Source organism: Anguilla anguilla, chromosome 4 (genome assembly GCF_013347855.1).
Source record: "Anguilla anguilla isolate fAngAng1 chromosome 4, fAngAng1.pri, whole genome shotgun sequence".
Classification (NCBI taxonomy): domain Eukaryota; kingdom Metazoa; phylum Chordata; class Actinopteri; order Anguilliformes; family Anguillidae; genus Anguilla; species Anguilla anguilla.
This window is the reverse complement of record NC_049204.1, coordinates 28,395,261-28,467,349: the sequence shown is the minus strand read 5'-3', so window position 1 is coordinate 28,467,349 and position 72,089 is coordinate 28,395,261. Positions and strand designations below refer to the sequence as shown.

The 72,089-nt window shown below is 37.4% G+C and overlaps 3 protein-coding genes and 1 long non-coding RNA gene across 7 annotated transcripts; all 4 read left to right on the top strand.

Moving 5' to 3' along the window:
- The first annotated feature begins 13,692 nt into the window (after positions 1-13,692).
- On the top strand, positions 13,693-19,086 carry b3galt2 (UDP-Gal:betaGlcNAc beta 1,3-galactosyltransferase, polypeptide 2). Its single transcript, XM_035413104.1, has 2 exons — positions 13,693-14,338; positions 16,823-19,086. The coding sequence occupies exon 2, from the start codon at positions 17,006-17,008 to the stop codon at positions 18,347-18,349; it is 1,344 nt and encodes a 447-aa protein (XP_035268995.1). The 5' UTR covers positions 13,693-14,338; positions 16,823-17,005; the 3' UTR covers positions 18,350-19,086.
- A 14,693-nt stretch (positions 19,087-33,779) lies between these two features.
- Positions 33,780-37,608, top strand: glrx2 (glutaredoxin 2). Of its 3 annotated transcripts, none has more exons than XM_035415002.1 (4): positions 33,780-33,935; positions 35,180-35,246; positions 36,493-36,669; positions 36,901-37,608. In XM_035415002.1, the coding sequence occupies exons 2-4, from the start codon at positions 35,181-35,183 to the stop codon at positions 37,066-37,068; spliced, it is 411 nt and encodes a 136-aa protein (XP_035270893.1). In that variant the 5' UTR covers positions 33,780-33,935; position 35,180; the 3' UTR covers positions 37,069-37,608. The 3 variants fall into 3 exon arrangements, with proteins under 3 accessions (XP_035270893.1, XP_035270892.1, XP_035270891.1); XM_035415001.1 differs by lacking the exon at positions 33,780-33,935 and adding an exon at positions 34,130-34,214; XM_035415000.1 differs by lacking the exon at positions 33,780-33,935 and adding an exon at positions 34,154-34,390.
- A 717-nt stretch (positions 37,609-38,325) lies between these two features.
- Positions 38,326-44,907, top strand: uchl5 (ubiquitin carboxyl-terminal hydrolase L5). Its single transcript, XM_035414999.1, has 11 exons — positions 38,326-38,623; positions 39,430-39,493; positions 39,807-39,912; positions 40,017-40,142; positions 40,365-40,426; positions 40,819-40,949; positions 42,185-42,248; positions 42,398-42,500; positions 42,591-42,704; positions 42,796-42,894; positions 43,556-44,907. The coding sequence occupies exons 1-11, from the start codon at positions 38,548-38,550 to the stop codon at positions 43,598-43,600; spliced, it is 990 nt and encodes a 329-aa protein (XP_035270890.1). The 5' UTR covers positions 38,326-38,547; the 3' UTR covers positions 43,601-44,907.
- An 11,188-nt stretch (positions 44,908-56,095) lies between these two features.
- On the top strand, positions 56,096-66,603 carry LOC118225197. 2 transcript variants are annotated; one of them, XR_004764781.1, is made up of 3 exons: positions 56,096-56,241; positions 57,430-57,696; positions 66,059-66,603. It is a non-coding gene; the product is annotated as an uncharacterized LOC118225197 (long non-coding RNA). The 2 variants fall into 2 exon arrangements; XR_004764780.1 differs by lacking the exon at positions 66,059-66,603 and having other exon boundaries at positions 57,430-58,610.
- Positions 66,604-72,089: the final 5,486 nt, after the last annotated feature.

Sequence of the window (72,089 nt, the reverse complement as noted above, 5' to 3'; positions counted from 1 at the left end):
TTAACTATACAATGGTGAAGCCTAATTTGTTGCTTTATTTAGTTTTGTCTGGTAGTGTAATTTCCTTGCATGAAACTATCGACTTTAATCTTCTCTAATCTAGCAATAAAAAAATGGTTTACATATGACGTGTCTTATGGATATGCATGTTATTGAGCTCAGGATGCACAGCCACCCTGCCCTTGTCAGGTCACGATAATCTAATAGTGTTCATTACAATTTAATGGTTATAACTGACTTTAAAACGTGAAAGAAATAAGAAAAGAAAGTCAATTGTCATTTCTGGGGAATAGAACCACAATTTGAATCCAGTTCCCCAGACCTTTAAAATCTCTCTGTAGATTTAGACATGCCACTGTTCAAGCTGCCACACATTAAAATCTTTACTTTCTGCTGACAGAATGGACTCATCTAAGGATGGTGGATGATGGACAGACATGAGTCAGCCCAGCTCCCATCATTCTCCAAAAAAATACATGCACAACCACTGCTGCAGGCAGGACAGAAAGCTTAAAACCCAAATGATGGGTTTTAAGCTTTCACAATTTTTAAGTATTGTTCTTTTTATAGAGAGCAGCAAAACATCAGCATCACAGAACACAACAGGGCCAAGACCTCTACCCAACAGTGAAAAAGTGATTCGAAAATAACCCAGACTCTCTGAATATATATTTTTATTCTTATATCTGTGTATATGCAACATGCAATCCCTGCCAAAAAGACATATCCAAGTCAACCACACCAATAATAATTATTGCAAACCTAGGTAAAATTGTCTGTTTTTTTGGTTGTGTTCTTTGTTGCTTAACTATTTCATCAGGACCAGGTTGTTTAAATAACCAGTTTGTGACAGAATATTGATAGAATACTAATTCAACTACCCTTCTGTGCTGGATCCAAAATAAACTCCTCAATCCAAACTCCTCTTTGCACTCTCACAGTGTGGATAAATAGTAGGTTCCATATATTATGTTTATATGTCAAGCCAGCGACCTGATTACTTTTTGTACAACACCACTGCTCTATGTTTAAGTAGAATATTGTGCTTGGGGACTTAATACAAAGTTACTTGTGTGTGTGTGCGTGCGTGCGTGCGTGCGTGCGTGCGTGCGTGCGTGCGTGTGTGTATTTTTGCCCAATAGCTGTTTTTGAAATAGGAAATCCTTTCCCCACAGAATCCACATTTAACACAAGAAAGTTTCCTGAGACTAAATCACTAAATGCACCCAGCTGTTCGAGACTCATAAGAGCATAATGATAAATAAATAAATAAAAAAAAGTGACAACTTGTCACAGTAATTAAGAAAGTATCTGTTTTTTTTTTTAAAAGGATGCCAGAAATCAACATTGCTCATATAATCAAATTGCTCAGATATATGGTATTTTTTTCTTTGTCACAACTGATGTCTACAGTACAATTCATGCAAATGGCAATATGTTAACAAGGATTACCTAGTCAGATCCATTAAACTGATTGTGCCATACTGAGGGATGTGGTCATGACAACCTCATATTAAATTCTCACATGAGTTACTATCCACATGTATTTATTTTACATTACATTACATTACATTACAGGCATTTGGCTTTATTTAAATCACTTTGGATATTAGAAGATGCAAAAACAGTCCAGATACCCAGAATTTCAGGGATGAAATTATTTCTTCTCTAACATTGCGAGTTGGATTTAATCCTACAATTAAAAAAAGGAAAAAGGAATGGAACACTTATTGCGATGAAAAAGCCTTTCTAACAGCCTGGTTACTGGGCTGCTCTGCCTGTATTAATATCTTTGCAGATTACACACTGCAGGGGAAGGCAGGGGTCAATGGCAGCAGCAGGCAGAACAGTGATTTTCACTCGGACCTGATCTTGCTGAACAGCTGGGTTCTGTGCGCACAGCTGGCCCGGGTGCTTTAATAAACTATCCATGTCCAATCGCTGATTATTTCAGCTGTGGCTTGAGCGCAAATCCTGAGTGCTCCACAAACACACACGACCGAGGTAGAACTACCTGATGTAAAACACTACTCTTGTGATGCATGACAAAAGCATCTCTAATTGTATTGCTTCTGTTTGCCCAGTGCTGTTTTGTTTGAGGGAAGTGTCCCTTAAGAGCAAAACTGAAGTATCTTGTGGCACACTTATTTGCTGCCACATAGTTTATCAGAATGGCCTGACAAGATTTATGTCTCTACCCAGAATTATATCTGCTAGGTAAAAAAGCAAAAAAAAAAAAAAACTTGCATGAGATGGCTGGCAAAACTGTAAAGATGAAAGATAGCCACTTCATTAAAGCAATTGCTCTATGCATTAATCTCTACAGTTAAGTGAAGAATTAATAGCATTTTGATTACCGGACACATCATTGGGCTCTATTGCAATTCACCCTTGGATAAAGAAATACATTTCAAAATTTCAATGAATTCAAATTCATTATATTTAAAACATAATTCCATAAATTGTATGTATTGGTGAAAAATGAATGAGTGTGCTATGCCCATATTCATAGTTAATCTCAATTTAAGATGTGGTAATTATTTACATTTATGTCATTGTCATCATTACCAATAGCTACCTAACTGTACCTGCAATTATATCAGAAACCTTAAAACTCATTCTAACATGGTTTTGTTGAAAGCTAATTTCGGATTTGCCACTTCAGGCATTCTACGGTTCTGATATTTCTGAATAATGACTGCTGCTATGGATAACAAACCGCTAACTTAGAACACTTTTAAAAAACACAGTTAATTTTCAAACGTGTTACTTCGTGACACCTGGAGTCAAAAGATGTTGCTCCACCATTAACTTGCCTTGTATCTTATTCAAACAATCCCGTTAGCCAATTATCCCACATAGGGCTTTGTTACCTACACAAACACAATGGAAAAGTTGTTTCAATTTGTTTGGACTATAAAATCACTCTTAACCAATGTTTTGTGTCAAAGTATTGATTGATTTATTTTATATGGTAATTAGCTATGTAATAAGTGGGATAATCCTCTCCAATATGGTCTGCTATTAGAAATGACCTTCACAGAAACATTCCACTCCACTTCGTGTCAGGAGTTTCTTTGCCTTCAGACGGATAGCTGACCACCTCATCATGGATTATCCCTTACCTGACTACTATTATTGCAAATGTATGGCAAGACCAAATATTACATAATAATTGGCTACCTAGACAGTATCACAGATTACTTTGGGCTGAGGATTGCTAATGTTATTATGCAACTTATCAAGAAAAGCACATCATTTTATCACCTTCTGAATGCCATCTGGTGTGTGGGGTTCTGGTGCTCCATAGATAGCATAAATTATATCTTCATAAAGTCAATGGACATGCAATAGAGCTACCTCAACAGTAACATATTCCCACAGTGTAAGTATGGGTTATGTACTGTAGGTAATCAACTGCTCTCTCATTCAAAAACATTCACCACCTGCTGTATACCAGACATGTTAAATTGTACTGGTGATACTGTGGCAATGTTCTGGCTCCGTCCCTGTATATGCATCACTGTAATGACATGCAAATCAGGAATGAGTCAATACTTCTGCACTGCACAAACCCTGACAAAACAAAAACAGTTCTTAGATCAGAGTTACATTTTGCTAAAACATGCCAGCAAGTTTTGTGCACAAAAATTCAACGTACAATCAATTTCTCCCACTAAAATCCCTCGTTACTTATCGATTATCAGTCATTCTCAGCAGAGACAAGAGTGACTTTTTCTGTCTATTTATTCTTGATGTTTGCAACCAAGGCCTGTGTCTACTGTCTGCCAGCACATGATTTATGCAAGTGCTTATCAGATTAATAATCTCAATAATCAATCTCAAAATATGAGCTGATGATCCTCTCAACTGTGCACCTATGTCAAAACCTCAAATAAACTAAATGTAAAATAGGAACACAATTACCTCTAGGACGCTAGCCATAGATGAAACCCTGGCTGAAATATTAAATGTATGCCACCAACTGATAAGATAGGATGAATGAGCCGCTTGTTGTTCTGAGTGCGTTTTTCAGATTTCATAGCGCATAGGACCACAGACAGCAAAGGATATGAATACAACACAGTTGAAAGAATAGGATGGGCTTAAGCTGATAGCTGTCTTAAAAGTGGAAAACAGCTGGCTTGGCACCCCTATCAGATAGCTACCTAAAATGTTTTGGTAGGTACAGTTAATTTTAATACTCAGAATTTATCTTCGTTTGTATATATGTACATATTCCATACAGGAAAAAAGATTTGTGCCGAGTTGACTACATGGTACGGTATTACTGTTGACTGTTCAATGTCATTTCACCTGTCTGAATGTATCTACCTTCTTGAAGGGAACTAGGGTTTGCCATCACAAGATTTCAGTGAATTAAATGAATTAAATTAAAAATGTATAATAATGCAAACATAACATTTATTTACAATTATTATATAATAACTATTGATGATTATTGAATTTCTGAGAAATGCTGACTGCTTACAAAATTGGAAAGGCATACTATACAAATGTACACTTAAGAATGACGCCAAGAACATTTCAGAGCATTTCTGTTCTGTTCTGAATCTGTTAAGAAACTGAGGAGAGAATAGACTGCCGGAACTAAAGAAATGGGCCCCATGTGAGCTGGGGTAATTATCCACTTTACCAATCAGCACAGGCTGGCTCAGTGTGAACAGGAAGGTCATGCCAGATTCAAATTTATTAGTGAGGTCAGATGTACTATGTTACTGTTTTTATGCCTCCTCAACTATCAATAGGGTATAACTTTCTTTTCTACTCCGAGGAGGGTCTCTGGGGACTGGTTTATGATACATAGTATGGGCTGACGCCACCAATCTCCACACTTTAGTTTAACCAGCTGTGGGATGCAATGGAGATACAGAGGGAAAGTGAGATTAAAAATCAACAATGATGAATACACTTTGATTATACATGCATGTACTTTTTCACTTGGGGGCGGAGGACGCAGAGGGGGCGGAGGACGCAGAGGGGGCGGAGGACGCAGGGGGGGCGGAGGACGCAGGGGGGGCGGAGGACGCAGGGGGGGCGGAGGACGCAGAGGGGGCGGAGGGGGCAAAGGAGCTGCGGATGTCTGCAATCTTTTCGTCAAAGAATGCTGCAAAGTCATCTGCAGTGAAGGAAGACTGGGGTGGAGGAGGTGGCACGCTGAGGAGAGAAGAGAAAATAGAGAAAAGTTGACGAGGGTTAGAAATGGAGTTATGAATTTTAGTTTGGTAGAATTTTGCCTTAGTGGCAGTGACAGCAGAAGAGAACTCTGTCAGGAGAGACTGATAGGCTGAGAGGTCAGATGGGTCCCTGGATTTGGCCCACTTCCTCTCAGCAGCGCGGAGGGTGGCCCTGGAGGTGCGTAGGATGTCAGACATCCATGGACTGGGAGGGGATGAACGTGCTGGCCTAGGGACGAAGGGGCATAGGGAGTCGAGTGCTGAGGAGAGAGATGAAGTTAGGGTGGAGGATGCAGAGTTAGTGGGGAGCTTGGAAAATGATTGAAGAGGGGGGAGGGAAGCAGTCACTCTGGGAGCAAGAGAAGAGGGTGATAGGGAGCGGAGGTTACGGCAGACAGTGACAGTGGGGATGGGAGGAGGAGAGGGAGGATGTGGAGAGAGGGGGAGGGGTTATCACCTCAAGACTCCATAATGATTTCAAAGCCATGTGGTGCCATCTACAAGCCACTGTTGTCCAAAAAAACTCCTTTTACAATTATATGGTTCTCTTCCAGGTACATTTTTGGTAGTGTAGTGCCACTGGCCAGCTTTCAAATGTTGAATCAAGAGTGAGGTAAATTGAGGGAAATAATGAAATAGATTTTTTGAAGATTGAATTGTGATTACTGAATAAAATTTGTGGTATTTTCTTCAAAGATTTGAATCTGCTGTCATCAATGTAATTGACACTGACTTAAGTTTTCAATTAAGTATTCATGAAAAGGCTGCCATGTCTAATACACCACTCCCTCTGACCTCATCCCCTCCCCCCTATTGTCAATCAACACCTGGTTGTACATTACATAAATAAATGTCAACAGTGCAGTCAAATTTATTGGCTGAAGAGGTGTACAGAGAAGCTGTTTGGCATATAAAGAGAGACTGATGTCATATCACGGCCATTTGTTATAAAGCGCTCCGGAGAAAGTTAAAGTGTTGGCTGCAAGCAACCAGGTTTTCTGATGCAATCTAAATTTCCATTACACTGATGCCATTATATATGCTGCTACACTTGCTGACACAGTGTTCAAAGATCTTTACATGTGTGGTTCAGTTTCCTAAGTTCGGAGCTTTATTGTGCAGATGCCTGAAGTTCTGAATTCTGCTTGTTTGTATGAGGTCATAAGGTACAGAAGTTAATGTTCTTAAGGGCTGTGGTCATTTCTGTAGGAAGCCCTGAAATATCTTCCAAACCCTCGGTGCTGTATAGGTATGGGGCATAACTGCCATCCCAATTATACCGAAGACTAGCAAGGAAGGCCTGCAGATGTTCTGTATATTGGCCCAGGGGGACATGGAGGTGGAGGACCCCAGGATAGCGGATGACAGCAATTAGAGTAACATTGCCTCCATGGTGGTCAGGGACACCCACACTGGCCCAGCGACCAATAAAGTTCCTTCTCCTCCATTTGGTGAAGTTAAATCCTGCCTCATCAATGAAGTTGAACTGAATGTGGTGTTTCAGGCATTAACTTCAAAGGATGTATTTATATTATTGTAGGTATACAGTGAATCACTAAAACACATTAGGCCATCATATAGCCAGTTCTTATATACTCCTGTAAAAAGAGTTAACAACTGAGAAAACAAGACTTGAAAAAGACTAAGACGTTATTTTAAATACACCAACAGTACAAATGCTAGTAATGGCTCACCTTCCTTCTCCCTGTCCCTACTGACAGACACTTAAAATATGCTGAGCCAATCAGTTGCACCTGGGTTTCAATTGCACTAACAAGTGAAATCAATTAACAATCAAACACAATCAACTAAACAATCAAACACAATCAATTAAACAATCAAACATAATCAACCAAACAACCAACAAGCCAGTGGAGGGCCACTCCTTCACAACTCCTGAAATGCATAATCCAAATATATTGAATGAAAACTCATTTGCACACATTCCAAGCACTGGTCTTTGACTCCTTTCAAAAGAAACAAGAAGGTATGCTTGTTACGTTTGTATTCTGTAGCATTTAAGGAAGTGGTCAAAGGTTGAAATGCTGATTTGATGTATTCCTTGAAATATACTCTTATCTTCACATATCTTCAATTATTCTGGTCTGAATTTCTCACAAATAACATTCTTGTCTATGTTGACAATTGTAATTTGTCATTCCATGGACAAGGATATGGTCACCCACTGTAGCATGTATATGTATATCATCAGATACAAATGTTTTCCTCTTCCACCTCCTCTCAGTGGTACTCTGTTTCCAAAGCATCTGAACTCAACTACGGCCCTTTTTATTGATTCTGAGGTTCTGGCTGGTGTGCTAACAGTTTTGCTTTTTAGCGTTTGCACCTACAGAATTGTGTGCAAACTGAGGTCAGGTTGTAACGCAGTGGTCTCCAGCCCTGGTCCTGGAGAGCTACAGGGTCTGCTGGTTTTTGTTTTCACCTTAAAATCAGCACCCAATTGAGACCCAAGACACCAGGTGAGTTGAGTTAACTGTGTAATCAACTGCTCTAATTGATTCATGTGGTGCAGATTCACTATGAAAACCAGCAGACCCTGTAGCTCTCCAGGATCAGGGTTGGAGACCACTGTTGTAATGACTTCAGTTATTTTTCAACACACAAAAATTCCAAGTTACTCACACATACAATGCACTATAAGTCATTAACACTTGCACAATCTAGGCCTGCCGTTGAAAGTACTGATAACAAAATGACGCCAGGTTACAATAAACAACATTGCCTATCTTTAAATAACACAAATTCAACATGCTGTATTCCAAAGCAATGCTGCTACCCAATGCTTCCTAAATTATTTCAAGTAACCTGATGTTGAGGATGTTTAGTTGCTTTTACTACCTCACCTTCCATTTGAGCCAAAATGCTGGTGAGAGTGAAAGTTGATATACACAGAAACCCGAGATAATAAGCCTCTTCCCTCCTTATGATTGGATAATTCTTTCAAAAGATACAATGCGGTGAATTACCCATGATATAAAGCATAGAAATGAGAAATTATTCAAATTTGTAGGTATACATGGAAGATATGCAAATACAATAACTATTTTTAGTTTAGTTTATTTGATGATTCACTTTAAATGGACAATTATATGATTGCAAACACCAATGTACATGCACAATTAAAAGAGCATCAAGGATAACACAAAAAAAAGTCACAGGACTTATTTCCATTGTGGTCTTTGCTGTAGCTAGATGTCATGGAGGTGTATGCGTGCATGTGTGTGTGCACGTACGTGTGTATGGGGCATATTCTGTACCAGCGCAACTAACGCACGGTACCTTCACCGCGTACCTGCTACGGCTAAAGTGCGTGTAAGCGTGTATACGTGTACTTTGGCGAGCTGTAGCAAACGCCACATGAACACACCACACCTGCAGTTTGATAGATAAATAGGCGTGCGTCTAGGTACGCGTTGTCTCAGGAGTGCATATACATTTTGTGTGCAGCAACAATCGCCAACACACGTGCACGTGTAAACTCAGCAGGTTAAATCAAGAGATCACTGGTTCAAAACTAGCTGGACTCGCATCCAAGTTCAAGTGAAACAATTAGATAAAGAATGTGGAACGCCCTAATCATTGTACCTGCACACTGAAGAAGGCAACATGCTGAAACGTTTGTGCATGATTCTGAAAAAAACAATAAAAAAAAAGAAAATAATGACATTTTTTGAAGCTTTGTAGCCATTTTTTGAGTGCGAACCAATTTCTTTTCAATTGATGATATTTCACTGGTTTCAACGCACCAAACAAATGAAAATGGGTGAGCGCAGTGATTTCTCTTGCTGTAATTTGGTTTCATTATTATAGGCTTATAAACTGTGGGTCTGCGCGGTGTTCTTTAGATTGTGAAATTAGCCTACATTGTGAAATTCTCAGATGACACCGCCATTCTTGGTTTATTACATAGAGATCAACACATCACTTTACCACTCCGAAATCGAACAGTTTGTGGACCTAAAGTCCGTGGGACAAATCTTATATTATCTTAGTTGGCAGTAACACCAGACTAGGAAAGCGACTGAAGACCTGCCAACTTACTTTCTTTTATTCTTTCAGCTGGGTGAAACTGTTATACACTTGAAAGACATATGTATCAACAACCTGGGCTGCGTTTCCGAGTTTCGATGTACCTTACAGTTTTACGAAGGTTTCTGAGTATTTCCCAGACTATACCTTAGCAGTTGCCTTAATGGACAGTTTCAAAGGTACGTCGTAAATTGAAGCTGGCCTTCACTGTGGTGCTGCAAAGTTTATCAATCGATGCCACGCGAATCGATTGTCTCACTTGTAAAGGCTTATGAATGATGTTTTAATATAACAAGTGTTGTCATAATTTTTACATCAGTCTAATATTGCAGAAGAGGAAGCTATGCCTACTTAAAGATCATCTGCTAATCTCTTTAAGAGTCAAGAAGAGACCTTGTGATAGTTTCAATAAATACATATACAGTAGGCTACAAAAGATGAAATAAAGGGCATCAATCGGGATATATAAGCCATAGTCTGGGACTTCTTGGAAGCCCAGGAAAAGGATATAGGCTACATATGGGTGAATTATTTTGTTCTTATTGAAACAAAGGTCTAATGTTAATTTGTTTTTGTCACACAATATAGGCAACTGTAGCAGCATGTCCACTGATTCCCGTTGACTTTTCTCTGCAGTGCAAAAATGATCGTAGATAAAAGGCAAACGCGCATCTGTGGAAATTCATCATGATTAATTCTGTACCGGGTATGCCTTATGAATAGGCCTACCTGTTAAAGTGATATGTTCATCCACCTTGATTTGCTGTGGGATAGTCTTAAGTTTAACCAAGAATATCATTGTTGGGTTCTTTACTGAAAATCGTAAAACAACATGGTAAAAAGCTTTGGATGCATCCAGGAAACACATTAGATTAGGCGTGTTGGCGTGTAGACGTAGGCTGCGCGCACATGCATGCATGCGCTCCACTTACAGCACCTACCTGCACGCCGATTTATCTATCTATCAAACTGTTAAGTTAGGTGAGGCGTATGTGTGCCTATGAGATTACATGTACAGGCAGGTTTCGTGTATGTGTGGCGTATGTCAGGTGTGGCGTACGTTACGCGCACACGCCTTCGCAATACAGGTGAATGTGTCATGGTTCTGTGTTCCTGTCTGTGTTTTCCCTGTTGGGCCGCCAGATGGCGGCACTTCTGTTTTGTGTCCTGCTCCTCCTGTGTAATTGTATGATTGTTTTCAATTGTCCTATTATTGGTTCTTGGTTGTCTCGTTTTCCCTTCCCTCTCTGTGGCCTGATTGTTCATGGTGCCCTCCTGTGTCTCGTCAGTGTCTGTTCTATTTAAGTTTCCCTCTTCCTTGACTCAGGTGCTGGATCCTTGGTTATGTCTGGTTGTGTTTGTGCGTAAGCCTCTACTCATGTACCTGCTCCATGTGTTCCTGCCCATGTTCTGGTTTCCTTGTGTTTTTGGATTTTCTTGATTTTCTTTGTTCCGGTGTTGTTTTGAAGTTTTCCTTCGTTTGTTGAAAGTTTCCCTGCAAAGCTTTTTGTTCCCTTTTGTTTCCTTGTTTTAGTAAAGTCTTTTGTTCTTATCATTTGTAGTTTTGTATTTTTCCCCCTCTGCGTTTGGGTCCAAACCCCCCACGCATCCTGACAGAATGCCTCAGCAACACTGCCAGCGCGACACCTACGTGACATGCGTGTAATGGCTGTGTCTCCATTGTGAGTCTATGTAAATTGTAGGCGTGCGTTCAGAGGTTTGATCTGATCGCGAGGTCTTAAGTAGGCGCTAATGACGCGTTTGAGTATGGTTTGGTGGCACGTATAATGCCCCATACGTGTGCGTACGTGCAGAGAACTATAGCCATTTGTTTTGAGTTATTAAATTAATATTGTCACGAGAACTATGCAAAGTATCTATGCATTTTCTTTTTGGATTGTTAAATTTATGTTCTATATAGTATTGCATTACCTTTTGCACAGTATGTTTGCCATTAAGAGACACAGGAGCACTTTTAAATATCAATATAAAAATATTAAATTAAATAAATTATATGAAATAAAAATGTTTTGCTTGTTTGCAAGGACCCCCATGTAAAAAAAAAAAAAAAAAAAAAAAAATTGATGAGACATATGGTTTGAGTAGCATAATGACACGAAAACAAAGGTATCTTCCAATGAATAACAAACAGGTGCTCTTATACTTTTCATGACATGTTGACATGCATTTTTTTCATTAACAATGCTCCAAGCCAGACTTGGAACAAACTGACTGGCTGGTAGCTCCACTGGGTGACACGTAATTGGCAATTGCATCGCCTGGGGCACAGAAGGGTTCCGCTGGTTTTAACGGGCTTGTAGCTACAAATAGTAATGGGATATTCCAAAACTGGCTATTCTCGGGCCAATGTTGATGCAATGTACTTTCTGACATGGCAAGAATCATCCCTAGCTTGAACTCGTAGTTCACATTCCTCTAGAGCTTTTCTTGGCCAATAGCTTGCAGTTCTCTGTCATCAGTATGCATACAGTAGGATATATACTTTCTGACATTACCTTACAGCTGGTAATGTTTTCAGTTTTTGGAATGCAAGATAGGTAGCATTGTTTTGTAAGAAGTTGTCGCCTACAGACTGTGTATCATTACGTTGCATTTTTATTATGCTCTGCCTTTTGGAATTCAGACATTGGAAATAAGCTGTAATCTAGATCTCATTAGAATATTCATTATTTCATTAGTCCTATTGGTTATTCATTTATAAAATTATTTATAGAGAGCTACTGTATAGTAATGCAAGTAAGCATTCAAATAAAGTATTCAAATTAATATTGTTGTATATTGACTTTACGCTACAAACATTTCTGAACAACCCCATTCCCATAGGGTTCATGTCTCTGAGGCCTTACCGTGCATGTCATTCTATGTTCATTTACATACCAATGTAGAAGTACTGCATAACAACTGGAATGAATCAATCACATGCTTCATCAATATTTCCTTTCAGTAAAGCACACTACCTTCTGACAAAGGATCCAGGTCCAGTTGAGTCCAAAATAAGCCTTAGTTACAGTATTATAAACAAATAGCTAACAAATGAAGCTATAACATCAAACATTACCAGCTTTGGGGAAAACATGGCTGCTACAGATTTTATAATATACAGTACTGTGCAAAAGGCTGTACAGCTAAGATGCTTTCAAAAATAATAAAATGAAAGGTTATAAATATCGAAAAAATTATATAAAGAGCAGTAAATAGTTAAAAACTAAATAAAATCAATGTTTGGTGTGACCACCCTTCGCCTTTAAAACCACATCAATTCTCTTAGGTACACTGTCCGGCAGTTTTATAAGAAAATCGGCCGGTAGGTTGTTCCAAGCATTTTGGAGAACATGCCACAGTTCTTCTGCAGATGTTGGCTGTTTCGCTTGCTTCTGGCTCTCCAGGTAATCCTAGAGACCCTTGATCAAGTTTTTTATCTGAAAAGTAGTCTATTACTTAAAATATTACATTTTTGTATTTTGTTAAATAAAGTATCGGTAAATTTTTTTTGGAAAATTCATGTTTGGAAATCTTAAATTTGCTCTTTTCTACTGACACACTAATGCGGAAAACAAAAAAATAAACATCTAATACCAAATATATACTATATATTATATTTAAAAATCTAGAGTGCCTAAGACTTTTGCACAGTACTGTATATAAGACATGGTAAATTTATTTTCACTGCAGAATATGAAAGAGTGCAGTCCCAGCCACCACATACATTCATTCAGCATCACTCATCCACTCAGCTAGTGGGTCAGCATCATCCTATCTTTATTTTTATAGATGCACTTAGTCTAGCTGCATCCCATGTCTGAGGATAGCTTGTTCATTCAAAATGTAACTAGAACATTTTTTTTAAACCAAAACAGGGCACATTGGTCCTAGTTTCAGTTGCAAAAAAAAGATCTGTATATAAATGGGGCCAGTGGATATGAACACTGGGACTCATCCTCCGACTCATAAATCAGTGTGACAATGCTGCATATGGATTTCATTAATCTAACAACAAAGTACTTTTGAACGGCAATTTCTATCAGGTGAATCCTGTTCACTGAAACACAAACATAGAAAACATGATGCATTTCATACAAAATGCCCTTTTGCTGTCAACCGTGTTTTGAGATCTGTTCAGTGGTCACAGTAAGAAATACACCAGCCACTATATAAAAATAATGAGAGGCTGCAAGAGTAGAGAAAATTCCCAAATAAACCAGAGATAATTTGATATCCCTCCAGTAGCAAACAGACCAGAGCTGGAAACTGTTTTAAGGCAGAGGAACTATTGCCGCTAGAGGAACAAAAAAGATCCCCTCCTCTGCAATTGTGCCCACATATTTAAATCCTTTCTTCTGCTGAGGAGGGGTGGGAGGGGAATATGAATTGGTCACGTGAGAAGCCCTGCTTAGTAAGCAGTGACGTCTGGGTGCTCTGTCACTGTAACGGCGTCTGTCAGAGTCCACATTTAAGCAGCTGCCTCCCCAGAGCAGAGGTGGCAGGAATCATTCCACTCCTCAGACCACAGCGTGTTGTCATATAGCCAACCACTGCTCAGCGCAACACTGCCCCTAACAACACAGAGGAAAGGATGCTGCTTTTTTTCTGTAGCACAGCTGAACTCTCGCTGGATTTCCTCAGCAGCGCTGTCCGTGCACTGAAGTGACCACTGAATTGGGAGAACAGGTCTGTGAGAGGAAGAAGCAAGAGAAAGAAAGGTGGAGGAAGAGCAGTTGTCATTTCTTTCCAACTGCAGAAACCAGAGCACAGGAATCCAGGAGCACTGGGACAGCAGACCAGGAAAAACAGAGATCATTACCGTGAGGGGAACACAGAGCTGGGGGAGGCAGGGTGGTGGGGGTGTCGGAGTGCAGGCTTGTTAAGGCAATGGAAATTATAGCAGGACTCTGAATGTAACAGATGGATGGACTCATTTCCAGGAAATAAAGAGTGCAGAGGATGCACACATGATTAAGGAGAGAAAAGGGACATTTTTGCAGCTTTTTGTGGTGGAAATTATGGTGTGCCATGAGTGTCAAGAGAGAGCAACAGCCCCCATGCTCTCAAATGGGGCACTGCATAAAGAGGTATGTCTTATTAGCACTGTGATATCTTCACTTGTGTTCGCTTTCCTTGTTACCAGAGATCTTTAAAAAAAGCGCATGACAATTATAGGGGCCAAGCAGGACCTCAATTGATCCAGCCCAGATCCCAGAATCTCATACTTACTGCACATAACGTACATCAATGTAGACAGGTGAACAGCCTCACAGCTAGAGACAAAATAGCTGGAAGGTAAGCAAAGCATATTTCTACTATTTAGGATATTTCTACTGGCTCAATCAGTCTGTGTGATTATCGATTTATGGACAATCCATTTTTAACCACTTAATCCAAATGAAATTTTTAATGGAAGCTGATCCTGAAACTGTGATCGAACTCCAAAAATAAATGGGCTAATGTAGCCTATTTATGACATCTATTTACCAGTGCACTTATCTACAGTGCTAAAAGTGCATGTGGGGTGCGTGTGTGTGTGTGTGTGTGTGTGAATGAGTGTTTTAGTGTGTATGTGGTGGTGTTGGGGGGAAGAGAAGTGTTTAGTTATGTAAAATATTGTTCACATAACTGTCATTGGCAGATATACGATTAATATCTGTATGAATTGGTTTCCAGGCAGAGGTGATTTCAGCTTACATTAGACCCATCATGAACACTCAAGCATGTACACACAGACCTGTCCAGGGATAGTAGTCAACTTGCCTGCACTTGTGGCCCCCACCATCCAGATTTCCAGTTGGCAAGGACAAACAAGGCTTGTACTTGATGAGTGAAACATCAGAATCTCCAGCCATGCTTATTAATAACAAAGTGCTTGTTCATTCCAGTAATGAGGCCTGGTATAGTTTGTTGATTACGTTCAATTTTAAAGGTAAGATTCCCAGGGCATTTTACTATTTGTTTATTTGGGAAATTGTATGAACAACACAGTCTGACAACAAAGCTAAGTGGCACACATTCAAAATACTTTATGCTTGTGGAAGTAATATGTAAGATAAAGACCTTTATCTTCACTAATTGCATGCACATACGCACACACACATATATATTTAGTGTACTGACAATGTGCTCATTTTTTATGATGTTGTTGCAGAAAGCATTGCTTTTACTGTGTCACAGCCACATTGCATTCAGATCCCTACATATAATACCGTATGTTTTGATTTCTCTCTGCAATTCTGTTACACACTTGTTTCCCTTTCTGACTCCAGTGGCATTTTATGAAGTAAAAGAGAAACACTAATGATATAAAGAAAGTCAAATCAAAAGGATACTATAGTCATGTGCAAACCACTCACTATACCTGACAACGCACATTTGTGAGTACAGTGGTGAAAAGAGCACAGACAATGCACTACCGAACCGTAGGGGAATGCGACACAGTCAGATTAATTTTTCTTCATTACATTCTCAACAAATGGATGAGTGCATGTATGAGGCACACCTGTATATCTATGCCATCCTAAAACAATACAAATAACAATGATCTATTTTATCTTAGCACAGTTCATGCTTGATAATGAAGTGGACTACAAGTAGTGCATGTCAGCTTAGTAGTGCTGTGTATCGCTGGGTATTTAATATATTGGCAAAATAATACAAGTTAAGGCCAATGATCATTTTTCATCTGGTTAAGTTAAGTCATCAAACATGTTCATCTCAAAAACCTGACATGATAAACAATATAATTTATAGCACACAAAGTTTTTAGCCAAAGTCTATTAAAAAATACACAAAAAAACCATCAAAACATCACTCAGAACCCTGACCTGGAATTTGTTAACCTTTAAAACATGGTATAGAAAGACTCCTTCCTATCTTCTGTGATTGCTGAAGCTGTACAAGCCCTTTTTGTTGAAAAGGTTAGCATGCCATGATTCATCCTTTGTGAATAACAAGCAAATGCCTCAGGAAATAAGAAATCTGATGAAGACAGGGAGTACTTACAATCCCCTGCTTAATACAGTGTATCATCACATCATCTATCTTATGATGATGAGAGGGTTTCTACCAACTGATCAATAACAAATGATAAAGAATGTCAATGCAGGAAAGCTGTGATAAAAGGAGGCAATTGCCATGAAGAAAACTTTTAACAAAAACTTGATTAATAAGTGTAAGTTTGAAGGTGAGCAATGGGTGAAGACGGTTATCACTGGCTGTTGACTTGGATTGGTCAGTTTGCTGAACCCCGAAAATTCATTTTGACAGATGAATTTTCTCCTTTGGTGTGGGAGCAGAGTAGGTGATCATAGCAGGAGACCATGAGAGTAGCCCAGGGCTACTTGACTGCCTTGTCGTTGGAGCCAGAATTTACACCAGCACTGAGTTGCAATTAACAATTAAGAAAACTTTTACAAATCATCTGACTTTTTCTACCAGTTAGTGGAGAGAAACACAATACATATTAGGCCAGTAACATAAAATTGGATATACGGTGAATAAAGCATAAACTAACATACGATGTCTGTCCAGGAAAAATAAATAAATTTGTTCTCTCTATTTTTCAGATAACATCAATATACAACATTTGAGGAGCAACTCTCCTGTCAGCTGTACTGCCCCATGGCATGATCACTTGTCCTGCAGGACAGTCCGAAAATCCCATCCGAGAGGCTCACAGGAAAAACATGTCATCATCCTTGTAGCCACCAATCTGCCAGCTCTGATAACCCACTGGCTGTTCACAACACATGCTTGGCTTGATTGAATGTGACCACCGCGCTTCACAGCAGTTTATTATCTGCATCATGCAGTGGAGAAGGCGACACTGCTGCCTGATAAAGATGACCTGGAATGTCAAGCGCTCCCTGTTCCGCACTCACATGGCCGGGCTCCTCTCCCTCGCCTTCCTGTTTGCTGTTTTTCTATTCTGCAGCCACCAGGACTGGCTTCCCAGCAGGACAGGGCTGAGGGAAAACCCTGTGGCCTACACTGTGCGGGGTTTTCGCTCCGCAAAGGGTGAGACCAATCAGAGCACAATAAGGAACATTTGGAAGGAGGTTCTCCATTCGGCTTCCAAACCCCAAACCAACTCTAGCTCAAACCCCAAACCAACTCACAGCTCTAAGGAGGTGTCCTTACAGGGGGTGACGGGGCTGGAGAACTCCTTAAGCACTAACAACAGCCTGTACCTGGAAATGGGGGTGAATGGGCAACCAGTCCCACAGCCTTACCGCTACCTCATCAATGAACCTCACATATGTCAAAACAGCAGTCCCTTTCTTATACTGTTGATTGCAGCAGAGCCCCATCAGGTAGATGCTAGGAATGCTATTAGGCAAACCTGGGGGAATGACAGTGTGGCTGGCAAGCTGGGCTTTGTTCGACTGTTTCTGCTGGGCCTGGGGAAGGATAGCAATGGTTATCAGCAGCGTTCCATTAAAAAGGAGAGTCAGCTCCACCATGACATCATTCAGCAAGAGTACCAGGACACCTACTACAACCTAACTATTAAAACATTAATGGGAATGAATTGGGTAGCTAAACACTGTCCACATGCTCATTACATCATGAAGACAGACAGTGACATGTTTGTGAATACAGAATATCTCATTCAGAAATTGCTCAAGCCAGACCTGCCACCCAGACAGAACTATTTCACAGGCTATCTAATGAGAGGTTATGCTCCAAACCGAAACAAGGAGAGTAAATGGTACATGCCACCTGAAATGTACCCCAGTGAGCGATACCCCATATTTTGCTCTGGAACCGGATACGTGTTCTCGGGAGACCTAGCTGAGAAGATATATAAAGCCTCTTTGAGTATACGCCGTCTGCACTTGGAGGACGTGTATGTGGGCATCTGCCTGGCCAAGCTACGCATCGACCCTGTGCCACCACCAAATGAATTTGTGTTCAACCATTGGCGCGTGTCCTACTCCAGCTGTAAATACAGCCACCTGATTACCTCGCACCAGTTTCAGCCTAATGAACTAATTAAGTACTGGAACCATTTGCAAAGCAACAAGCACAACCCTTGCATCAATGCAGCCAAGGAAAAGGCTGCGAGATACCGTCACAGAAAGTTACACTGAAAAGTATTTGTGTGAGATTCATAGAGGGACATGTACAGATCTCAGCACCTGACACGAGGGAACAGCACAGCAAAGGTTTTGGTACTGCATTAAAAAATGTAAAACATATTTTTTTAATTTAAAAGAAATGTTACGTATTGTACTTCTGTAACTTAATGTTTGGAAAGTATTTTTAAAAGGAAGTGAAATAAATGTTAATGTGCAATATTGTGCATGCACAAAACACGGGTGGTTAGTTCTCCACCCTGGGTGCCAATAAAAGTGTTAGAAACAAAGATGCCATTGACTTCGTTTTGGACATTTTTTTATGGACTATGCAAAGGGCTGAATACATTGTGGGTCCAATTCCAGGAAAATATCCACGATAGATCAAAACGACAAAACTACTCCAGCATATCAGTATTTAAACATTTTTAACCTTTTTTAAACAAGGGAAATATCTTCTCTGACTAAACCACATTCCTGACTATTTGCAATCAACAACATTATCCATCTGTCCACCCATCCATCCACCCATCCATCCATCTATTGTCTAACCCGCTTATACCTGGTCAGGGTCGTAGGGGGGCTGGAGCCTATCCCAGCACACATTGGGCAAGAGGCTAGAATTCACCCTGGTCAGGTCACCGAAAAAACTATTTGCAACAAAAATGTTAACCAAGTATTGAAATGAATTTAATCTAAAACATCACCCCAAATAGCTCTGTCAGGTGGCAATCAAATCACATCCTTCCACTACACCCTCAGCATAATTTCATCAAATAAATATATATGAAAATAAATGATTATAATAAATAAATATATTACATTTTACAGCTTCCATTGGTACTGTGTTTTGTGATTCTGATGCATGTCATTTTGTCATTGCAAGTGTTTTCATTGATTTTTAAAAAATGTAATCAACAATTAAATGATTATTTAATTATGAAAATACAAAATAACATCAACTAAACAGCACACAATTTCTAAAATTTTGTTTTATGTCATCATGTTGTACAGTAACTAAATAGAAATCTATTCAGAATATTAACAAATGATAGGTTAGGGGAATGGTAAATCAGGAAAACTTCCATCAATGTGCCACCCTTACAGCCATAACTATTTACTTCATGTTGTGTCAGCTAGCTAGATATGTGGAAACAATATTAACTTTTCACTTCAGTGGTTGCATGTTAATTACGGCTGAGATTCAATACACATTAGCTAGCTTGCTGCCATCATCTAACTACTGCCAAGTAATCTCATTTTAATTTAACATCCACATGGCAGTAATATTGAATATTATGTTCATGCAGACCTGGGTGAAATACGCATTTGTTTTGGATTCAAATACTTTTCTGTGCTCTATTGATCTTGCTTGGTGTAATTGAGCCTGCCAATATGACCAGAAGGAGGGGTTTGCATTTTTTGAGAGTATTTCATTGGTTCCAATACACCAGACAAAATCAGTAAAGTATAGAAAAGTATTTGAATCCAAAACAAATACGTATTTCACCCAGGTCTGCTTGTAAGATAGCATGATGGGACAGTGCATCCTCATATGTTCTGTTGGTAACTAATATGTACTGACAAGTTCTGAAAATCTAGTAAAGCAACTTAAATTTGCTCATATTTTCCACCTGCATGTTTCAAGTCAAGGAATTTCAACTTTTCACACATTCAGGAAATGTTACTCATTTAGTTAAGATCTTTCTTCCATTTCAATTGTTAATAGATGTGTGACTTGTCCATTTATTCCTCCATTATCCCACTCTGCTGAATGATAAGGGATATTACCAGTGATTCCATTGCCATGCATAAGGTTTCTTCTAAAGCATGGCAACTCTAAGAGGTGGTGCTCGCAGAAGCGCTTTTTAAAACTGAAGCTGGCTTGCAGTGGCCTTGGCCCACACTGTTTACATCTTCAGATTCCCCAGAGTATCACATGCTGCCTTCAGTCAAGTGAATTAAGGGAGGGCAGGACAACCTAATCAGGATCATATCTTCTAGGTAATTCCCTCTGAGGAAAAAAACAAACTTGCATGAGATGTATGACTGGCAAAAGTCTTAAGAAAGATTTGGAAAAGGAAGATAAAGAGTGTGAAATAGCTATCAGTTAAATATGTGATAAATAAGTGATCTGTAATATTTGCTAAAATAAAGCCCCTACTTGTGATAATTGTTATATGCTGTGGGACTGATTAAAATTAATTTTGAAAATTTGTGTGTTGTACATATTCACTAAAGTGAAACCTGGAAACAGATGGAGATGTATGGTATGATAACGCAGAGATGCATCATCATAGCTTTGCTGCTATGAGAGTGGAAGAGTAAATTTGAGCAGAGAAACAGGAATCTAGACCCCTCCAAAATAGACCTCTTCCAGCAATATGGCACTGCTCTTAAGCAAGTCTGAGATTATTGATATTAATTTAAATATGCAATGTAAAATAAGACTGACAAAAGACTGTCTCTGAAAGGTGTTAGCATCTTGTGAACCTTTTTTTGCCACATGTAAAATATACGCAGTACTGCAAATGTTGTTCAATCATATATAATACAACCCTTCAATGCTATTTTCTCTTGGCAGCATTTGACAAGTCTTTTGACAACACAGCAAGCTTTAACATTGTTATATCACAGGCCTCTAACAGGGTCTCAGCTGCTAGACATTGTTTACAGTGTGAAAGCAAATGGAATAGTTTGAAGCCATCTGCAAGAAGTGTACTATGGGAGCCTGTTAAACACAGGCTTGTGACAGGTTTTGCTGGTGCCAGGTTACAAAATTAAAGTCTGCCCACAAAGGCAATCCTTCCCCAGAGACTGACTTTGTAAAAACAATTCAGGAAATCTTTGTAACTACAAGCCAATTTCACCTTTTCTTCTACCATACTTTAGAAGATCATTGATTCCAAGAAAGCTGATTGCATAAGACTGGCTCAACACAAAGACTTTCAAAATCTTAGATAATTATGGGAAATTAAATGCAATATAAATGTAATATTGTTTGAATTATTTTACCTCTGGATAGAGCGAAAATGTAAGGAGAATGATAGTAACTTTGTTCTTGTTGTGCTTCCATTAATCTTCTGCTCTTGTCTTCCATGTGTTTCTCCTCGTGGCTTCCATTTAATTGGAGTGATTGATGTTGCTGACTAACTTGTTATGTTTGAGTTTCATTAAAAGAAATTGCAGGAATCAAGATAAGGGCAATGAAAGCCTAAATAAAACTGACAGCTTTTTAAATTGGAACAGTATTTCAAGCTACTTCTAAAAACAGACCCTTGGAGATGCACCACATGTTCCTCAGAACTGACCAAATATCTATGCAAACTAGTCCACAATAAGGCACATGCTCCTCTCCTCATTCTGCAAACAGCAGAAAACATCATTGCTGAACAACAAATCCACAAGTCTAAAATGGGTGAAATTTCTATATGCTCTTACATGCGCAGTTGAATCCTCTTGAAATAGCCTTTGATGTTCAGCTCACTCATTCTTAAATGAAGAAGAAAATAATCAGTAATTCCAGAAATAATTGGCATGGGACATCGGCAATTATAAGTGAAAATGTGTTTAGAAGTTAATCTAGTTTAGCTAATCTAGCTCCAGATGCTTATACACATAAATACTTAAATAGAGGACACAAATATACATGTAAACACATCATTGACTGGATGCCAATGTCTGATAAAACTAACACAGTAAAGTGTGTGTGTGTGTGTGTGTGTGTGGTTGTGTGCATGCGTATATGTGTATATCTGTAGTCATTTAACAATGTCTCAGCTCCCCAATCAAAAGACACAATATTTTAAGCAAAACAAATTAGATGCTTTGTTTAGATGCCGGGCCATATTAAATGTAAGATCAGGACATAATACTTGCATGTCTGCATTCTCTTTGAATTGTTTTATGTGTATTTAGGGGGCATGTTCCTATTCTCTTCCTCTCACTAGCTGCAGTAGTATAGCCTTAAGCAAATTTTGATAATTGCACAACATGATTAATCACTTCAATATGTGTGAAGTATAGTGCTTTTAGAAAGCAATATAAAATAAGGTTTGTCATTTTTTTTCTTTTCTGGGTTCTGCTCTGCCTAAGCTCATTATCATGCATAGCAACCTTTGTTGCCCAAGGTCAGGCTTCAGAAATGATGTAGACTATACTGTTGTTATAGTTCATCCGCATTCCCCTACAGTCACTCTAGACAGGCTGGTAATCAAGTCAACTGCTTTGCAAAAAAAATCCTGACATTTTAATTCATTATAATTAGCCCATCTGTCATCTCAGAAATAAACAAATCTGCTTTCTTAAAGTGAAGCATGTACATTTAAACCACAAGGAAGAAAAAATCAAATAGCTCTCTTGCCATCTCAATATAAGAAGAGGGCCAGAGACCACATTGAAAATGCATAATCAATAGTAATAATCATGCAAAACTTGTATTAAGTCAATTGTTCATTTTTAAATTAATAAAGAATTTAGATTTTAAAAAATGTATTTATTCAGAACATAAATATCTAGATATTATATTCAGAACATCATTAATGTTATGATTATAATAAATGTCAGATTAATATTCAGAACATAAATATATATATTTTCAGTAGCCTTCATGTAACAAGCATAGATGAAATGTCTAGCAGAGAGATTCATGTGTCGTCTGGTAAACCACCAAGCTGTCATTCACTGAAAGGAGATGGGTGACATATAAGGCTTTGTCTAAATGCCATCAGTTTAAACAAGAATGTACAGCATTTCAGATATAAATCAAACAGAAGAATGATTGGGCTGTTTCATTTCCATGGCAACCATTCACTGATCTCTGTAGCTCTGTTTCAAAGGAAAGTGTCAGTGACAGTGGGTTGTAGAGAGAGGTAATCAGAGGCTAGGCCACCAGAGAGGGGAATGTACAGGGGACAAAAGAAGTATTTTCCAGCAGAGGATTCTGCACCACAGACCTCCAGAGGGATGATGTTTAATAAATGCTTGCACGTGTGTATTGTGAAATGGCACCAAGTCAAATGGAAAATGTCACTGGATAACAAACAACTTCATTTGAATATTTGAAGATTTTCTACTTTTGAGGTGTTCAGAAAGCTTATAGCTTAGAAGTATGGGAAACAAGACTTGCTGTGTACTGTTTACCTTGTGTTTTTGATTCTATTGCGTGGGTCCTCCACTTTTAAATTGTCACATCAATAAGTTTTTAAGCTTGTGGCAGTAGTAAATTCTCCAAGTTCTCAAACCATAACGAACTGAGAAACATTTTGTGTGTTGCACATATTTTGATGACAAAAGATACATGTTCTCATTCACTTTTGTGTTGACATTAGCACTTTATCCACGCCTCCTGAGAATAACAAGTTGACTGTGGCCTTCATCAAACAGTATGCCTGAAGTAGCCTACATAGAAAACTAATTCTGATGCATCTAAACATTTTATTGTGAAAAATGTTAGAGGCTACTTAACCCAGTTTATTTAGCTTAGACCTAAAGTTGGTGTTCTTTAATAGTAAAATCAAATATCAAGAATAAATAAGTAAGCCGACTGTTGTTCATAACATCCAATTTCTTACATTTGTTACTGAAGTGTATTAAACTATGAATGTTTATGATTAATTAAATAATTTGGATTAAAATACTGCAGAAAATACAAACATTTTGCCTAGCCCTATTATTGAATCAATGTTGTAATCATTGTTTGCACCTATGTCTTGTTGTATTGTGTATTTAGGTTTTCGTAATTGCCTTGTGCGTCCTGAGGTTCCTTGCCTTCTGTTTGCTTGCTGTGAGTTATAGAGTCACTTGATCTTTGTAGTCTGGAGGTCCAGTCATTTTGTTATTTTCACTATACCAGTGGTTACTTTGTTCCTGTGTTCATTCAGTACCCGTGCTTTATTTAGTCAATTATATCGTTTCACCATTTCCCCTGCCTCCTGCTTTTTGCTTCACTGCATTTGGATCCACACCTCAGTCCAACATAACATTAATAACTATGAGGTTAAACAAACAAATAAATAAATAAATAAATAAATAAATAAATAAATAAGTAAATAAATAAATAAACAAATTAGTACAACTGAAATGAATGCTTACAAACATTACAAATACTCAACAGTAATATATGTGAAAAGGAGTAAATAACTTTTGAAAAGAATTTAAATATGAGCATGAATGAATGGCAATTTAACAAATTGAACCAGAGGGACAAAAACAATGCATCCCTATCCCACAGTGAATTCAATGCCATTTAATTTTTTTAATTTTCAAGTCTGGAACTTTTTCTACTCACTTTCAGTAAATAGTTCATCCTCATTTGGAGGTTTAATTTGTGACTGTATGTAGTCAACCTTTTGGAGCAGATGCTCTTCAAGGCCTCCCTGCTCTGGGCTCTTCCTCTTTCCTGGGAAGAAGGTTTAGGCAGAAGGTTTAGGGCATAGGTTGGGTGATGGTTAGAGGTGGGGATGATGGGAGAGAGAAAGCTGGGGGTTCCTGGTGAGAGTATTGGGGTCGATAAGAGTGATGAGGCAACAAGGAGGAATTGGACTGGGGATCCTCTTCTGAATGAGGGCTTCTGTCATTTTGTCACTCCTACTCCCGCCTCCACAGGCTCCATGTGGAGAATAACATGATCTTCCACCTGGAGACATTACCATCCTCCCCGACAGGTAGCAGATTACCACTTGTTGGTCTCTGTTACATATGGGGCTCAAGAAAGTTCATGATGTTATAATATTTCCATATTTTTTGAGAAAATATGGAATAGGCTGGAGCCTAACCCAGCATGCATTGGATGAAAGGCAAGCTACACCTTGGACATATCATTCACTCACACGTTCATTCTCCAAGGACAATTTAAACTCTCCTAACCTGCATGTCTTTGGACTGTTTGAGGAAACCGGAGTATTCAGAGGCAACCCACATGGACATGGGGAGAACATGCAAACTCTGGAAAGAATGATTACCTTCTTGCTGTGAGGTGACAGTGCAACTCACTGCACCACCATGCCGCCCTTATTATTATTGTTGTAACTTTTGCTTAATGAGGCTCCGATCAAACATAAATAATCATTAGAACTAAATGCCCAAACCAAGAACTACCCAAGCAATATAGTAAAAGACAAACTTTTGTCAAAATAAGCAATAAAAGGAAATGGAACTCCACCACTGCAACCTAATATGGTACAAAAATTAAATGGAGCAAAACAATATAAAACGACCACTGGACCAACGCATGAACTACACAAATCAATAAAAATTACGTATGATATTACGATACAACATCTGTTTGCCTTGTAAAACAGAAATAGGTTTTCCAGACCCTTAGCTTTTCCAATCATAAAAGTGGTCCACTTGACTGTCAGTTTTATTCTCTTCAAATCTGTCCTGGGCAATCTGGCATGTTTTATTTATCTTTTATCTATCTTTTATCCATGGATTACTGGGCTCATGAAGCAGTGAAATCTTTCCAGCTACCTTAATAACAAATACAATAGATGTCCATGCCTGGATAGTTACCAAAACACAAAAACGAACCTAAAAAAGATGATATTGAAGATGCACAATGTCTCTACTGGTATCCTAAGGGTTCCCACAACCTTGTTGGTACTGCACACTGTCAGAACAATCCAGACATTTGTTCACAGGACGCACATACTGAATTGACATCCCACCAGTCAAATTTACGTCAGCTGCAGTCTCGCTTATGTATAGGTTTCAAGAGAATACTTACTTTGCACATTCCAGTAACCTTCCTTAAACAATGGTCACCTTTAATAGTGTGGCACAACACAAAAAGCTAATCTTGTCTGATGCCTGAAGAAAGCTACTACAGAGAGAAGCTGAAAAATTCATGAAAAACGTAAGGTTTAGTCGCAAACAGCTTTCTGTGGAAGATAGCAGCACACTTCCCCTACCAATTAGAGCAGCATCAACTGTACTTAAAGCCATTGCTCTGTATTTTGCGGAAGGGACATTAATAAAAACACATCAAAGTGTCTCTTTCCTAGTGGCCATTTTAATCACCATGTAAGTGTAAGCCGGATACTATTGAGCTGTTCTCCTCTACAGACAATGACCTATGACAGTGGCTGCAATTAAGCCTTGTTGACTAATGACATAGCTGGGAAAAATGCAGTGACCTGTGATTAAATGACTAGTTACATAAGCTGCGTTTCCACCGCAGGAACTTTACCCCGGAACTAGGAACCTTTTGAGGAACTCAGTGCGTCTCGACCGCAGGAACTAGGGTCTAAATTAAGTTCCGGGGTCTTTATTTTACCCTCAAAAACGTCCCTGCTCGGGGGGTATTACTTTCCAAAAGTACCGGAACCTTTGGGGTGGGGGGCAAGCGCTGAAAATTTCTGATTGGTCGACTACTTGTGGTGTTTTATTTCAACCGCCATGTTTAAAAATCTGCAGCCGCAAACCGATTATTTATTTTCATAATAACTTCAAATCAAACTTGTATGTTATGCGGCGCAGTAGCCTAGTTTTGGTTATAGCCTGCCAACGTCTTGGAATTATAACGTGTGCTCTTCTGTTCTTTTTTTTCTTTAGTATTCGTTTTATAAAATGCTAAGCATTCATGCTGGGACAGCATATTAAGTACCAAAACATTTCAAACGGATTAATTCGGTTGCTGAATATTTTCTTCTGGATTTTCTTTGTTAGCCCGTTGTAATTGACTCAAAACGTTTGATACAGTTATGTGAGGTATGCGGTAGTTCTGCGTAATTCACATTGGTGATACAGTGAAAGCAAACTGGAAATCACCTTCCGCACTTTTTGTCAGGGTAAAATAACAGGTTAATTCTAGTAATCGTCCCTTTTGCTTTTTCAGACTGCCGTAATTTTACTCTGCCATTCTTCAATTCCACAAAAAGACCAGGAAGACTATGGACTAATTTATGGTGCATAGTTCGCATCTGGAGGGCACACTTCGCTGCTCGGCTAGCAGTAACTTCGAAGGAAAGCAAACGGTGGCTGTACCACTGCTAATTTAAATTTTCACACAAGTCCGAGTTTTCATTCTATTCTTGTCATTTTGCGATTAGCCTATATGGAATTGACGATGAGAAAGTAATCAAACAGCAAATTGTTTACAACGTGTGCATGTTTTCTGCTGTTGTTGCCAGTTATATTGGAAATGTGAATGCATTCTGTCGCCTCGGATGTCAAGACATGAAAGCGAATGTTAGCATAAAAACATAATGAATGTGTTTGAGATGATATATAAAACAGTTACAATCTGACTATTGGTCTGTTATATCCTATTTGTTGCATAACGGTCCAAGTTCAACTACCAACGACAGTTTTGCTTGACAACGGTAAAATATGCCCAAACGGCTGCAGAAGAATATTTAAATTCCAGGTGATTAAATCGATAAAAATCAATAAATACAAAAGTAACCATATATAGTCATTATTGGTAACCCGTTGTATATATGTGGAATAAACCCCTCCGGGCTGTCCTGGTTATTAGAAAATAATGTAGGCTACTTCGGTGGTAGTATGGGGTTACAGAAGAAATCATAGGACAGATGGACCGACGACAACGTCCCTTTTTCATACGTCAGTGGGCTAATTTGCCTAATCTTTGCGGGACTTTAGACCGCGGTGGAAACGCAGACAACAATGGGCTGAAGGAACCTTTTAGTTCCTTGAAAAGTAGTTCCTGGGACTAGTTCCGGGTACTTTTGGTGGAAACGCGGCTATACAGTGCCTTCGAAAAGTATTCAGACCCCTTCACTTTTTCCACATTTTGTTATGTTACAGTTTTATTATAAAATGGATTAAATTCATTTTTATTCTCATCAATCTACACACAATACCCCATAATGACAAAGTGAAAACACGTTTTTAGACATTTTTGCAAATTTATATTAAAAAGAACTGCAATATCAGATATCTTTTCTAGTCAAAATTATGGGTTTTTTGGCATCATTCCAAACAAAATGTCTATATAGATTATTTATAAAATCTGCTGAAGGGAAAAAGGTATTCTTGATTAGATTTTTGATGCAGTCCGCAGTCCATAAAGTGGCTGACTCTCAAACCAAGTGAAAAAATGTCCAATATGTCTAGCCAGGTTTGGGGATGGGGCTGGAGCTGTCGGCGGAAAATGGCAGCGTGCCCAGGGAGAAAACATAGGAGAAAATAAGGTACTGTACAATTATGCGATTAAGAAAAATGAATGTAGAGTGTAATATGCAAAAGCTTCAAGGTGTTCTGCTATGACAGCATAGCTAAAATATGTGAAGAAATGGGATGAACACAACCACAAGAGTGATCGTGGACTTACTGTACCCCAACACAACACAGTACAGCAAACTATGGGATTCACATACAGTGGCAGGGCAACAGCAATGCCAGCTCAGCTCACATAACAGCTCTATGGTCCTGATTCACCCCTTACAGGCACCCTTAACTATGTGATTAAAGAGGTAAGTTTTCAGCCAACACAAAGAAAATCCGGATGAAAATATTCAGCAACCGAATTACATCGTTTGAATGTTTTGGTACGTAATATGCTGTCCCAGCACGAATGCTTAATATTTTATAAAACAGAATTAATGCTAAAGCAAGAAAAGAACAGAAGAGCACACAAAATAATCCTCAATGTTAATTTCTCATCTGTAGACGTTGGCAGGCTATAACCAAAAGTAGGCTACTAATGTTTGAATTCAAGTTATTATTTAGAAAATAATAAATTGGTTTGCGGCTGTAGATTTTTTAAAATGGCGGTTGAAATAAAATGCTGCGAGTACTCGACCAATCAGAAATGTTCAGCGCTTGCGCCCCACCCGAAAAGTTCCTGTACTTTTCGAAAGGACTTCTTTAGGGGTAAAATAAAGCCCCTGGAACTTAATTTAGATCCTGGTTCCTGCGGTGGAAACGTGGCTTTAGAAACAGAAAGTGTGCCTGAAGCAGAGAGTGTGTCTGAAACATCCACAGGGATTGTTCCATAGGAGAAGAGGTCTGCAAGAGAAAGCTCTGCCTCCCATTGTAACTTTAGGTATACTAGAAATTTTCAAATAGTCAGCACCTTGTGAACAATGTCATCTTGGAGGAGAATAAAGTAACTCAGAAAGATATTCTGGAGCCAAACCATGTAAAGCTTTATATGAAAAAAGTAAAATCTTGAAGTCTATGCTTAAATTTAACAGGTAACCAACAAAGAGATTTGGGCACTGGACTGATAAAGATGGAGCCAAATAAAATTCTGGAGGTTTTTCGAATTACTGCGAGTATACCCGCCAATTCACCATGGGTGTTGCTGTTAACACTGTAAGAACAATTTTAAGCAATGACCCACAGTGATTGACAACAACACCAGGAGGCGCAAGGAGCCGCAGTGTCTGTTTCAGCAGTTTTTGAAATGCAGACTGTATAACTGGTCTTAAATGAATTAATGACTGAGTTAGCAGAGCTTAGAACTAAGAACAACAAAAGACTTAGAAAAGCAGGACCACTAATTATTAATAGGCTGTCACAAACGGGCTGTCACAACATTCCCTTCAAAATTTGACTTTTAGATCTTGTAGCCAACGGGATGTATTTGCACATACAAGTTCATCCTTGTGGGAATTGCTGACAAACATTTCTGACAAAGCAAACTAAGATCCTTCGTGCATATGCGCATATCCTATAATTTCAGCACTGTTCAGTGAATATAACCTACCTGTAAGGAGCAAGGTCCTTACGTGCATTGGACCTTGGTCCAATTAAAATAAATGCTGGCTTTTCAAAAATAAATCAATACATTTTGTGTTTGATGTACAAGATTTTATTTTTATTAAGTAATGAGCTCAAGTATATCAATGCATGATTTATTCACCTTTACAATGTTAAGGGTACAGTATGTAAGTTTGTAGGAACACTTTTGTTCATACTTGGTTTCATATTTTGGTTTCCTTCACATCCCGACATCAATAATTTACATGTTACATGTTCACAGCACCGCCGGAGCAAACCACAAAGAATTGTTGGGTAGGCCATATTCTCTGATTCTTATTCTTATAACATTTAGGAAAAGCCATGGAAGGAGGAGAGAAGCTATTGCATTTACAGTATTGGAGTAATTTTAATTTTAAAGTCTAAATGCCAAATAGCGTCGCCTCTGGCCTTTCTAGTGTTAAAGTATTTGCTATCTGATTGCAGGCGAGACCAGGGTTGGTTGTGACCCATTTTGTTTTTTATGTGATTCCTAAGAGCCCCTTTTGCTCAAGAATGAAAGCATTTCCAAATTCACAACGTGATACTGTCAATTAACTTTTGGAAAAGATTTAATTCAATTGCTAATGTGAAAGGGACATTTTGACATTTGACAGAACATTTGACAGAATATGTTCAAAGGAACAACTGCTTCCTTCTTGGGGTCGTTTGCAACTTTATGTGAGGTCAGTTGTGCCCCTTACCTTAAAGTAAACATAAAGACATGATAAGTGATTTATTACATTTTAAAATCATTGCACATGTTAAGACAAATGTTTTCTTTGACAACTGGCAGTAAAAACCATTGAATACAAAATATAACAACTAATTGTTAGTCTAAATATCATGGTGCTCAAAACTATCTGACTATTCACAGTCTGACCACCAAGTTCTTTGAATAATTGTTTATAAATGTATATTTCACTCAAATACACACAGATATGTCATGGGTAGCAAGAATACCCTCGTCGTTAAAATGTATTATCTTTTACTATCCTGTTAAAATAAGCTCAGTGGTAATTTCACTGCAAGACACAGATCTGAATGCTCACATTTGCCACCTGGTGGTGGTTGTACAAACAACAAGTAGTTCCAGCAGCAAAAAAAAAAAAAAAAGCTAATTTGCCTCCTCCAGAGCAATCTCTTTTTTGTATGTTGAAAATAAGTTTTTATTGAGATAAGGCAAAGATGTCATCATGCCAGGAAGCCAACTAACAGTAGGCAGCCCACAGGAAACCTCCCCACACGCCCACTCACACACACAGAAACACAGAGAAAATAGAGCAATATGCATTGTCACTCGGTGAAGAAAAACAGAGTCAGAGGAACAAGATATAACAATAAAAAAACATCATATTGAGGCAAACAAACAACCCGGAGGCCGCACTGTAAACGTCATTCTAGTGCTGATGCCCATATTCACATCGGTGATGGGCATGGCCTAAAGGATTGTGAGCTAACCCTGACATTGTAAAATTTCACTTGACTGATTTCACAATGTCCATTTTCAATTGTATCTATTACAGTAAATAAGGGACATATACTAATTACCAATTGCACTAACATATATTCGATAAAATACATTATATCCATTCTTTTTTAAATTGTTAACTTTACCATGTTTCAGAAACCGATCCTGAAAGATGTTCAGATTTGTCATTCTCTGCTTTTATGAAAAAAGGCGGGTGAGACCTGAAAAATTGTTTTTCTCAGTTTTAAAGTTTTCACAATAAAATAATTATACTGCCAATGGCTTCATTACGGACTGGACACATTTAAATAGACTGCCTCCATACATGGCTTTAGATATTTTGAAGTTTAGTAGAGATAACTAGCTAATAGGTGCTCATATGGATTGTGACATATGGACAATGTGAACAGTTGAACAACTATTCGTGCTGAGTACAGGGATACTGTCTTCATGAAAGATGTGTCTCTCTACAGGAAATGTTTTAACATGGGGTGAAGATGAACCTAGGAGTCAGTGCTAACAGGCAAAAAAAAAAGTATAGATTTCAAACAGAGAATCATCCTGGATGTTCCTCGGCTTCAGTTTATACTTTCCCAGCATAGTATTTCCAGGTCAGAGGGCATCAGAAAGTTAGGATGTTATGGTTTATTCAGTCTGAAATATTTTCTTCCTCAGGCTGATACACAATTCACATCGGCCAATTCCATTTTTGGCTACTCGGCTGTTTTGGCGATCCGAAGTAATGTATTATACATATTTTTACATATATTTGGAATGTCTAATGCATGTAGCTAAAGCACATGTGTGCACTATGAGCGATGTACTGTACAATCTTTTTAAAAACTTGCCTGCAGAGTAACAGTGAAAAAAAAAAACCACAAAAGAAAAACAACCTGAGACAAAATTGTGGTTCAAGAGGATTAAGAGGTCTACATACCACCTATCCTAGCTCAAATCTGACTAATAATCCCCCTGTCCTACTTTCCCTCACGCTCTGTTATAACCACCTTTGACCCTACCAACCCTACCACCTACTTCCCCCTTCTCTTGACTCTAGTACTGTATTCTACAGTAAGATTTTAATTTTTTAACATTTTTTTTTTGATTTGACATTATGAGTTCTGGCTGCAGATAGCTTTAGTTGAATTATATAGTGTGTGGTAGTTCCCATCTGCAGGCAATCAGCAAAATTGTAATATTCCATAATAGGTTCCACTATTGCATTAATCGTTGCTTTTTTATGATAAGATTAACAGTGCCACCATGTGGACAAAGAATTAATATACACAAAAGTTTTTCTTCCATCAATTGATGTTTTACATGCGTATATACTCGGTTCAATTGTGTTGGGGTGAACCTACACATAAATTTGGGATTTACTAACATATTGTCAGCCTGATTCAATTGGTCTTTAAAATCTGACAAATTCTGCATTTATTTTTTCTTGATTCATTCATTTCTGTATATTTATTTCCGTATTTATTTCTTGATTTATTTACTTCTGTAGCCTATATATTAATTTCTGCATTTATTTATTTTTGATTCATTTATTTATGTATACATTTATTTCCGTATTTATTTATTTCTGTACTTATTTGTCCATATGAAAATGAGGCTGTTAATCAAAGTATGTCAATAAAAAATATGTGGAAATTAGCATATTTGTGCATATATTTACATCACATTACATTATTGACATGTATATAGTTACAAATTATTTATTTGTACATTTACCTATTTCCTCGAGGTATTCTCGGCCCTCCATAGACTTGACCAATGTAAGGTTTTGCTGAGTCAGTGCTTTATTTCAACGAACCATGCCGTGCATAAGATTAGAGTGTTATGTTATCTTAAAACCCAGCAGCTCATTGTTGTCCCCTGTAAGGGACATGAGTTTCTGGTCTTAATCTAAACAACGATGTATTGTATAGGCTACTGAAACCTACAATACAAAAGACACTCATATATATATATATATATATATATATATTTTTTTTCCCCCTCATCCACGACACATTTCTATTACTTCAAAAAATAAATACAATACTTAAATAGTTTTTCTCTGCTCGATCTCAGTAAGATTAGAGTAGCCTACGAAATTCAGAGGCTGAGAGAACGTGTTTGTCATACCGAATGTGACAAACAGTTTTCCTTAGCCTATACATCGGCAATCTTAAGATAAACAAGACTTTTATTGTAATTATGTCCCCTGTTAACACCAGTTCTATTTGGTGGGACTTCTCGGCTTTGGGCCCGGATGTGCGAATGATTAGTTGCGCGGACTTCATGCCCGAACAAGAGAAGTTTCTGGTCGTTCCAATTCGCTTTTAAGTTTAATAAAACGTATTCCGCGTGGATAGTCTGCTGCGTGTCGCCCTCTGGAAAATCAAACTCACACTTGAGTCGAAGATCGCTGGTGTAAGTATTATATTTCACATGGACATAATAATAATAATAATAATAATAATAATAATAATAATAATAATAATAATAATAATAATAGTAATAGTAATAATAGTAATAAACGTTGTAACCGATGAGCAGTTGAAAGACAACATTTGATCTTTCTCAATGAACTTCAGTGATCTTGCTACTACTGTATTTTGACAGCCCAATGTTCTTCCGGTTTAAGAGAGAGATGTGCACATGTGTTGAAAATACAGGGACATGGTAGACTGGCTACTGTTTGGACCAGCGGTATTCATTTTTTGTACTAGCCTCCTGGTGAAATGTAGTTGCTAGCTAACGTTGCATTTATCCGCCACCAACCTTAGATAACACCTGTTGTGAACCATTATTCTACAGCTGAACTACGCAAGTGAAATGTTTGCTGCAGGATCGATTTTTAAAACCGCACGGCACTTATATATAAGGTTACTTCCTCTCCGTGAGGCTAGCTACCTAACGTAGCTGGCCAGTTGTTTCTCTGATCATCGCTAGAATTGCTCGCTAGTCAACGTTTGTAGCTACTACAAATTGTAGTCTAGCTGTTATTGACAACGGTTTTGACATCAGAAACAATGGTTTAGTATTCGCATTGCTCCTCACTTAAAAACAAGCCTATTTCTGTTTATCTGGCTAACCTTGACAAGAGTTATCTACCTACTTTCTGAAACGTAGCCAAATTAAACGTTACATTAACTTCCACAACAGTGCAAATAATTTAGCCGACAGCAAATGCTTTTTCAATTGAGGTAACGTTAGCTAGCTAGCTACTAGCATGGTACACCTAAGCCTATATCCCTTTCAGGGATTAGCTACTGGTTTAAGCCACGAAGCTGCTGTTGTGTTGCCTTTCTGCATGTTAGCTGATGTTAGCTATTTTAGTTACCCCCTAAACATTGGGACTGTTGTAGCTATATCCACATATAAATAATGATACCAATGCACAAATACAGCATCGTCTGTTTTATATTCGTATTCTCGTTATTGCACTTGCAGTCAGAAATTGAGTGCGATCAGCCTACAGTAATTATGACGAGGTGGAAAATTGCAATTTGCTTTCCTACTGCTAAGCAATCAGTTTTGTACACTAGCGATACTTGCAATATTAAATTTGTAACGTAACTTAATAGTTCGGTAGTCTAGCTAGTTACCTCAAGAACTTTCTCAGTAGTTGCTTACGTTATATGTCAGTTGGGGTATTTGCACTTTTCTTGCAGGATGGGAAACTTTACATCAACTTCCTCTGGTGGTTTATCAAGCACGGCTTCTACTCAATTCGTACAGGTAAGAGCAGTTGAGACAACGTAGTGTAACATGGCTGGTGATAACAAATGATCCCCAACGTTTGTAGCTAAGTGTGAACTGTAGGGTTTTATAACGTCTCACAGATAAACTCGTGAAATCTGGAGTGAAAGCTACACTCATTTCCAAAAGTATGTGTACACCCCAAGGCAGAAATTTAACAAACTGACTTGTTGGAAAGGTGGCATCCTATGACAGTGCCCATTCTACGGCTAATGTTTGTCAATTGAGATTGCATGACTGTATGCTTGATTTTATGCACTTGTTAGCACTCAAATGTCTTCCCTGCTGGAGTTTCCTCAGTCAACTGTAAGTGCTGTTATTATGAAGTGGAAATGTATTGGAGCAACAACAGCTCAGCTGCAAAGTGGTAGGCATGAATCATGTAGCGCGTAAAAAACATCTGTCCTCGGTTGCCGCACTCACTACGGAGTTCCATACTACCTCTGGAAACAACGTCAGCATGAAACCTGTTCGTCAAGGAATGGGTTTCCATGGAATGGGTTTCCATGGCCGAACAGCCGTACACAAGCCGGAGTGGTGCTCCGTTGTACTTCGGAGCAGTGGAGATGCATTCTCTGGAGTGATGAATCGCGCTTCACTTTCTGGCAGTCGGAACAGACGAATCTTGGTTTGGCAGAATAAATAGTGCCAACTGTAAAGTTTGATGGAGGAGGAATAATGGGTCTGGGACTGCATTCACTAGCATTCTAGAGAATTGTGCACTTCCAACTTTTTGGCTACAGTTTGGGGAAGTACTTTCCTGTTTCAGCATGACAGTGCCTTCGTGCACAAAGCAAGGTTCATAAAGAAATGGTTTGCAGAGTTTGGTGGGGAAGAACTTGACTGGCTTGCACAGAGCCCTGACCTCTACCCCATCTTTGGGATTAATTGGAATGCCAACTGCAAGCCAGGCCTTACACCCAACATCAGTGCCCAACCTCACTAATGCTCTTGTGGCTGAATGGAAGCGAATCCCTGCAGCCATGTTCCAAAATCTACTGGACAAATTGGGGGTCCAACTCCATATTATATTAATGTTCATAGTTTTGAAATGAGATGTTCAACAAGCCCATATGGGAAGGTGCCCACATACTTTTGGAAATGTAGTGCAATTGGACTTGCCCAATCAGCTCATGTCAGGTTGTTATGGAATGTATGTTGTAGTTTGAGTCATTGAGTCATTATGCTGTTTTGGCATTCAATGATTTGTCTTTTTTAACCCTAGGATGTGATCGCTCACAACTGTGTTGTGATATTCTCGAAGACCACTTGTCCTTATTGTAAGATGGCAAAGAATGTGTTCAATGAAATAGGTGCAACATATAAAGTCATTGAATTGGATAAACATAATGATGGGAGGCGGCTTCAAGAGGCACTTGCACAAATAACAGGTGCCCGAACGGTAATACATTTTTTATTTTTTATAAATGGGTAAATACGCATAAGTATAAATGTACATGCTGCTCTTGTTCCTGAATAATAAATGAATGTGATACTTTTCCAAATGGTGGTGTATGTAATGGTGCCCGTGACATGTCTTCATGTATGTTTCAGTATGTTGTAACGTACCAGAGGATGGGCACACGTATGAGGGTCATCTTTTAAAGTGGCAATCTTCTTGATGAATTTACAGGTGCCGAGAGTGTTTATCAATGGGAACTGCATTGGAGGAGGCTCTGATACCAAGGAACTTCATCAGCAGGGAAAACTTGTACCCCTGATTGAGCAATGTTCCCCATGCTGTTTAGATAGTCAGATTGAGGGCTCTGGGAGTGGTCAATTTGAATCTAACAAACTTTAAATAAAGTTTTAGATTAATGGTTTAAGTGTTATAGATCTCCATATATTTCTTAAACCAGTGTTTCAGTTAAGTAGACATTATTTACTTAAAAGACTGATTCCCATGTATTGTACTTGTCAGTATTTTACAGTGGTTTATTAGAAAATGGGAAAATGCTAATTTCCCCACCTTTTTGCAAACTGTAGAGTACTGAACACATTTGCAAATTTGGAAGTACATAAAGAGGAATCTTCTTACGGGATACTGTGAAACAAAATAGTGAAGGTGGATAAGTGTATTGTAAAGCTTAATCCCCCAACCATATGTGGCAACTTGTTTGTACAACAAGTTTTTTTGTCTGTGTCATGTGCGAACAGCACTCCTTTTGTCATCTGCAACACACAATGAACATGTACGATTGTAAAACACTGCTTTGATGCTGGCATGAATAAAGAAATACTGTGGTATTTTTCCAGTAATCAAACACTCTCCTGTAACATGTTCATTTTGTTGTTTAACATGTTCGTACCCATGAAAACCATGATAAAATTATAAAATGTATCTATCTGTTTATTTCTAACTAGGCTCCTGATTTTTTAAAAATGGGTTTATCCAGATTTTTCGTGACACGTGATTCTTCTTTTTACACTTTCAACTTTTTTTAAAGTTGAAATATTATCAGAAAGGTCGGTTTGAATATGTGAGGCTAACCACTATAATTGATTTAATTCTCATTTGTTTAGTTAAGCTTCCAGAAAATGTGCATACAATTAAAACACAAGTTCCTTTGTTTTCCATCATAAAATGGTAATAGTTTTATTTGTATAGCACATTTTTACTGAGGTAGAATGCACCACAAACTGCCTCGCATAAGAGTAAAATGGAGCAATCCAGCAAAGTTAAAGAAAGAATAAACAAGGTAAAAAAAATGAACAAAATGAGAGAATAAAAATATTCAAGACAATATAAATGTACTGTAAAATGATTGTAAATACAATTATCAGTACTACTGAAGGTGTGACAGTTTCATGTGGCAAGGAGTTTCAGAATTCTGGTGCATAACACATAGTGTTAGGCTACTGATTGGTTGTACCATTTTCTGCACCCCTGAAGTGTTGCAGAGGTAACAGGTAATTTATATTATTTATTTCGTCTCGGATACGGTATGTCGAACATGCTGTTTTCAGTCGAGCCCGCCAAAATTGAAACGGTGCATCATATTCGCAAGCCATGATACGCATGTGTAGTGAACTTGTTCGTGACTTCCAGCCAGCAGTCATTCTTTGCATTCTCTTTCCACCGAACGACAATGAGGTCGCCGCTGTAGCAACGTAGATGCTGTTGCAATGATTGCCGGGAAATATACTGAGAAAACTACTGCAGCGGAGAGCTCGTGTGACGACTAACTAGACAGGCTTGCAAGATTCCGAAATAGCAAAAGAGGGTTTTCTAGTTTTATTTTACAGGTTTTCAAGAAACATACAATCGCATAACGCTAAAATGGCAGGAAGTGCAGGGGAGTGGTGTCTCATGGAAAGCGACCCGGGGGTTTTCACAGAATTGATAAAGGGCTTTGGTGAGTGGGTGCCGTTAGCTGTAACGTTTGCTAGCTACCATATAATGTAGCTCGCTAGCGTATGTGCATCTTCTAGCTAGGTAGATAGCTAGCTAACTTTAGCTAGCTATCTACCTAGTAGTAGTGTGCTACGTTAGATTACCCGACGTAAATAAGCATTTGTAGCTAACCTCAAGCGCCAGCTCATTATGGAACTTGCTAACTAGCGTTAAATAAGACCGGAGCCAATTTTACCTGGTGCGAACACAGGGTTCTTGGGGCTAGCTGTTTTCATGTACGTTCGCTAGCTAGAAGGTTATATCATCGGACCAATTAGCTACCCGAGTCTGAAATGTGTTGGGTAGATGCATAGCTATTTAACACCAACACAAATTAGATTTGTTTAGCGCTAGCGAGCTAATATGACTAATAGCTAGCTAGCCAGTCACAGTCTCTTTCTAGCTAGTCAAATAACTGGCATACGTTGCCAATTAGTTATCATAGGTCGTTTATTGACATCTCGTTAGGTAAGTTAGTTGGATAACTGTCAGACAACCTAGCTTTATGTACCAACTGCCTTGCATAGCTAAGGAACCTGTTTTCTTGCATGAATAAAGCTAGCTTGGCTACATAGCCAATCCAATTTGTGTATAGCTCTCGTACACTAAATGACGTTATGGAAGCCCTGCTGGTTTGTCGATGGGGCCCACTCGTTGGCTAACAAATTAGCTAATTGAACTTGTCCAAGTCATGATGATGGGACAGATTCAGCTGTTTATACTTTTATTCTGTGGACTCGAGTCGTGGTATTTGCCTTCTCGTTTCAGGGTGCAAAGGAGCACAGGTTGAGGAGATATGGAGTATGGAACCTGAAAACTTTGACAAGCTGAAGTAAGTTAATCGAGAAACTGCAAAGTATGCTGTATTTGGGCATGTGGTTTTAATCATAATTGAACGTTGTACACATTCACTCATTTTCAACGTGTAAATAGCTTTGGCTAGAGCATTTAGTAAATGACCAAATTGTAAATTGCGCACAAAACATTGGTAAGTTATCTTTGCATGCAAGCTTTGGTAACTCGGTAACACTTTCTGTAAGTTTGTTATCGAATATAAACTCATGTAGACAGATCTTCTTCAAAATATAGTAGATTGTAGAGTTTTAATGCTGTGAGATGATAAATGTCATCTGCTCCTTTTTCAGACCGGTTCATGGATTAATTTTCCTTTTCAAATGGCAGCCTGGGGAAGAGCCTGCAGGTTCTATTGTTCAAGACTCAAGGCTTGACCATATCTTCTTTGCCAAGCAGGTATATACAACTGCTGTACAATATAATATAGAATGAGTTGTCATTGTTAAAGATTAAGCATTTCAGTGACTTCCCCTTGGCTATTCCCGTCTTTAATACCACAGGTCATCAACAATGCGTGTGCTACACAAGCCATTGTCAGTGTTTTACTCAATTGCTCACATCCTGACATGGTTCTTGGAGAAACATTGACCGAGTTCAGAGAATTCTCACAAAGTTTTGATGCTGCTGTAAGTACTTTAAATTGTATGTTGTTTTCAGCAGAATTAATTCACCTCCAATAAATAAAATCATTTTATGAAGTTTAGTTTTGTCACATTATATCAATTGAAAGTCAACTTTGAGGAAAATATGCACATGTTATTTTATGAGAAACCGAACACAATGCTATTAAGATTGTTGTCCATGTCTGAAGGTTATTTAAAATATTTTTACCCTTCTGTGAAAAAAAGATGAAAGGTCTGGCCTTGAGCAACTCTGAAGTGATTCGACAGGTCCATAATGGCTTTGCCAGGTATTTGTTTTTCATAAATCTGTATTAAAGTCAACCACTTTTCAGAACCTCAAACTAGAGACACCTTTATGTGATACTTTTCCATGTGATACCTGTTGTGGCTTTTAAGGAAGATTACCATAATTTGTTCTACATTTACAAGCACTGATAAATGAACAGAAAACTGAATGGTTCCATTTTCTGCTAGCTACTTTTCTGCCATTAGGAATTTTGATTCTAACCCAAATTTACATTTTTAAAGATGTTGTTCATAGCAGAAATTGGAACAGTTAATCTAAGCTAGTCAATTCAAAATTAATAAAGTTTAGCACACTCCTGCTTCTGTAAATACTGTCATAAATTGGAATGGAATAAAAACTGTATTTTGATTTAATGCATTTTCTTTCCCTCAGACAGCAGATGTTTGAATTTGATGCAAAGTCATCTGCAAAGGATGAAGATGCATTTCACTTTGTGAGCTATGTTCCAGTTAATGGCAGGCTTTATGAACTGGATGGACTTCGTGAAGGACCAATTGACCTTGGTAGGTTCAGCTTTGCTCACATCCCAAATCTGCATTGCTCATTCACATTTTGGACATTGACGGATCCCAACTCACTCCTGTTTAAAAATGTGTAAGATGTGCAAATGACAGCTTTACACCAATCAAGCTGTTAAAGCAGCAGTGTTATGAGATGCATCCACAATAGTCAGTTGCATCGAAGTGCTCATTACACAAATACCTAAGCTTGAGCGAATTGAAGGTATTTAGTTGCTAGGCCTCTCCTGAAGAGATGTGTATATGAATCTGTTCAGTTACAAGTGCAGCCTGGACAGGGCACGGTTTACACTTTACAGTGCCAGAATGGCAGTGCTACATTTGTTCTGTAGCCTGTGCCCCAACATACCACCTGTTGGCATAGTTCAACAGTGTGCAGTGGTTGTGCGTTTTTGTTTTGTTTGTGCATACCATTTCGGTTTGTCTGTATTTATGGCGGTTTTATTGCTATTAAATCATTGAATCTGACTGAAATTAAATGGTTATGCAGCAAGGGAAAAAAAGAGTACACTAGGGGTGCCTTACTTCAATTGTTTTGCCATACTCAAATTCTTGTTTGCTAAGTTTCCAGAATTTAAATTGCACATAGTGTATTCTAAAATTGATTACAATAATCATTTGATGTAATTTTAGATCTGTTAATTTGAGGAAAATTAGTTCAGAATGATTCAACATTCGGAATTAATTTTTGACCTAGCAGCATTCTCTACCGCAGCGTATAATCACCTCTGTTGAATGCACATCATTCATGAGCTTTTTGAATTTTTATTAAGTTGGATACGGTCCATTCATTACAATATGGGGTGATGACCCATTTTTATTATCAATGAAATGCCTGGAAAGCATCTTTAAATATCCATATGTTTGTATATTTATTCAAACTCATAATTATGGATGAAACATGACATTCCAATATTTGCAGACATTTTACATTTCATTTTTCATCAGATGGGGTCAGCAAATTGCTTGCAATTATTTCCCAAAGTCAATATTGTAGCCATATCAGTTTCAGTCTTAAGCCACCATTAACAGAAAGGCAGAATGTGTGCTATTTAAAGTTGAAATATTTAATATTAAGACTCCCAGCTACTGGTGCAAGTCATTCATTTTTTAATGTGATACTTGTTAAGTAGTATTGTTTAGAGAGCGTTAGAGATGTTGGAGAAGTGTAATTTTTAAGGTTATGCATCATTTTAAACATGCTTTTATTTTTGTTTCAGGTGTCTGTAACCAGGATGACTGGATAAGCGCAGTTCGGCCTGTTATCGAAAAAAGGATACAGAAGTAAATGTTGTATTTTTCAGTTTAGGTTCTAGATGAATGAATGTGGCCTTGTTATATCAGTTTGGAGAAATTAAATTTGTGTGGCAGAACACTTGAGCAAGAATTTAAAAGTGATTACAGTTATTTAACTTTGTATTTTCCCATTTCAGGTACAGTGAAGGAGAAATCCGTTTCAACTTAATGGCAATTGTGTCAGACAGAAAGATGATTTATGAGCGCAAAATTGCCCAGTTACAGGCTCAGCTCACGGAAGTATGTAGAAACATAAAAATGGTTGAAACCTTAGCTATTAATAACTAATAATAATAACTGACACTCAATTAGGATTTCCTTACTTTTCAGGAGGAACCGATGGACACAGACCAGAGCAGCAACCTGCTCAGTTCGATTCAGTCAGAAATTGCTAAGTACCAACTCCTAATTGATGAAGAGAATCAAAAGCTGAAGCGATATAAAGTATGTTTGCACAATCTTAATTTGTATACCACATATTGTTATATTACTTCCAGCCGCATACATTGTAACCACAAGCATGTTTTTATTTTAGATTGAAAACATTAGAAGAAAACACAACTACCTGCCCTTCATCATGGAACTGTTAAAGACACTGGCTGAGTACCAACAATTGATACCGTTAGTGGAAAAGGTGAAGGATTTGCTTAAATATTGCATCAAAAGTTTGTCCATTATTTTGATGTGATACCAATGTGTTCTTCGTGAACAGTTATTAAAATATTTTTTCATACCTGCTGCTAATACTTACACACACAATACGTATAAAAACAGTTTAAAATGTATACAACCTGTTACAATATCATTGAGTAAGTTGTGTGCTTTTTGTGTTTAGTGTGTGGTACTCTACAGACACCATAAGTGAGTTTTTCCCAGATAATACACCACTAGAGGGCATTGTTGATGTATTACAGTAGCTGAATCCTCTGGTTTTGGTGGTTTTGAGTTCTGCCAAATGTCATTGTATTACAGACATAAGACGGGATAATAAGAAGTTGAACCTACATTTATGGTTGATTTTTACTTTATCTTTATTTGACAGACAAATATTGATTTATAGTATAAGCTGTTTTCAAATCAGTTATTGCCCTATGAGAATGCAGTTAAAGGGAAAAACCTGCTAAGAAGCACGTCCTGCACACAGTCTGCTGTCTTTTCATTAATCTTAACCATACACTGAACATTGTTTGGAGCTATTGTCAGTGACTTGATTAGTCATGACTGAAATGTTGACATTGATAAAGACACACCCTAACAAACATATTTTTATGTTTTTTTTTTTTTTTTACATTCAGGCAAAAGAAAAGCAAAGTGCCAAAAAAGTGCAAGAAGCTAAGTGACAATATACTGTTCTTTAATGTTCGTCTGAATGGCCACGGATAAACCTCACCAGTCTTCTGTACCCCCTGTGGTGAGCACAGGGTATTCAACTGTAGACTGTCTTGCATTTGGTAATGAGCTGTAACATGCATGTAAGGAAATGTTTAAATAAACATGTCTATTATTTTCATGTATAAATTCTATGGATGTTTATATTTGCAATGGTGACTCAAGTCTTAACAAAAGATGTCCCTTGATTTCATTGTACATTCTCTTATGGTTTGTTGTGAATGCTTAGTGAGCTGTTCTCATTGGCCTATTGAAGGTTTGTCACCAGTATTGGAGTATAAAAGACTTTATAGATCACCCAAATTACTTCTTTCTGTTCTGGCAGCAGATTTGAATATATACTAATTGTGAAATGTTTTCTAAAGTAGGAAGCCATGTTGATTTCTTAAGTTTGTTGTGCCAATGGGTATTTTGGATATCTTGTTCGACGATGCTTATCAGGAATTGCCCCGGTGTGACATTTGATGTGTAGGCCAATCTTGTCATGAATCCCTGCTGTCAGTGAAGACAAAAGCAAAGCGCAGTTTACCAAAGAGCATCTTTCCAGTTAATAGTGAAAATATTTTCAGTTTTTTGCTGAATATGTCCTTATGTGCATGTTCAAGTACATCAATGATGGTGGTGTCTGTCAACCAACTTTTTACCGACTTACTCTGAAGTGTCCTTTGATATATGTTCTTTGATATATTTTCTAGAGAACTGTACCACTGCCTCTGGATATGATATCTAAAATGGTTAATGCAATGAAGTACCAAATTAGTCTGATAGGGCGGTCATTGAGTTATATGTAACCATAAATAAATAGCAATTGAAAAATGTGAATCAAGTGCATGTGACCCAGATTTGCCATAAAACACTAAAACACTGGGACATACTGACCATGTTTGATTGTGTAACCCTTTGCAGTGTACTTTGACAAATGTACAGCTGACTTTTAATGGGACACGTCTTGATCTTAGTCTTTAAGATTGACAGAGATATTTAAGTGATGACTGATGAGAAGCCACTCCTTGTGCTGTCAAATTTGTTGGTTTTAATAGGGAATTTACATGAAAGCACATGAATTTTCAAATTATGCTCACCAGAAGTGCCCAGGCAAGTCATTACCCACCACAAATGAACAAGCAGCATCTTTATCTTCCTCAAAAGGATTCTGTATTTACACTTTGTATGTAAAATTCCTTTCACTCCTTTCACTTCCTCAGAAAAAACGTACAGTACAGTGAAACAATACAATTTAATGTGTCCTGAAAAATCATCAATTATTTCAGAATGTTAATTCCTATTCACTAATTAAGACTCATGATTTATCTGACCAACTTAGTTGATGTGCCTGGAGTTTTTTTTGCATGTTTTAAGCCAGCAAAAAAAAAAAAAAAAAAGACTGGGGATTTGAACAAGATGCCAGCTTTTTATTGTTTTCTGGACCAAAGCTCTGAAGACCTTTTTGCACACACTGCTTTGATAACTGCCATTTGGGTTCACTTGTGCCAGAATGGATTTATTAGTGGGTAGATGATTGAGATTTTGTTAATTAAAACATGCCAGTTTGTAAAGCAGTCTGTGCAGGAATGTTTTTTTTTGTTGTTTGAATTCCATTAATTTGACGAATAGGCTATATTGTGGCTTCTAGCTAAAATAAAATGGAGAGGTTACCTGTATGGTATTTCATTTTATGTAGAAGCCTATGCAATACAACACATTTTGGATGATTCTCTTTTTTGAAAAACATAAGGAAAGGGTATTGTATGGTCATTTATTTATTTTTTTGTCATTCTGTGGCCAGTATAAAACTGATGAAGCCATCAGTGTTACAGCTGGAAAGAAAATTATAAAATGCACATACTGTATTGGGTATCAGTGATGGTCTCACAAATCTGCTTATCAAATGGATCTAAATCAGAGGCATGGGCTGTACTAGTAGAATCGTGAGTGCTCATTTCAATTTAGTGGAAGAACATTTAATATGCAACAAATGATACAATTGAAGAACTGATGTTTCCAAATATTTTGGTGGCTTAAAGCATGTAGTTCAGATTAATTCTGTGTAGAATGACTGGGGGCCTCACCATCATTTGGATTTATTGTACTGAAAATGATGCTTATAGAATCCAGAGGCTGGCGGTTATATTCATATTCATATTCATTCATATTTATTTTATACCATAATCTAGTATTTTTTAATCTATTATTCTTAATTTTTTCCCCCTTAGAAACCAGAAATAAATTATGATTTTTTTAATAGAGCATTTTCTATATTTATCCATTGTTCATTTTCTTTGTTTGACTGTATGATGTAAATAACCTTGTTCAGCTAACTGATATACAGATCTGGTAAATTAAGACCACCTTCAGATCTAGGCAGATTGCACACTGTCTTCTTAGTCTAAGTGCTTTATTAGCCAAAATAAAATCTTTAATAATCAAATTTGCTTTTTTAAAAATAAGCTTTTGGGGGTATAATCGCTTTAGATGAAAATATATTAAGGAATCTGGGACTGCTTATAACATTGCAGCTCATGAATCAGATTGTACGAGTTGGCAGAAGAGATGAGTTGGCGGAAGACGCTTTGCATGCAACAGGCAAACTTGTTCGTGCCCAACTGAGCATCAGGAGCTGCTGGAGCATGATGAGACCCAGATCCCTGTTGAGTAAACCCTCCCTAACCCTGGGCAATACTACTGCCAATTATACACACCCCAACAGGGCTACTGGCCATGGTCAGGATTTTTACCAGACTGTGAGGCTCATCCATTCACTAGAACATGGCTGTTGACTTAACTGGATGAGCCACACAGCAGCCCCACTGAACAGTAATGTTAAGATACAGTTTCGACCATATGTTGGTTATGTTATAAAATCGTCCAAGGAAATTTACCAGGAAATTCGCTCTTTTTGTATATTTTTAGTATTCACTTTTCCCTTCTGGTTTGAGTTTGAGTAATATATTCAAAAATGTTATACATCTGGTTTACGTAGCACGTAGTCCTACAATGAGCCGTGGAAACAAAACTAAATAGGAGAGATACTGAAAAACATTACCTCTACTATTGGCTCCATTGTCATTATATCTACTACACTGTCTAATGTTGCTTAAGCAGCTCAACCAAAAACCATGCATTTATTATGATGCATATCTTTTGGGTACTGACATCCATGGAAGTTCCCCAATACAATACTAGCTCTGCATGCATTCCTGGTTAAATTCCTTTCAAACTTTTAGTCTTTTGGTCCGCCAACCAGCAGGCAGTTTCAGACAACCTGACTTTTGTGCATTATAAAGGAGGGATATGCAAATAGGGAAGGATGGTTGATACTGAGAGCAAGAAAACAATCCTGGAAAATAACACACGAGAAGTAAAGTTAGCTGCATCGGTATATAGGTTAGCTAGACATGTATTTTCTTTTGGCTCGCTATGTAACAACACTACCAGCAACACACACTTTGCTAGGCAAATTCGCCGACTTGTGCCGAACAAGGCAAGGCATCTTCTGTGACAACATCATCTTGTGGTTGATCAGGCTCCTTGAAATATTACTGGCACCGCTTTCCACCATAATAACTAACTACATCAGCTGCAGACAAGTGCACTGTGCAGCCTAGCAACCGCAGCCATGCGCGTTTGTTTATGTGTGACGTCTTTAATTCATTAATTTGCATATCAATTGAATGCTCACACCATCTTGTAAACCAGGCACGGATCAGAGACAGGGCTGTGAAAAATGTAGCAGAGTTAACATGAGCAGTTTCTTGCTCTTGTTAATGCTAACAGAGTTGATAGTACACACACCTCTAGTATAATGTGAAAATAACTAGATTTACTGTAAGATTAGGTTTCCTTTAGCTTTAGATAGTACAGTGTGTAATACTTGTTTTTGTAGTTTGCCTGGACATTGACCTTATGACAATTTAAAAATATTTTAGCTGTAGACTTTAGGGACCATAAATTGTATTTATTAAAACAATGATTTTTTTCTGTTGCTGTTTAGCAAATTAATATTTTTAATATTACTATCAACAGAGTTGTTTATATCCTACACATGAAATCCCAAAAGAAAAGATTTTGGTTTGCTTTGGATCTTGGGCAGTTCCTTTTGGCCTCCACACTTTGCTTTTGCTGTCACTCTGATATGAGTGAATCTTGGTCTCAGCTGTGTGCAAGACCGCAGACAGCAGAACCATTTTTTCCTTGAAAAAGTAGAGCACAATACAAAATTTAGAAGATATTTGGCCTTCCAAGTAAAAGGCCAAACTGTGTGTTGAAAAAATAATATTTTAAGGATGATTCCAGTGTATCTGAGATAATAATGAATTGACTAGTATCTTATAACATCTGCTATGAGTCACAACTTTCATTCCACTGGCATCTGGCATCATTAAATGAACCTCAATAAGATCAAAAGGTAACTTCCTAAATAAAGTAACACCAGTAAGAGCTATAAGAGAATTCAAATAAAATAATTAACTTTCTTAGTAATGAATGAATGAGTGATTAGTTATGATAAATTATCAATTCAACAATCGTCTGTTTTGGGGATTTGCTCTAAATAAATTCTTCATAAATACTTTTGGTCTCAAGGAAAGTTTGGTGGAGATTTGATCCCCCTGAATTCCTCTCAGGCTAGCCAAATCTTGAAGTTCTCACAAATTTCCGACTTTAGAAATATCCAAAAATGCTGCATGTTGCAGCTCAATTAACATTAGGCAGACGTTACTGCAGATCTTGTACATTGCATACATTGATTCAATACCACCCCACCCCTTTCCGGCGGCTTTCAAATGCTTTGTTCAATGCAGGGACAACAACTTGAACTCATGGCCTATTCAGCACAATCATTTTGATATGAGTAATAATTTCACTAAACGCTTAGATTTGTGGGTGAGTTTTATTTTTCCAGAGGCTCTGCCCTTTCATTTACTTCATCAACTGTTAACCCGTATTCACAAAAAAAAAAAAAAAAGAAATGAAAAATTACTGTGAAAAAGATGTATAGAAATAAGTATATAAATATAAGGTACATGTAACTTAACATTTTGAAGTTAAGGTTTCTGTGCAGTTGAGGATATTTTAAAGAAGAAATTCAGTCTGGTTTTCCATGATTTGTGTCTCGAAATGCTGTTACAACATTGCTTAGTGTTCAGTAGCAGCATACATTCATAAACCAAAGCACTGAACAGGCCATATTGTATAAATAAACGTTCATATATGACCTAAGATCCCATAACCATATAATCATAATGATATATGAATAATACACATGAAACTGAAATGAGCAACTTAAGAAAATCACCCACTCACTTCTTTCCGATTGAGAAATCTGAGTCTTTCTCACAAGTTTTATACACAGTGTCCATTTCTGAAGATTTGTGCAGTTGGTTCAAGCACAAACTATTTTGAATTTTCAATGTCTTCCTGGCCAAGCTGTAAATGTTTCACACTGAGCTGTGGGAGAACTTTATAAATATAATTGGCTGCTCTATGCCGATGTTTAAAGTACTTTGTGTTGCATCATATGTGACTCATAAAAGCACAGCGCTGATGAAAAAGCAAATAATGACATGAACAAGAACAAGAACAAATGGAATTTTTGATAAACAACTTGTATATTTATTTTTTTATCATTAAGATAAATGCTGCCATTTAAAAAAAAAATTACCGTACCCATATTTTGCCATCTATTACTGTACTTTTTAAAAAAAGGAATCACCAGTTTCTGAACATATGGTGGAAAAAACTGAACATGAAAACCCTAAATGTGTATCACTGAAGTTCTCATTGAGTTTACAAAAATGCTTGCAAAATGTCGATGTAAGAGATTTTTTAAAAATTGACCACTACACACTACCAGAGCATGGCAGAGAGAAAAGGGGTTTCATTATGCAAAACTGAAGATTCGATAAATATCTCCTCTTCAGGACACAGAAACCTGACAGGATTGTTACTGCCAAACCAGGCAGTGTATCTGTATCTGTGCTGTTCAGAAACATAAATATAGCATGACAACTGAAAATAGACTTAAGGGGATGGGAAACTAGAAAAAAAACTTGAATGAATATATTAACATCTATGACTTATATGCAATTCAGTAATGCACTGAATGGGCATGATAGCACTGTTTATATCCAAATTATTGGCAGACACTGTTACAATATGATGGCTTGCTGATTGCTTTGGCAGTCTAGAGATTACAGATACCGCTCAAAAGTATTACAAAATATTTAAATATTGTAATTAATATTTTTTTTTAAAAAAAGGTTAATTAGCCATTTATGAAGACTCCATGTGTTGAAAAGTAGTATGGATATGTAATAATTCCTTCTGACACACTAAAGAGTGGAAATATCTGAGTGATGAAGGAACACATGGAGTCTTACCTGATGCTACTGGAATGTGATTAATTTCATCTTGGTTACCTGACTCCAAAGAAGGGACAGGGGCTCAAGCTACAGTTGGGCCCTATCTCTGCACGAAAACACCTTATGTGTTAGTGCCATATGTGCCGCAGGCTTCTAACATTTCATTTAACATATAATGCTCGCATTGTGTCACGCGTGAGTGACATTTCCCAGAAGTTGACAAATTTGTGGAGGCTGGCAAAATGATTTTCAGGCATTGTCCAAGCACACTAATGTTACAACAGTTACACATTCTGTCCCATGATAGAGCAAAAAGGCAAAAAGAGGCTCTTTCTATGGAGACACTTTACAATAAGGTCACATGAATTGGCATCAACTAATGTAGTTGTTAACATTAATTAATGCACATGACAGGACACATGCATTAAGGATGAAATCAACTTTTCATTAGTTCGTAGTTAACAAAAACACAAACTAATATATTAGTTACAAGATTATTCATACATTTGCAAAACATAGGATAAAATTATAATTAGGTGACCTTTAACAAATACTGTTTTTTATTACAGAAGTAATGGCATTTACTAATGTAGTTGTTAACATGAATTAATGAGGTTTAAATGCATTAACAAAGCTGTACAGATGAACTTTTTAATAGTTAGAAGTTAACAACTACATTAGTTAATGCCAATTCATGTGACCTTATTGTAAAGTGTTACCGAGCCGTTTAAACCAATAATTTTTTGTTAATATTAGTCTACGCGCTGCAAACTATGATTGGTTTTAACAAGTTTTGTGCAGGTAAAATGTAACTTTTATGCAGTGTATACTTCCCATTTTTTCGGGAAAACACTATGAAAATGTCAGTAGTATGTATGTCAGGTTCTATGCACTGAATCCAGCATTTGACAGTGTGGGAACATTGTCCTCAGTCATTGTCCGTGGTTAATTAGCGACAAGTGATATAGATTACCTGGAAAGGGCAAATTGATTGACAAGAAGGCTCTATTGTCCACTTGTTGATGGATTACTTGAATTACATGTGAAAAAAATGTCCAGATAAACTCGTGTCTGTACTCTACAGTAATAAAAAAATAAATGAAAACAAATTTACTTTAAATTATTTTAAAATAGAAATTTCTTTAAAAAAAAAAAAAGAAAAAACCCATTCTATGAACATGTTTTCAATGTCACCAGTCACCTATTCCAACAGCCACCCTCCTGCATGTATGCCTGGAGCTTAATTAAAGGTGGCAATATGCTTTCAATCTGTGAGCCATTAAAGCGTACAATCACAGTGTTCTTCATAATCAGTACAAAATGCTGCCAGGAATATTAATACACTAGTCATTAGGCTCAGATCATTTAATTCACACTCACATAAGTGTCCTCACATATAAATAGTAAAGGTAAAAATCCATAAGACATTTAACACACGTACGAGTATCAGCTAGTGATTCACATCTTACCAGTCTCCCAATCACTGCCCTTCACATTAAAAAAGTATTCATTTTAAGGCGTTGTAACTGCTAACGGTAGAATTAACAATTTAATTTGTTTTACAGCATCATATATAACACACAAATCACTCAGCAAGTATTTGGTGGTGTGTTTAATGATGATTAAGGAGTTCAACTCTTTAGCAGAGCATACTTATGATTATGGCTGGGTGTCTGTCACAACTCCACCATTTATTTATTCATCGCAGACCAATCGGTTGCGTTATCACTTTCAGGTTTAAACACTAGATTTTCCCGACCACTTAAGAGTCTATAAATCACTGAATGTTCTCTTTATCCCCTCCTCTTTATAATTCAGAATGTTTTAAAATACTATTGCAGTATGTCAACAGTATTTGCCATGGATTTTGTAATGAGTAGTACAGAGAAAAATTAACATACCATTCCTTGGATCTTTTTTTCTTCCAGCATTTACTTTTTCCCTGAGTCTAAATTATTTGTTCCTCTTGTTGTTTATTTGTCAACTTCCTGTTTGGATCTTTCTGCTATCGACTACTGTCATTTGCTTATATGACTGCCGACCACCAATATCAGGAAGAGGTTAGGTAGAAGGGAAAGGCGGGATTTAAAGATAATATAGGTATAGGTATAGATAATATGTCTTAAAATCCAACCACATAACTTACTTTTTTTGTGATTGGTGATGGTGGAACTCCTGGAAAATCTCAGCTGCTTTGATGAAGTGCTTCGTAGGTGATGTGGATTTACTATAATCCTTGTAGGAGAATCAAAATTCCTTTCTTTCTTCTCTGAACTTTGACGTGAGGAATGTACTAAAAACAGCAAAAGACCTCTCTCTCTCTCACACACATTGTGAAGATATGTTAATATTGTGTGATATGTCTTTCCCTGCCACCTAAACACAGTATCATTTTGAATAAATTTTTTCACAACCTTTCATAATTTTTGGGTTTCTGTAACAACATTTCTTTGTTTCAAATGTTGACAGCATGTGAGGTATATATCCATATAGTTCATAATTGTTTTTCTTAAAGTACATGAGCAGTACACAGATTATACTCACAACAGTGTCCTTCAGTGAGAAAACTATTATTGGGCACCCACTACAATAATGTCAATGTCTGCAGTTCTTGAACAATCAAATTTTGTTTGCGCTATTGGAATTTCTATTAAAAAGTATTCTTGTTTCCAGCAGTCATGCAGTTATGGCTTAAGGTATACATACTTAAGTTTCTTGTGGGCAATGAAATGGAGCATATGTCTATCAGTAGAGTACTGTTATTGTCAATTATGCTCCACTCCCGGGATAAGTCCGGGATTTTGAAAGATATGGATGAATTTTTTTTCTAGTCTCATTCTATGCTTATAGCTGCAGATGACAGAGCAAGGTTTCCCAACCTGTAAACTAGCTCTGGGCTGTGGGGAAAACTCCCACCAAACAACCAAAACAAATAAAAAATTCAAAACAAAACCTCCATGAAATTAAGAGATATATATGATACTCAATAAAAAAAAGTAATACCAGCACGCTACTGTTGTGTTCCCAAGTGATATAGTTAGCTAAATCCTTGAGCAGTGGCAACGTTTTTACCAATTTGGTCTTCGTCAGGTGACAAAGCGATACTACACACAACGCTCCCCGCAACCACCAGCGCAAAGAGACCTTGCCTGTCTGTCTTTTCCACACTTGTTCATCTAATCTCAGCTAGCATCCATATAACAGAAAGCAAAGTAAAATGACTTTGAGTTACATTTCAGAGATAGATAGAGAGAGAGAGAGAGAGAATGAGAGAGAGAGAGAGACAGAGAGAGAGAGAGAGAGAGAGAGAGAGAGAGAGACAGAGAGAGAGAGAGAGATTAAATCAGACAGTTTAATTCCAGTGTGATACCTGAAATCCCCTTTTACAAATCCAAAAGCCACTTGGCTACAAATCTGGACATGGATGCTTTCTGTCAGCAGAATTTAAATGTGAGTGAGAGCCTGCAGCAAAGTAACATTACCTTTAAATAACCTAGAGATTTCAATGAACGGCAACAATGCTTCAATGATTAAAAAAAATATATAGCCTATATTTGCACGATGCATAATATTATCATTACTTAATTTTCATCCTGTATTGCTTAGGTTATTATATTACATGCATTTGATCATATGGCATGTGGTTGCAGAGTAAAAAAGGTCAATCAGGCCCATTCCTGAATTAATCTTTATTTATAAAAAAGAGCAGTAGTGTGCCTAACATTAAGACATTAAGATTAATTTCAATTAATATTTATTATAATGAATATCTGGTATAATATTAAGCATGCATAATTGGCACTTCATTCATTGTTATTTTTCCAGGGGCCTAACCACAGAGGCAGTTCTACTTCTGTGCTTTGAAATTCCTCTTTAATTTAAAATGTGTGTCTTTAAAAGTGCAAATATCAACAACAAAACATTATTTTTCAAATATACTTAATGTAAATTTGATCAAGAAAAAACAAGAAAATCACATATGTGAGGACAGTGCTGTTTTGCCAACGACTATAGTGTTGAAAATATAACTTGCAGTAATGGCTGCATAGATAACTATTTCTAAACAAATATATTCCCCCATCTATTTTATTCAGATTATTTAAAACTAGTGTATTGTTCAAACAAAATATACAGTTATATGTTGAAGGGCATCAAAATGTTTTACAATGGTCAACTTTCCAAATGTACTTTCTTCTCTTCAAAGGATTGGCAGGGTGGAAGGCTATTTCCTGAGATTATAAATAAGACCATTTTAAAGCTTTATGGATGGTATTAGAGCATTTTACTCCTGTGGTTTGGACAGTTAATCTTTGAAAAAAGTTCATGGGCTCACAGTCGGGGCCAAAGACGGTCTCCGGCTCTCAAATGCAACTCACCTTTTCGACACGTGCTCTTGCGCCACATCTTCTCCAGCCACAAAGCCACCGGGATTTATCTCCTCCAGCCACACCCGTGGGATGTTCACCGCTGAATGACGCAAGCAGGCCTCCACCTCACTGGGCCAGACTGCACGATCCCATCAGGTCAAAAGCACAAGCAAACTCAGCTTGCCTTTTCCTTGCCTCCATACACATCCATCACAGCCCTGCCGCAAAGGCAAGGTAGACAGAGATTTCAGGGTCAGTGGTTTGTCCAAATGTTTGGCCACTGTTATGACATGATTCCCATTTGCACATGCTTTTGTATCATATAATTATTGAAGAGGTCTTAATACTATGGATTTGTGGGTGTATCATAACAGTGAAATATGATAATTGCTTCTGTTCCAATACATTCCTTTATATACAACACCAATTATAGTATCTTACAGTCTATCTCAGATGTTTTGGCTATTATTTTTAGTGTATCACTGCGCATGATCACGGTAACCCATAAAATGAAATCATATCTGAAAAATGACCCATATTATTGCTGGATCTATTACTAGCAGTCTTAGTGCCCCTTTGAATTAGAGAATATCCAATAATCAATAAAACTACATTGTAAGGAAAGTGATAAAAGTGATTAAAATTATAATTGATATAATTAATCTTCGAATTTGAGCTATACATTACTAAACTGCATGGCATGGATACACTTTCATGTAAAACAAAAATAACTGGCTGTATAAGGCAGGAGGAAAAGATTATTTATTACAGCCACATCCTACATATAGACGTACCGTATATTGGCATACATACAAAGAATGGCCTAAATTGCTTTTGGACTTTAAATCTTACAAAGTACTGTATTACGTAGCTTTGTTTAATTTCAATTTGATTTATTTCATTTATGACCAATATATTACAATTCAAGGTATTATTGAATACATATACAGTACAGCTCAATAATGTTTTGAGCAAAGGCATACTTTCCTATTTGGCTCTGTACTCCACAATTTTAGATTTGTAATAAAAAAACTCATGTATGGTTAAAGTGCAGATTTTCAGTTTTTATTTAAGGGTATCTTTATACTGTATATTTTTGGTTCCACCATGTAGAAATTACAGCACTTCAAAAAAAAAAAAACAAAAAAAAACTATTCCCCCATTTCAGGGCATCATAATGTTTGAGGCAAATGACATTACGAATGTTTCTGATTTGTCAGGCGTGTTCAGTTGCTTCCTTAGTGAAGGTATAAGAGGGCTTTCAGATTCTAGCGTCTTTATTGCCTTTGCAGTCTGTAAGGGTAACGCCAGTAGCCAGAGCCAAACCAAACGTGGTGAAGCAGCAGTGAACCTGATGAATTTTATTTATTTATTTATTTACAGTGCCAGTTCCCAAAAAAGTGCAAAATATATAGTGAATAAAAACTACTAGAAAATAAAAACTGTACCTAACTAAAGTGAAGGAAAAAGAAAAAAAAACGAAATCAAAAATGCAGTACTTCACAAAAAAAATTGCCTATACCTTGTGGCCCAAGTCCGCTAGCATGCTGAGTCACGACTGCCAGGAGGAACTCTGAACTCAGTGCTTTCTACAAGTAGCTCCTCCCCTGGCATGAACCACCATAAATTAAATCAATTAGCTTAGAACTGCCAAACTACCATAAATAAACAATACAGAAAACTTGAAACCAATTACGAATTTAAGAAAAGAAAATAAAGTCACTTGAAATAATCTACACGCAAATTATAAATAAATACAAAAATTCCCTGAAAACACTTCAGTGGTAGCTACCATCTACCCCCGTCTACATTAGGTTGGTTTGTGATCTTGCTCCGTTTGGCAGTTCGTGGAACTGAGACGCAGAAGTGAGTATGATTAACATGGTTTTAACGGTCAATGAAAATAGCGGTGATATTTGTGTTATGCAACCAAAAGATTTAAACAGAAACATTCACACGCTAGACATTTGATACCTAACAGTAGAAATACCACATACAAACGCAACATTACAAACTTGCAGCAGCAGGCCTTATCTGACACAAGAAAAATAAATAATCACATCATCAGAACAGAAGTATACCTAACACAAACGCAATTGACCCCCAACGTGGAATAATCCGGCATTTTCTGAAAACAGAGTCGCGCGGTCTTTAATAAATACGAATAAAATGGCTTACTTGCTCGTCACGGAGTATGTTATTGGTCTTTGTCATCACGAGAACCAGAGTTTTGCCAATGAAAGTCAAGGAGGACATAAAGAGGCTGAGAAATAAGAGAAAAAAAGTTAGAGAAGTAGGCCAAACATAAGGGTAACCAAAATCAACTGTTTGGAACATCATTAGGAAAGCTAGCACTGCTGAGCTCAGTAATTCATACACGGATCACCCAATATAGATGTAAATACCTCAAACGTATGTATGCAATACCCTACATGTATGTATCTACACCCTTTGTGTGCATGTAGCCTATATAAAATCGGTGTGCTTTCTGTTTATTGTCTGTTCATGGAACTTTTTGTATTCATACATGATTTGGCAACAAACTACAATAATCATTTTCCTCCTACTGTCTACCTAAGACATCATTAGTGTTGTCAATGCACTGAAAAATTGTCACCACACGGTGGTGGGAGTTATAGACACCAGACTACTGTATTCACTAGGCTACTTTTAAGCAACAAGATGTCATATGGGTTCAAACTGAAAGTTTTACAAATCAAAAAACATTTTGAACCACAAAACTGACAGTAATTATAGGATCATTGTTAAACCAAAAGTGCATGATGAGAAATGCTACATTCACAGTTGATGATAAGGACAATGATGCTGGATTCTACTTGTGTTAAAAATTAAAAAAAATGGATTTGACTTCAAATGTTATTATAGGCCTACTGTTTTAATAACAATATTTAGAACAACGCAGTAGAGATAACATGCATAGTCTTACCTGTAGTTCCTCATCAGACCCATATCCACCAGAATGTGCTGAGGATTTTAACTTGTACTTACTTGTAAGTATTACCTGTCAAGTGTTCTTCAAACTGTCTTCCGCAGGGCGGGAATCACGCAGGGCTAGTGCACCAGATGACCCACATGCTGCATGGGTCTGCTGCCTGGGCTCCTGCAGGTAGAGAAGGAAAGAGACAAAATCATTTTGCAGCTGATTCACACCATCACCAAAAAAACGGAATGGACAGTCAGCAGGTTCACACTGTCACCTCCTCCTGCATCCACAGCACAGGAAGCAGAGCAGGGCTGGTTGGCAAATGTCACATTCTTGTGGCCCATTTGGTGGGTTGCCAAGGGACCTGACCATTTTGGGTAAGACAGCATGTAATTTGTAATTTGTATTTTGCTAGCCTGCTGAAATAGAATTAAAATATGCAATGTAAAAGAATTAGACAAATCTTGAAAAATATATTTATTTAATGAATTAATTGATCATTTAAAAAAAGAATACCTAATTAAATCTATGTTTTATTGTTACTGTGTGAACGCAAATTAGGAATTACTTTTCTTAGCAGATATACAAATAAATAGTCATTGGGTAATACTCCAATTAATATTTTAAGGAACAAACAAACGACTGTGACACACATTATTTATTAAATTGACAGGTATCCAAAGTAAAAAAAAAAGAAAAAAAGAATTACATTCAATTTTTTAAAAATTTACCAATGTAAAATTTTTAAGTAGTAATAGGAATAATGTCCCATTAGTAACACAAACTGTTTAGAAGTAGTAATTTGAACGTCATATCATGTAAAATGTATTATCTTTTCATAAGTTTGACGTGTATGCTTAGTCTGCACACCATAATTATGTAAATATTATTAAAATCATCAGCACATCATTGTTTAAAATGAGGTGTGCACCATACAATAGTTTTAATGTAGTACTTATTGTAAGACCTGAGGTAATCACAGTTGAAATGGTAATGAGCTGTGTGGGTGTTGGATGTTCATAGATGGCCAGGAGGGTGGATGACAGACTGTATATTTTGCTAGAAAGATTGTATGGTTCAATACTCTGCAGTTCACATGTGGTCCCTGATTCCATTCTGTGTTTGCACTGATTTATAGTAGGGACAATCAAAGGCATGGCCCTTCCCGTTTAAAATTTCACCCTAAAAAATTAGGGTGAAATATTACATTTTGAATATTTTCAAGTCTGCAAGTATTTCAGCTAAATGTTTTTTGTATGCAAATCATAAATGAAAATACATTTCATTCATTTATTTTGGTCCTCAGAAACAATTTAATTAGCTATTATAATTTAATAATAAGTAACAGGCCATGCTTGTGGTTACCTTGTTAACAGCAATACATTGCACAGCTAACATTTTCTGTAATAAAATAAGATGAAATATATAATCTTGAAATATAATATTCAAAAATTTCAAAAATTTCAAAAATCTATATTTCATCATATTTATGTCATCATATTTAGACTGTTTATACCATTTTGCTCTGCATCGCAAGAACTAAAGCTAGAAACATTTGGAGGTGCACACCACCATACATTCAATTTACAAAGAAAAGAAATGTAATGTCTTATTGTGCTGATGGTTCCCTTCTTTCCCGAAACACAGCCAATACTGCTTAAATGGCTTAAAAACCACCCAGCAGTGCCATGATCACAACTTCACACTCTGCCACACATTCCTCAGCACTCTAATTGTTCAGATTTTAATGCAAAGGTCAGAGGCAGGAATCCTTGCTAACCATACATGAGAAAGTAAACAAGACCAGGTTAAAACCTAGTATATGGCTGGACTGAACCAGCCGATGTCACAGACATGTGCGGTGTAACTCAGTCAGTCAGTCAGTCACAGACATTCGCATTTGTAGGGCCGGCCCCGCTGTTGCAGCCCAGGCAAAAAGTACATACAATTATCAAATGAAATGGTCTACTGTATCTCTCTGAATATCCATACACTCTAGGCTCTTGGCAAACATTCATTGAAAATTAAATTCACTGAGCATGAGCAAAATGTGCTCCCAGGTCCTCAGTGGCTATACATTGTAATGTTTTAACCAGGACGTGTGTATGTAGGGCTTACTAAAGTTTTAATCTCAGGGTGCAAGAAAGGGTTACTTTGATGTGAAATCATATCTGATACCGTCTTCCCCAAAGGAATGGATGAAGATATGATTTGACACCTGTACTTAAACACTTGCAAAATTGTTCTTTTTTGTGCGATCCTTCAGTATGCCTTGCAAAAACAATTGAAACTGGTGTGATTAATTTTATTTTCTTTCTTGCCATAGCAAGTGTGTGAAATTATAGCTACTATGGTTGGTATATATCAATATACACATTTGTTAATTTATTGTCCACTTTAAAGCACCTCTTTTGAATGCTTGTAACACCGAGGATGAAACATATAATGCACGTAAGTATTTACTTTTTTGATAATGTTGATTAAGACAGCCATTCAAATTTAGACTTCACAGGTTTTACATGAGACAGTCATTCAGTACATTTTAAAATTATCTTTCTTCTGGGAAAACAGTGCAGTAGTATTTCCTTTGTGTAATAATATGCTATAGATTAAATATTTTTTCTTTGGATAGGGTGTGCAGTTATTGAAAAACATTGCATGAAAACAAACAATTGAGGATTTATCATTGTTGAGAAACGTGAAACCTAAAATGCATTTAAAAGAATCAAATCAATGATGTTCCTGAAACAAATTTATTTTACTGTCAGGTAAGAATGGAAAAATAACAGCCGGAAAGATACTGCACATGCAGGCATGGAGACGTTGTCTAGACCTTGAAATAGCAACAGCGCCATTTTCATTACAAACTGAAGGTGACACCGCTGATGTCAAGGCAAGAAATATAGGCCAATCCTTTCTTTTGCAAGTACTGTCATATCTAGCTTCACTGCCTTATCAAGTTACAGGTGAATAGCAGCACCAGATAAAAAAGTAAACTCTTCTATATTTTCTCAACATTTAATTGTGAGAAGGGCTTCATGTACTTTAAATGAAAAAGAATTACATTTACTGCAACAGGCATTCAGTGCATCTAGACATCATTTTGTCCACTGTTAAGAGTCTTTATATCTTTTTTATATCTTCTGTGCCTGGCTTTGAACTCTCCCTAGGGTCTATGCTTTCAATGAGTCCTGGTTGTCTGGTCAATGCATTAATATCTTTTGCTGCAAAAACAAATACTTCTTAGTTTCTGTCTGTCCATCCATGTAAAAACCCCCTCGAGTGCATTTTTGCTGAGAATGGGTTAGGTCTCTTTACAGTCTGTTCCTGGTTCCATACACTAAATGAGCATTTGCCAGTGGATAGTAGGGTAACTGCAATCTGCTTGTGCAATCTGAGCACAAAGTGGTCCCTTCTGTGACGGCACAGTCCCATTCTTCAGATTAAGTCGAACATTCTAAAGATGTGTATTTTGAAACACCATTTTAATTTAAGAGCATAATACAATTCTATTTTACTGCTAAAAATGTGCGTGCATGTGCATACAATTCGTAAAAATACAGTATGGAACTCTCTTTTCACGTAGGTGAATGATTGTTATAACGATTGCCACGTTATAACATTAGGGAGTCAGCGATTGAGCGAGTCACCCAGTAAGACATTCACTGTTCTTGTCCAGCCCTTGGGCCTGGAAAAATGTTAAAAATTAAAAAAAGAATCGAGAACAGATGTGGTAATGTGAGGTATGTCTTAACTTATCTGACATACAGGCCTGTATTCATATATCCTTTACATTCACTTATACATAAATGCAAGTGGTTCTCTCTTTCTTCACAAACTTAGTTTAGAAAGTTAGTCTTAGTGATTACTGAACTAACAAAAACATTATTGCTTTGTAAGGACAAAATGTTGACTGAATCCCAATGATAGTCTAGTTTTCCACTTACAGTCCAAAAATGTTACCCAGGGAAACATAATTTATCATTGTGAAGAGAAATCTTGCGGCCTATGATGGAATGCTGTTCCGCCTAGGATCTGGTTTTGCCCTGCACTCTGTGTCTATTGGGCTTGGCTCTTTTTCGCCATAACCTTTTCCCATGCATATCAATTTAAGTAAATGTTAATATAATACTAACGAGCAATACCCATTTGTAATTTCTTTCTAATGGATGAACTAGTTCTGCGTTCCCTTGTAGTTTCAAGATAATTAACCTTGGTATATTTTCATACATGTTCCTTTTGCTGGCCTTCTTGCATAAGCCAGCTCCAACATTATTCATACTAATTGCTTTTCATAAATCACTGCAGAAGGAATAACACAAATCAACGCAGAAAAAAACTGCAATAGTCATACAAAGAAGGGTTTTAATTCACAACTGTGCAACAAAGCTCTTGTACTGCATTGCCTCTCCCAGAATAGATACTCATTGGAAACTACTCTCTCTGATACCAAATCTTGAATTTATGAATTCAAGCAAAGATTGTGAAAATATGAAACAAAGTGCATAGACCAGCAAGATTAAATAATTTCCATAAATGTACTTGGGGAAGAGAAAGTGAAAGCAGCCTTCTGCCCTTTACCCATCTATAAATAAACTAAGCTTCGCACTGCATTAAAATAATGTCGAAATAATTTCATGCGGGGTAGTCATTGCTCTTAGAATAAAAATGGCACTGCAGATTATATTAATAAAATGACCTCGCTGGTCCCTCATAGTACAATACTTTTGCTTAATTTTTCAGATGAAATTTGAAACCCTGTACTTACACAGTATGTAATATATCAAAAACAAAACAATTGTCAGGTCTGAAACCACCTCTTCTTTTAAGCCTAGATAAATAAAAATGAATAATTAAAAAAAGTATTTTAAATGAAAATAAATAAATTACGGTAACAGTTAAAAAGGTGGGAACTGCAATATTAAGTCAGTAAACTCTTAAAACTTTCTTATTGAGGAACTGTGTGTAAAGGTTGTGTATTTGTCTGGCTGGGAGAACCTGGCAGCAAACATGCTATCCAGAAAAAGATGCAGGCCCAGGGAATAGCGGCTTCACCCAGAGGTGTTTCAGTCCATCTGGGATCGTTTTGGGATGGCTGTAGTCAATGCTTTTGCATCAAGAGGAGTCAGCACAGAGCCCTCTGTTTTTCTCCCTGGGACAAGGCAATGCAAGGTTAGGCAGTAGTCCTACAGATGGAGCTTGTTCCAGTCTATGCATACCTTGTTCTGTGCAAACACTATAATCCTCCCGTTCTTACGGGTGCTATTTGACAGAGGACAGTCCGGCTACAATTAGAGAGGACTGCTGCTCGCGCATCCCCAGGACTGTCTGCTGACGATATCCACCTGATTAGGCAGTTTTTCTGGTGGCATAGGCCGCAACATTTCCTCCCACCTGGGACCTGGAGTGAGTATTGAAGTCTATCATGTGTGCCTCATTTGAGCCTCTTGATTGTCAAGCTGAAGTGGTCCTTTGTGCCCTTTGTGGGTGAGAGGTTGTCTTTCTTGTGCCTGGGTCTACATAGCTAGGACTGAATGTCTCTGGGTGACAGATCAGTTATTTGTTTGCTATTAGCCTGAATTGCACATGTCGCGTACCCCATATTGCTTTTTTCATAGGAACATTTTTAAGAATAAGGGTATTCTTGCACATTGCACAAAAATGGCAATGGATTGGAATTTTGCAGAAGGAATGTTGTGCTTTTCTTACATGAGATAATCAGTAAACTCATGCCTTGGCATGTAGTGCAGGTAGAGAATGCTGACATCATTCTAGAATAAATGCCATAAGATTGGGTTCACATCTAGTGACTAAGAAAGCCATGGCATGTGGACATCATTGTCATACTCAAATAGGAGCATTGTCACCCCGGAAGACACCTCTCCCAGCAGGAAAGAAATGATACACTGGGAAGAAGGTGATTGCTCATAATCATTAAGTAGTGATTAACATTGACCTTGCCTTTTTTTTAGCAGATGTGTGTACCCAAACTATTCCAGGAAAATTCACAATACATAATTACAGATCAAAACATTTAATTATGTTTGGCCACTACCTGTACATACATTTGTGTATACATACTGTATATAGTGCAATCCATAAGTATTTACATCCATATCCAGTGATCCATGTAGGAATTACAACCCTTTTTATACATGGTCTCCCCCATTTTGGGGGCCAAAAGTAGTTGGACAATTGGCTGCTCAGGGACCAATTAGTATCTGAAGTAATATCTACTTGTGAAGATGAGGTTTTTGACTATTGCACACACAAATGTTATAGATAGGACTTACATTTAAGGTGCCCAATTTTAATTTACCCAGTATAACTACATTATACTTGATTGAAAGATTAAGAGTGTAGAGCTGAAATGTACTTTCTGTAAGTGATGTTAAATTAAAGGTTCTTATGACAGAAGCATAATCACAAGACATATTGCTTAAACTAATTCATTTAAAATATAGCATTAACATCCATAGCTGATGTTTAACGTTATGAGAAACACCTTGGTACAGTCACATTTTGTGGCAGTTTTCCATTCATGGATTCTGAGATGTATGATTATTTGTTTAATTATATGTATACTCCAAAACTAATTTAAGTTAAAATGGCTTTCTGTGACCTGTTTTTAACAGGTTTGTTGAGACATACTAATATCCCAGCACACACTTAATAATATACAACAATTTGTGTAAAACATCGATATCAGTTGTTGCATTAAACAATCTTTGTCTCAATCTGCCTTATGGAGTACAGCTGATGTATTTTCGTAGCCTATACCAAGGTCAACATAACTTAAGAGGCTTGATTAGGCATCGTTACTTATTTTACATGACCTTTTCCTGTTCAATATTCCCCTGAGGTTGTGCACAAGCATCCATAAAACACAGCAAAGAAAAATCTGTTGTAATTACAGGATTATTCTGTTCATTTCCATGGTTAGGCTCATGGAATCTTTAAGAACTATTAAAATATTTAACCTAGTTCATAACAAACTAGATATTCCGACATTATGGCCAAGTACCCAGAATGGGAGACCAGCAATCTTTATCCAAGCTGGAAAGCCATGTAGAGTGGCTATGAAAATGACAGATGACCGAACAAATTACTGTGATATACAAAAAAGCCGATGACGGGCTACATGTCCATGCTCCCTAAGCTGAGCTTGATTTGTGCGTCATCAATTCGGCAACAGGTGCATAAAATGCCATAGAGACTGGGATTTGCATACACGATGACCATTACAGCATGGAATTTGATTTCCAAAGAGAGTCACACCTGAGAATAGGATAATATTGATAAAATCTATAAAAGGTTACTGATGCATGCCATCCGTAATATATCTGTTCTCTCTTTAAAGAAAATTCATTCCCAGACCCAATTAAACAACATACACAAACAATCTTCTCTTTTTACCTTTTCTTTACTGTCCATTCCATAGTATTCCTCTCTACTCTTCCTCTCTAAGATAATGGTGTATTGTGTTAAATGCAAGTGAAAGCCAAATGCCACACCCTTGGATCATTGTACAAAAGTGGACTAAGAATCCATCCATTTATCAAACATTTAAGATTACAAGGTCTTTCTAGCTCATATAAATTAAAAGCATGTTTTAACTAGACAAAAATCACAGGCACAAAAATCTTCCCTCGCATGAATGTGCACAACATGTCTTGGCAATCCAGTCATTACTTTTCCAGATATGTTTGGCCTGATGGTGGTGCTAAAGGAAAGGTCATGGTGTCACCAAATCAATAGTTTTTTTCCACTTGGGAACATGAATGTGCACTGCAAATTTCATGGCAATCGGGCCATTACTTTTTGAGATATGTTGAACACAAATTGAAAGTTTGGCCTGATGGTGGCGCTACAAGAAAGGTCATGGGGTCACCAAAATCAATTTCTTCCTCTTGGGAACATGAATATGCACAGCAAATTTCATGGCAGTTCAGCCATTATCTTGAAAAGTAATGGCTGAATTGCGATGGAATTTACTGTGCACATTCATGGATGGAGAGATAGACTGATGCCACTGCAGGACATTTTCTCCTTGGCGGAGATAAAAATATTGTTGGAAAGAGTGTGCAGATAACAGCAGTTGTGAACTTGTTTTCTACATTAATACTGATGAATGGTCAGATGCTTTTTTGAATGAACAACACTAAGATTTATCTATAAGAATCTTTTATATTATCTACCAGCAGTTAATGGTAGGGTATGTTCTGACTGAAACATTAAAGCATTTGAATACTTAAGTATCCATATTAGTTATGCAGCATTAGCACAGACAATCCTTTAAGCCTATGTCTTAAGGAATATTGTCATATTTATTATTCTGCATTGAAAAAGACAAAAGCCCAAATATGGAGCAAACTCTTAAGCCAGACAAAAGTAGAAGAATTGGACTTTGGGCAAATATTATTTTAATGCTCTTGGTAACAAGAGGTTGCTGTTCACACCTACATGATTTAATTGTTTTTCTCTAAGTGTTGAGTTAATCTACATACCCTTCAAGTGCATATGCTCAAGTATGATACACGGATGGTGGTGAAGCCTTGAGACTTTGAAGACAGATGATTAATTTGCCCAATGGATATGATGTATAGAGCCTGATGAATGTATATGGGATTAGTAGCTCAGTTACCCACAACTCTCAATAGTTACCACCAAAATGTGTTTAATTTGTTTGAGGCACCTGTTAAGAGTGGTGATGCTGTAATTCAGTTTTATTTTATCCAGTTTTCATAGTGGAGAATGGGGATGGAAGCAACAACCTCAGCAATAATGGACTTCATATATTTATAGTGCATTTTCAATGTCATGTGCATCAGCCTATATAGTTCAGCAGTGATGCTGGCCTACAAGGTACAGATGACAGAAGGACATTCATGTCTCTCCGTGGATTTTTCCTCTCCTACAAATAAGCTGCATGCAGTTCAGCCTGTGTTCCAGATGAAGACACTCTCTGACGGAAGCAATGATTCAGGAGATCACAGATTTACTCAATTGCTTGTTTCACACCACAATCCTTAAGTAAACTGGACATTGATGTTTCTGCTTTCAGCATGTCCCTCACTTCTGGAAAGTTTTTTTCCTGTCTTTGTTGGAAGAAGTGTCACCAGAAATAACATGACAAGGCAGGCAATGTGGATTTTAAAAATTAAATATGGAGAGAATGTATTTCACTGCTAACTTAGAAGGTCTACCTCTGGGTGGATTCACATAAAAAGTTTTGTAATCCCTTGCAATTCATACTGTACAACACTGGACTCTCTGAAGAAGAAGAAGAATGGCTATGTAGCCATTTTACACTGATGCTGGATATTAAAAACATTCAATTAAAAGTTGCAAAATTGTGAATTGTCATAGCCAAAGTAAATAAATACAAGCTACTGAAACAAATCAGAGAGAGAGAGAAAGAGAGAGGGGGGTGTGTAGAATGATTATTTTCTAAATTTACTGTTGTTATAGGGGGAACTGACCTGGGACTGCATAACTTATTTATCTAATTTTAATGTTCATACTCACAGCACCCGATTAATGAACAAGAGTTATTTCAGAAATGATTGAGAAGCCATCATTTCAATGCTTGCTCTGTGTCGACACTCCTGTAATCATTTTATTATTGACTAGGCCATAAAGATCTCCAACCTGTCTGTTGTTGGCTATAACTAACCACGCCACCCATCGTTGTAATATGCTTATATTTACAATTATCCTGAAGCAGCAGTTGCCTTTTTAGTGCACTTTTGCCATCTTGATTGAGAGGAGAACCCTAATGTATTTATATATTCAACATTATTTTCACTGCTGCACAGGCCGAGTATTCCATTTTGACCATCATTATCAGCCACAGTGTGGAGCTCTGATTCTTCTATGCGGGTCTGCTTGAGTGATGTGAGTCATGGAGGTTTAAATCACTTCTCTGCATTTAAAGCATTTACTTGGCAACCACATGTCCCACATGAGGGCCATTTAGGCCATTACAGGGGCAGGTAAAAAAGGGTACACAAAACTAGAATGAAAATTGCTAAATCTTTTTTGTCACTATTACATTAATTACATCAATAAAAAAATAATATTATACTCTATAAATATTTTGTTTACCTATCATCAAATGCACACAATAATCATTATCAGTATGAACTTATACAAGGACAACTTTTAAAAATAAGTAATAAAACAATAACTGAATCATCTAATAACTTTTCCAACAATAACTTACCTGACAACATATTACAATAGCTTAACAACAATCCATAATATGTATAAATTATATACTAAACGTGTATGTGTGTGTGTGTTGAGGGCTGGACACCCTTACAGGGTTGCTTTGGTCCTGGACCGCCTTGGCTTTCAGAATGATACAATAGCACCTTTTTCGGTGGGCCATGTCTGAATGTATTGATGCCCTCATTATGGTTGACTGGAATGTCTTCTTTCTTAATTACCTACTCTCAATTGATTGCTTCTTTGTAGGGGCTGCGAAGTTTAGCCTTCACAAGCTTTAATTTAGAGCATAACCATTCATTCCATTGCTGCAGTTGACACAGGCAGTGTGACATAAATCTTCAGCAGCTCAAACATATTTAAGAAAACTCACATGGGCATTGTTTTCCTTGAGTATTTTCAACATTATTGAATAGTTTGGAGGAGAACATGGGTATGACATGTGGGACACCTCCAGTTAAATTTGTAATACAAATACAATTATAAGCTACATTATGTAGATCTATTTATTTAAATTAGGGGCATAGCTAACTGTGAAATTTGTTTCAGATTCTAGAAATTGACAGGTATTTGTTGACTTCAGATATTATAGTAATACATCAAACAGCAGTGCATCCTTTACCATCTGCTTGACTAGGTGACCAAGAAAAAATGGGTAACCTTCTTTCCCATCAGACTAGTGAGATTTTATGATGAAATGAAATTTACTGTGATTCAAGTAAACTTTGAACTTCATTTGCTTCATGTCATAACGATTCTTTCTCCCAAGGCTCAGGGTAGGCAACAGTGCATATCAAATTAAGGTGGTCTAGAAAGAACAGAGTCCTTTAATCTCTATTGACTGGTACCAATGAAAACAAATCCACCTTAATATGCTAACTAGTTAGCGGAAATGCCACTGTGCAGTGCAGTGCTAATCTTAACCAACATGATTTAAACAGTCTGTGTGAAAGCCATATTGTGCTAAGAGACACTAACAATAATATGTCATTTGTTACATATTGGTTGCTTTTTTGACCATTTTGTGGGTACTGAATGTGGCAACTCAAAACTACTTGAATCAATGTTGGATTACAATTGAATATACATTTGGAATGGATATGTAATTATCGTAATTGCATGTATTTGTGTTTTGTGTAGTTCTTGTTATTGTATCAGGTTACTCTATTTAAATTCATATCACCTTGGTCAGTTTGGCTTTATGTAATCATTAAGGCTTGTACCACTATTTGCATTTCATATCTAATAATCTCCCAAGATTTTTGGCTGAATCAGGTTTTATTAGTCATTTTGTGTCTTTTAACTATTCATGAAAATTGAATGTATGCAATGAATATGCAGGAATATTGTTTTATACTTGAATAGTGTTTACCTTGGCAGAACAAAAAAGAAGATATTAATAGACTAGCACATACCATCTTCCCTGCTTTGGTAGTACAGGAGTTGTAAAAGTGACTAGATTGGAGAATTCATTGATTCATCTTCAAGAAATGCATTTTGGGGCTTAATTTAATCAACAATAAAGAATTTCAGTTTGTGTCCCAGATGCACTCATGTCCAACACCACAGTCCTCCTGAATTGATGATGAATTGCATCCCAATTTCACATTTAAACAAGTGACAGCGTTATTGGAGAGCTTTGGGTTCTAGGCCATCTTTAAGACACACGTGTTCATTTTTTAACAGGTTGACCATTGTTTTAGGCGGGATTCACTGGTTTAGCACAGTTTCTCTGGGCCCCCCCTGCAAGCTTCCTCACCCATCCAGGGGTGGTAACCGTGTACAGTGCCGTGAAAAAATATTTGCCCCTTCCTGATTTCCTCTATTATTGCCTATTCGTCACACTGAATGGTTTCAGATCTTTAGCCAGAATGTAACATTAGGCAAAGGGAACCTGAGAATACGTAGAACACCTTTTAAAATAGTTATTTCATTTATTTAATGAGAAAAGTTATCAAACACCCATATGACCCATGTGAAAAAACAATTGCCCCGTTTCACCACAATTAGTGGCAATAACTGCAACCAAACATTTTCTATAATTTGATATCAGTCTTTCCCATCACTGTGGAGGAATTTTAGCCCATTCTTCTATTCAGAACTATTTTAATTCAGACAAATGGGTAGGTTTTCAAACATGAGCTGCTCATTTCAGGCCCTGCCACAGCATCTCTATTGGGTTCAAGTCAGGACTTTGACTTGGCAACTCCAGATATTTTATTTATTTTTAGCCATTCAGGCATGAACATGCATTTGTATTTTGGATCATTGTCTTGCTGCATAACCTAACTACCCTTCAGCTCACAGACAGATGACCAGACATTCTCCTTAACAATATATCTGGCACAGTGCAGAATTCATGGTTCCTTCAATAATGGCAAGTGGTCCAGGTCTCGAGACAGAATACCATCCCCACACCATCGCATTACCACAATGTTTAACTGTTGGTATGATGTAATACATTTTTTTTTTTAAATTTCAAACTCATCTAAAAAGAGTCTATAGCAGGTTTTACAACTCACATTTATGAGTTGTGTCCTTTATTTCCAGAATATAGTTTTGCAATATATGATTTCATAATCTTTATCAAATTAGGTTGTTACTGGTGCATGCATCGATGCTGTAATGCTGGACACGTTTGACAGCACTGCCAGCTCATATGCGGAAGCTTGTCTTCACAAAATACAACTTGGAGAAATTGGAGTAAGGGCATAATAGTTGAAGAAGTATTCCACCCAGGAATGCTTTTCAATGTTTTATTTAATTTATCCATGCTTATGCAAATCAAACATACATGTAAAGTGTAGCTTCAACAAAGAGGGAAAAAATATTAACAAACAAAAAACAGGAAAACATGTTAGCCTTACATTCTGTAGTTTTAGCAGTTCATAGCGTACAATAGTTCATAATGAAGATGAGGAACACTTTTAAATTCTAAAATATATATTTTTTAGTTTATAATTGACTTCAGTGTCCCTCAGGTAGGGGTGGTGGTAGAGCTAAAACAGTTTGTACTCTACAGTTCACTGTAAGGATGAGTAACTATGTTTTGATTTATAAAAACGTTTGCCTATATTTGAAACTTGATTTGACTGTTTGTTTACCTTAGTGTTATACAAGACTGCTATGGCTATATAGCAAATAGTTCATTGTTTGTTAAACACAGCTGTAAAAAGCAAATGACCACTTGTTAAACTGCATTATTATTGGTGTCATTGTAAAACCATGACTTTAATGCTTTAATATCTCAACATTAGCAGTGCAAGTGATTATAATGGTACAAATCAGGGATTTCTGACATTTTATAGAGCTTGGGGTTTAAACTTTGGGTTTTAGTCACACCCACTTCTAGTTTTTATCCAAATACCAATGCAAATACAAATCATTTTTTGGTTGAACAAATACAGATTCAAAGACAAATAGTGGCGTCTCCTTCCACCCCATGGTTAAGCTATTGATCTACACATACCAATTGTGAGGTGGTGGTACCTCTCACTCATTGATTTCTGTGGGGTAATTGTCCCTGATGAGGGGCAGATGTGTGAGTGCTATGGTGAGGTGATGGCACCTCACAGGCATTGGCTCTGAGTTAATTGTCCCTGATGAGGGTCAGGTGTGGGAGTCCTATATCTAGCCCCTGGTTTCTGGGGTTCAGTGCAGACTCATTGTTTGTCATGCTCTTGGTGTGTAGGGGTGTAAAAATCTGCAGAAGTTACTGCATTGATCCTATCTGCAAGATTTGATCACCATTTAGTTTCTTCTCTGAGCTGATTATCTCTTAGCGCTGTGCAGGACATTTTGCCCTCGTCTCCTTAGTTTTCCTTTTGTTTTGTACCCGCCAGGCTGCGAGTGTCATTTTTCTTTTGTAAGTTACTCCACTCCACTGTTTTTCTAGTGGGGTTTTACTTTCTGGGTAGCTACGCTGCGGCGGTGTTTTGTTTCTTTTAGATTTCTGAGTCCACTGACAGAAGTTTCAGTGAGTGGAGGGAGCGATTATTTAGCTCCCTTTATTATTTGGTAGTTCCCCTGTCCCTTTCTATCGCTCAGCGGTTTTGTGGTTACCCCTTGGGGTTAACTTTTAGATCCCCTCGGTCCGCAGTTGCGTCCCACCTTCCCCAACCCTGACACCAATAGCATCATTGTGAGACTTCAATCATCACTGTGTATCTCATTTTCTGAATTTTTAAAAATGCTTCAGTATTCACCCATGTGCTCGCATGGAAAAAAATAAATAAATAAAAGTAATCAATTTGTTCATGTGTTTTTTGTATTATGGTCCTAGAGTCTTGTATAACATGCTAACTAGTCATCAGTGGTCACCTGCCCTACAGGAGATCACGTAACTGGCCCCAGTGTCATTCCAACCAGAAATCAGTATTCTAGTCATAAACTCCATCTTCATGAACTAGCCATGGCTTCCCTGTCAATCTACAATGAAAGAACAGGGAAGATGACAATTACATATTCTTGGTCACACACTGTGTGACCTCACCGCTATGTCAAGCTAAGTGTGTGTGCTTTGGAATGGAGATCAAGTGAA

Coding starts and splice junctions, on each gene's coding strand:
- b3galt2 (XM_035413104.1), top strand. CDS start 17,006: ATGCTTGGCTTGATTGAATGTGACCACCGCGCTTCACAGCAGTTTATT.
- glrx2 (XM_035415000.1), top strand. CDS start 34,341: ATGTTTGCTGCAGGATCGATTTTTAAAACCGCACGGCACTTATATATA. Junction 34,391..35,179: donor GCACGGCACTTATATATAAG/GTTACTTCCTCT, acceptor CTTTTCTTGCAG/GATGGGAAACTTTACATCAA. Junction 36,670..36,900: donor AAATAACAGGTGCCCGAACG/GTAATACATTTT, acceptor ATGAATTTACAG/GTGCCGAGAGTGTTTATCAA.
- uchl5 (XM_035414999.1), top strand. CDS start 38,548: ATGGCAGGAAGTGCAGGGGAGTGGTGTCTCATGGAAAGCGACCCGGGG. Junction 39,913..40,016: donor ATATCTTCTTTGCCAAGCAG/GTATATACAACT, acceptor TTAATACCACAG/GTCATCAACAATGCGTGTGC. Junction 42,895..43,555: donor TGATACCGTTAGTGGAAAAG/GTGAAGGATTTG, acceptor TTTTACATTCAG/GCAAAAGAAAAGCAAAGTGC.